The 50,796-nt window shown below is 34.9% G+C and overlaps 5 protein-coding genes across 5 annotated transcripts; 2 read left to right on the forward strand and 3 right to left on the reverse strand.

Moving 5' to 3' along the window:
* Positions 1-2,679: 2,679 nt before the first annotated feature.
* CH63R_14478 (Ulp1 protease family protein) lies at positions 2,680-4,688 on the reverse strand (the record flags this gene model as incomplete). Its single annotated transcript, XM_018309452.1, has 5 exons — positions 2,680-2,728; positions 2,792-2,919; positions 2,970-4,063; positions 4,141-4,470; positions 4,526-4,688. 5 exons carry the CDS (start codon positions 4,686-4,688, stop codon positions 2,680-2,682), a joined length of 1,764 nt encoding a protein of 587 aa, XP_018150695.1.
* A 5,430-nt stretch (positions 4,689-10,118) lies between these two features.
* Positions 10,119-11,398, forward strand: CH63R_14479 (TPR domain-containing protein; the record flags this gene model as incomplete). The annotated part of the gene is made up of 4 exons (XM_018309453.1): positions 10,119-10,130; positions 10,181-10,450; positions 10,521-10,561; positions 10,939-11,398. 4 exons carry the CDS (start codon positions 10,119-10,121, stop codon positions 11,396-11,398), a joined length of 783 nt encoding a protein of 260 aa, XP_018150696.1.
* A 1,188-nt stretch (positions 11,399-12,586) lies between these two features.
* Positions 12,587-12,873, reverse strand: CH63R_14480 (uncharacterized protein; the record flags this gene model as incomplete). The annotated part of the gene is made up of 2 exons (XM_018309454.1): positions 12,587-12,810; positions 12,858-12,873. 2 exons carry the CDS (start codon positions 12,871-12,873, stop codon positions 12,587-12,589), a joined length of 240 nt encoding a protein of 79 aa, XP_018150697.1.
* A 3,100-nt stretch (positions 12,874-15,973) lies between these two features.
* Positions 15,974-16,701, reverse strand: CH63R_14481 (uncharacterized protein; the record flags this gene model as incomplete). The annotated part of the gene is made up of 2 exons (XM_018309455.1): positions 15,974-16,542; positions 16,674-16,701. 2 exons carry the CDS (start codon positions 16,699-16,701, stop codon positions 15,974-15,976), a joined length of 597 nt encoding a protein of 198 aa, XP_018150698.1.
* Positions 16,702-17,775: 1,074 nt separating this feature from the next.
* Positions 17,776-18,595, forward strand: CH63R_14482 (uncharacterized protein; the record flags this gene model as incomplete). The annotated part of the gene is made up of 2 exons (XM_018309456.1): positions 17,776-18,448; positions 18,507-18,595. The coding sequence occupies 2 exons, from the start codon at positions 17,776-17,778 to the stop codon at positions 18,593-18,595; spliced, it is 762 nt and encodes a 253-aa protein (XP_018150699.1).
* Positions 18,596-50,796: the final 32,201 nt, after the last annotated feature.

Below are 50,796 nucleotides of genomic sequence, written 5' to 3' on the forward strand. Positions count from 1 at the left end.
ACCTCTGCGGCCGCGGCTGGCGACGCGGAGGGCCCATATCCAGCGCCGTCGGCCAACAGCACCCGGGCACGCAAGGCTGCCCGTACTGCAGTTGTTATTGCAACTCCATCGAGAAATCCATCCGCCAGCGATCCACCAAGCAGTCGAACAAGGATCGTTATTAAGCGGCCGTTGCCGCAGGTGAAGCCGAAGTCAATTATACTGACGACGAAGGGGCCCATTGTGGCGAGCAAGGTGACGAAGAGAGTTGTAGAAAGGGGCGCAGAGCAGCGAAAGTCTCGAGGCCGCAAAGTTGACGCAGATGACGAAGGCAGCGAAAACGACGCGATTGACGAAGGCTGCGCCCGCAGCCGCCTCAAGCCGCGATTTGAAGTTGTCGAAGATCCTGACGATCGCGAAATAACCGTACGATTCGATACCCTCAACGACCCATTCGAAACTCCATTCGAGACTCCATCGCGGGCTCCGCGGTCGTGTACTTCATTGCCCTCGCAGCGACGACAAAATACAGCCGCGCCCTTGCCCCTCGAGCCTCACGAGGCAAACATAAACTTCTCGATTGAGCCCCGGTTTCTTGGCGTAGCGTCAGTGCCGATCGTCCGCCCTTTTCAAGTCGTATGGCGGCTGAAGACGTTGGCTGGCAATATCATAGCCATGCGGTAGGATAAGCAATTAAGTCAACATACCCACATCTGGCCCCCCCCACATCTGGCCCCCCCAAAAATGCCTCATCACCATCACCAGCCTCCTATTTTCACCAACTTCACCACATCACAACATTTACAGTTTTTAACCAAATGACTTCATTTTTTCTACATAACCTTTTATAGTCCTTATGGGCAAATACACCGAGTATGAGGTCAAACAGGCCTTAGATGCCGTCGCCAATGGCCAGTCTATTCACAAGGCATCATCTGAATGGGGGATCCCAAGGTCAACACTTCGTCATCGACTCCAAGGTGTCCAAGCAAGGACAGCTGCCTTCTGTGACCTCCAGAGGTTATCCCCAGATCAGGAGGCTAAGCTGGCTGAATGGGTGCGAATCCAGCATGCCCTTGGCCTTGCCCCAACTCATCAACAAGTGAGGGTATTCGCAGGAAGGATCCTTCATGCTATAGGGGACACAGAGCCTATAGGAAAGGGATGGATCCAAGCCTTCTTGAAGAGAAATCCATCAGTCAAGGTGCAGAGAAGTCGCCCTATAGATTCAAGACGTATTAATGGGGCATCTACTGAGGTCATCAGGGACTGGTTCAAACTCCTCGCCATACCAGAGATCAAGGGCATTAAACCAGCCAATAGATACAACATGGATGAGACTGGTATCCTTGAGGGCCAAGGATCTAATGGGCTAGTGCTAGGCATGTCTGAGACGAAGTCTGTCCGCAAGAAACAGCCTGGATCAAGGGCATGGGTATCCATCATCGAATGCATCTCTGCCCTGGGCCATGCCCTTGATCCCCTCATCATATATAAGGGCAAGACAGTCCAGCAGCAGTGGTTTCCTCTAGACCTTGGCCCTTATAAAGGATGGCAGTTCACTGCAACAGAGAATGGATGGACTACAGACGACACTGCAGTTGAATGGCTGCAGAAGGTCTTCATCCCTCAGACTGTCTCCCAGGGCAAGGAGGGCAAGGAGGAGGCCAGACTGCTTGTTGTTGATGGCCATGGGAGTCACACAACGACGGAATTTATGTGGCTCTGCTATATTAATAACATCCACCTATTGTTCTTGCCACCACACACCTCCCATGTCCTCCAGCCACTTGACCAGTCAGTCTTCAGCCCTGTAAAGGCAGCCTATAGGAAGGAGCTTGGATACCTCAGTCAGTGGAATGACTCTACTATTGTAGGCAAGAGGAACTTTATAGGCTGTTATCAGAAGGCTCGTCTGGCAGGCCTGACAATGCAGAACATCAAGAGTGGATGGAAATGGACTGGACTATGGCCTGTCTCTATGGCGAAGCCTCTTATGAGCTCATTACTGCTCCCATCAACACCAGGGCCATTAGATCAGGCCTGCAAAGGGCAGTCTGGAGGCAAGGAAGCTGAGGGATGGGCATCTGCGTCATCTGCAGTGGTGTGGTCGACGCCAAGGAAGATGAAGGATCTGGCTGGCCAACTGAAGCTATTCACAGAGCTGGATAATGACGCCAGTACTCAACGCCTCCTTTTCATGAAGGTGAAAAAAGGGTTCAGTGAAAAGGCATATGAGCTGGCAACTGCCCAGCACAAGCTGGAGCTTCTGCAGGCCCAAGTGGCCAATACTGCAGTGAGGAAAAGGAAGGCAGTCCAGCTGGATCCTAACACTAAGTTTGCCACTATCTCAGACGTGCAGAAGGCGCAGGTTGAGGCTGGTGAAAAAGAGGATACTGCAGGTGAATCCAGCGAGTCTGATTTACCTAGTGAAGCTGAAGACTGTATTGTAGTGGCATCTAGAAGAGGGCAGTAATTAAGTGAAAATGGTGGTGATGTTGGAGATGGCTTCATTTTTGGGGGGGCCAGATGTGGGGGGGGGCCAGATGTGGGTATGTTGACTTAACCAATCCTCGTGGAGGACGTCGGCAGAAATCGACGCCGCCGCGGACGTGTACAACTCATGGCGAAGGCCGAGTCGGTTGACCCCGACCGCGGCGTTGACCGATGAGCGGTTGGCGATCTTCTTGGCGAACCAAACTACATAGATGCCGCAATCCCACGTGTTTCCTTGTTCTTGTTGAGGACACTGCGATGTTGTCAGCATGTGTGCGCCACCCTTCAATGCCCTTCTCCGGGTGAGCGTATGTACTTCCATCTTCGTCGAGGGCTGCCTCGAGTGGCTTGTCCGCTGGCCAGTTCAGAGTGGCTCGCACGAGCCTGGACACTTTGTGGGAACTCGAACTGTGTGTCGTGGCGGAATTTGACAAGGAACGCAAGCTGTCATATCGTGTAAGATTTTCGTTCTTCAGGTCGAACGTGTATAAGACCCAGTGCTTGGCATTTTCATTGACAGGAATCAGGACGACGTCTTTGCCTTTCAGTCGCTCACGCAACATCGAGCTTCGGCGCGCCGTCAGCTGTGACTCGACGGTAAGAGAGTCGAGCACTGCAGTCGCAGGTCCAGAAAGACGGCCCAGAAGAGTATTGACGGCAACGTCGTTCAGCCATTGCTCCTGTTTTAAAGATTCGCCAGCTGTGTTCAACATCTCGAGGTATGGCCTCGTAGCACGCTTTGTTGCCTGGTTAAACGGTTTGGTCGGTTCTTTTGGGCTAGGGCTGGTCATCTTTTTCGGCAAGCCAAAAGTCTTCAAATGCCGACCATAGTTCTCTGGCTCATCTTGATCAAGTCGCATTTGCTTGGACGTGATTTCAAGATCCTCCTGGGGCGCTGCCGGACGTTTACGACATAGTGACCGGTCTAGTGGATTCTTTGTATCGCTTTCGTTGACACGGTACTGAAAGGAATCATCCCAACGAGTTGGTGTTAACGGCGCTGATCCACACACCGGACTTTTATACAACGGGGTTGGAAACGGTCCGAAGAACGTAGTTCCCCCAGGACACGGGGTCGCGTGCTCTTGCAAGCCATGCTCAAAACATGGGGAAAGAGGTTGGTGGAAGGAGGCTTGGGTATCTCCTGTTATCATTGATAACCTCGTGTGTGGGTTGTTACGTTGTTGCTCAGGCTCTTCCTCGCTTTCGGAGTTCGCACCAGGCGAGAACGGATGATCGTTGTCGTCGCGCTGTATGGTCCCATCTTGTTTACCATCAGTGGGGAAATAAGCGGTATCGAGGGAGTTGCTAGAGCTGTCGATGCCATCCACGGAGTGATCCTGAGCGACACCACGAAGTGGACGGGATTGCTCCGCAACTAAAGCGGTGTCGTTTTGCGGTTGCGTCAATGTAGTAGCTACCAGAGCTTCTTCGGTCTCGTTCTCCTCCGACACGTCATCTTCCAACTCTTGGTCGCTAGACAAATAGTGTTCAGAAGCCGGCAGTGTCAGGATGGCCGGCATGGAACGCGCGTATTCTTTTGAAGAAGCATTCTTAGTAGTGGGTGCTTGCCATGCTTTCGGTTCCACTGCAGCGGGCCAAGTCAGAAGGAGACTTGAAGGGGGTTGAGACACCTAGACGAGATGCTGCTAGGGGTCAACTCACAAGAACTTATCGCATTCTTGAACCTGTTTCGGAGATTTGTCGCGGTGGTGGTGCCTGCACTAGTCTCGTCGGCGGAGATGCTCTCGTAGGCGGCGAAAAGAGTCTTTATGTTGTAATCGGGATGAAACTCTTTCAAGTACTTCAGGGCTCTCAGCGCGGAACGACAACCAGGGAAGACTTCCTCGCCGAACAAAAAGCAGAAGAGACTGGGAGTGACTCCGAAGTTGCGTGCTATAGCATTGAGTCGAGTACCTCGACCGCCACTGCCCTTCGAGCCCTTTCCCTTGCCTGTTTCAACTCGGAGATGGTCGACAAATTGATTGTCTGTAGCTAGGCAAATGATTCTTAGGTCGACTTCCTCTAAAGCCCAGGCCGCGAATGATACGGGTTTTTTTGATTTCGGTATAGATGGAAGTGAAGAGGGGCCAGGTGAGGTTTTTGGAGCCTTGTCCGAGTTCGTCGATGATGACAGCGATAATGAGGATGATATAGTCGCTTCGTTGATATCTGATGTGGCCCTTTGGAACTCTGTCTGCAGATTGCACCATAGCTGGCTGATAATCGAGCCCTCTCTGTCCAGTGCAAGAGAGTTAAGGCTATTGAGTGCGCGCTCAAGCGGAGTAATATTGGGATTGAGGGAGCCATTGTGCGACAACAGCGTCTCGACTGCCGCTTGAGGCTTATAGGAGTGTACAGTGGCCATTCGTTACAGGGTATACCATGGTCAGTGCCATGACGCGACGAGTTGACGAAGCGATAAGGAAGGCTCGAAAATTGGTTGGTCGGGGTTCTGATCGTACACAGATTTGTAGTGATAGCGGATTGTGGGAGTTCAGACAAAGAATAGGCAAAAGGAACGAGACAGAGAAAGACATAAATTATGTAGGTTAAGGAGGAGGAAATTGTGAGCTCGCGGGCGAGATACAAGAATGATGCACGGCACAGAGTATTAGGCCGGGTACAAAGGTACAAGCTGAAACTGTCCAATCTCCTGGACACTTTGATTCAGCAGGGTGGGTATACGGCAGGCTATTTCCATCAAGTGTCCATCAAGTGTCCATCAAGTGTCCATCAAACTGGACCAAGGCTGTTCATCGGTTGGTACGTAACTTATCCAGTGGTCCGGCCGACTCAAAGCAGTGCAGTCGACGTGGTAACATGACACCAGAATCGCGCTGTGTTATCAACTATCTTCTTCCTTACATGGAGCAAATGTTCAATCTCACGCACGCATGGCCAAGTTTGAAAACACCGCTAGTCTTTTCTAAACTAAACGCTTGCTATGCTAGAACATTCCACAACCTCCCTCACCTGTTCGGTCCGAACTCGACGTTTTGGACCCCGCTTATAACAAAGATCTATGGGAGAAATCCATCAAGGCAGACTAGGTCAAAGTAGGGCAAATTCGCAGTAGTCTCTCTGTCCGCACTCATAATGACAAACAGATCGAACATCTTCTAGCAACGATTGCTGCAACCGATGCCACTTGTGTCGGGTTAGGCCTGACCAGGAGCAAAGTTGATCATTCCTACGGTTCAAGTGGTCCGGACCTTGAGTCGTTCTCTTTTCCAGTAACCTACCTACCCCGCTTACGAACCACCCCCACATCCGAACCATCCGAAAGCTCTGCATTTCTCCTCCTTCATCAACATCACCACCTTTTTCAGACTAAGTCAACATACCCACTTTTGGAACACCCCCTCATTTGGAACACCTAAAAATGCCTCAACCCCACCACCAGCCTCCTACTTCCTCCAACTTCGAACTATCACAACAATTTCATACCTTATGCAAATAACCTCATTTTTTCAGAGGACCTTTATTCCTGCCTTATGGCCCAGTATACCGAGTATGAAGTCAATCAGGCAATCCAGGCTGTTTCAGACGGCCAAAGCCTAAGGAAGGCAGCCCGCGAATATGGCATCCCAATTACCACCCTCCACAACCGTCTCACAGGCACCCAGGCAAGGGCAGCAGCATTTTCAGACCTTCAGAGGCTTTCCCCTGACCAGGAGGCTAAGTTGGCTGAATGGGTGCGAATCCAGCATGCCCTTGGTGTTGCCCCAACCCATCAACAAGTGAGGGCATTCGCAGAACGAATCCTCTGTGCTATGGGGGACAAGGAGCCTATAGGAAAGGGCTGGATCCATGCCTTTCTAAAGAGAAACCCATCTATCAAGGTCCAGAGAAGTCGCCTTATTGACTCTAGACGTGTTAATGGAGCATCTACTGAGGTTATCAGGGACTGGTTCAAACTCCTCGCCATACCAGAGGTCAAGGGCATTAAACCATCCAATAGATACAACATGGATGAGACTGGTATCCTTGAGGGCCAGGGATCTAATGGGCTGGTGCTGGGCATGTCTGAGACGAAGTCTGTACGCAAGAAACAGCCTGGATCAAGGGCATGGGTATCCATCATCGAATGCATCTCTGCCCTGGGCCATGCCCTTGATCCCCTCATTATATATAAGGGCAAGACAGTCCAGCAGCAGTGGTTTCCTCTAGACCTTGGCCCTTATGAAGGATGGCAGTTCACTGCAACAGAGAATGGATGGACTACAGACGACACTGCAGTTGAATGGCTGCAGAAGGTCTTCATCCCTCAGACTATCCCTCAGACTGCCTCCCAGGGCAAGGAGGGCCAGGAGGGCAAGGAGGAGGCCAGACTGCTGGTTGTTGATGGCCATGGGAGTCACACAACGACGGACTTTATGTGGCTCTGCTATATTAATAACATCCATCTATTGTTCCTACCACCACATACCTCCCATGTGCTCCAGCCACTTGACCAGTCAGTCTTCAGCCCTGTAAAGGCAGCCTATAGGAAGGAGCTTGGATACCTTAGTCAGTGGAATGACTCTACTATTGTAGGCAAGAGGAACTTTATAGGCTGTTATCAGAAGGCTCGTACTGCAGGTATGACGATGCAGAACATCAGAAGTGGTTGGAAATGGACAGGGTTATGGCCTGTCTCTATGGCGAAGCCTCTGATGAGCTCCCTCCTACTCCCAACAACACCAAAGCCATCAGCATCTTCAGATCAGGTCAGCAAAGGGCAGTCTGGAGGCAAGGAAGGCAAGGAAGCTGAAGGATGGGCATCTGCGTCGTCTGCAGTAGTGTGGTCGACGCCAAGGAAGATGAAGGATCTGGCTGGGCAGTTGAAGCTATTCACAGAGCTAGAGAATGATGCCTTCACTCAACGCCTTCTATTCCGGAAGGTGAAAAAAGGCTTCAGCGAGCAGGCCTATGAGCTGGCTACTGCCCAGCATAAGCTGGAGCTCCTGCAGGCCCAAGTCACCAATACTGCAGCAAGGAAAAGAAGGACAGTCCAGATCGACCCAAACACCAAGTTCGCCAATATTGAGGACATCCAGAAGGCTCAGATTGAGGCTGGCGAAAAAGAGGATATCACAGATGAATCCAGCGACTCTGATACCCCTAGTGAAGCTGAAAGCTGTATTGTGGTGGCATCTAGGCCTAGTCAATAATTAATTGAAGATGGTGGTGATGTTGGGGATAGCTTCATTCTGGGTGTTCCAAATGAGGGGGTGTTCCAAAAGTGGGTATGTTGACTTATCACAACAATTGCAGTTTTTAACCAAACAACGCCCTTTTTTCAGGATACCTTCCTTCTTATACAATGAAGCAATATACCGAAGATCAGCTCCAACAAGCCCTTGCAGATGTAACAGATGGGCGCCCTATTCGCCAGGCTGCTCGCGCATGGGGCATACCATACCCTTCACTTCGACATCGTCTATGCAGTGGCAGGCAAAGCAGAAATACAGCCTGGGTTAATTATCAGCGATTATCCCAGGCCCAGGAGAGCAGCCTGGCTGCCTATATTACTACTCAAGAATCCCTTGGCTGCTCCCTTACCCATCAACAAGTGAAGGGTCTAGCAGAGCGTCTGCTGGGCAGCACTAGGGATGCCCAACAGCCACTAGGAAAGAGATGGATACATCGATTTAAGCAGAGAAACCCATCTATCATCACTAAGAGACCTAAGGCCATGGACTCCAGGCGATATAAAGCACACTCTGCTGACGTTATCCAGGCCTGGTTCCTACGCCTAGATAACATCCCTGCCATCCAGGGCATCCATCCATCTAATAGATGGAATATGGATGAGACTGGTATTATGGAGGGCAGGGGAGTTAATGGCTTAGTGCTGGGATCTTCAGCATCACGAGCCATCCAGAAAAAACAGCCTGGATCCAGGGCATGGGTGTCACTAATCGAATGCATCTCGGCTGCTGGAAGCTCCTTGCCTCCTATAGTCATCTATAAGGGCAAGTCAGTCCAGGCCCAGTGGTTTCCATCAGATCTATCCCCCTATGATGGCTGGCACTTCACCTATTCAGACAATGGCTGGACGAACGACCAGACTGCCCTTGACTGGCTGGAGAAGGTCTTTATCCCAAGGACTAGACCTGCCCAGCCAGATGAGGCCAGACTGTTACTTATGGATGGGCATCACAGCCATACAACAACAGATTTCATGTGGCAGTGCTTCCAGCATAACATCTATCTGTTATATCTGCCCCCCCATACCTCTGCTGTCCTCCAGCCTCTAGATGTGTCAGTCTTCGGACCATTAAAGCAGGCCTATAGGAAGGAGGTTGGAGATGTCTTTAACTGGTGCAGTGACTCAACAGTTATTGGCAAGAGGATCTTTCTAGGCTGTTATTATAAGGCCAGAAGGGCAGCTCTAACCAGCCAGAACATAAAAACAGGCTGGAAGTGGGCTGGGTTATGGCCTGTCTCCTCAAGGCATCCCCTATCTAACACTATGGTCATCAACGCAACCTCTAGCCAGCAGTCCAGCCAAAAGTCCAGCCAACAGTCCAGCCAGCAGTGGGACGAAGCTGTATCTGTTGCCCCATGGTCAACTCCTCGTCGCCCAGCTGATCTGCGACATCAATTACACCTATTAACCCAGTTAGGTAAGGATGACCTAGATACCCATACTATTCGTCACCTATCTAGAAAGGTGCAGAAGGGCTATGATGAACAGGCAACTAGACTAGTAATACTAGAGCAACAGGTACAGCAACTGCAGGGCCAGGTGCAGGAACAACGCCGACGTCGGAGGAGAAAGGTCCCTATGTCGCCCAACAGCAGGTTCGCAAGGATAGAGCAGATCCAACAGGCTCTATTGTCCTCCAGCGAAGCAGAGGATAGTCTAGACGAATCCAGCGCATCAGAAATGCCTAGTGAAGCCGAAAGCTGCATCTGGGTAGGTGGTAGGGTGGAGGAATAGAGGATGGGAATAGTGGCATATGGGTGGTGATGGTGGTTCGGATGTGGGGGTGGTTCGTAAGTAGGGTGGGTGGGTTAGTTTCGAGCTCAGAACTCAGCCCCTAAAGCGGGCATCTGGCAGCAACGCAATACGCGCTGTGGAGGCTACTTCCAGGGTTCGCGAGTGAGAGGATCGCGGTGGCGACAATCAAGCGACAGGGTTTCAGCGGCACCTTGCACAGTTTTTCGCTCAAGTCGATGAGGAACCGGCCATTAGTGACATAGCTGAACCTTCGGAGCGGCTAGTAGAGTATCTTGACTGCCCCAGACAGACAAACAACTTTGACTGTGATGTTACCGTTGTCGTCAATGCCATGCCTATTGTTTCCGGCATCACTTCCTTCAGCGAGCGAACGGAGTTTGGTATTTTGAGCTTGGTCTGAGATGTGGTGCCATCACATGATAATGTACGTCAAGCGTTTTTCTGACAGCAGGCAAAGCGAATGGGAGACCAGCTGCAGGAAGACGAGTAGGAATAGCGCCTCGTCAAAGAGCAGCAGTTATCCGAGCTGTTCCAACGCTAGACCTGGCCGATGCCTCAAAACCTGGCCCATTCCGTTGAGAAGCTTGCAATCTCAGCGCCACTGAGCAGGTCTTGGACAAGAATTGGCCACGGTTGTGACGTGTTCGCCTGACGTACAGTCCGTTGCGTTGGCAGCGTTCGTAATTAAATAATGCGTCTGTGCGTAAGGGTAAAATGCGTGCTGTTACGAATTAGCCACTTTTTCGCTGGCAGAATTACGAATTACGGAACCGTCAACATCGAAATACCCTCACGTCGCCGTCGACGTCGCCGTCGCCCGCTGCTCAAAGTGAAGCTATTCAGACCCTATATAAACCACCCTTCAGTGCCGATTGCCAATTCGATCGCCGCAGGGGTTTCTCCCCCATCGTCACTGTGTACGACTCGACGCCCTCTCACAGAGGAGAGGGACGATCGGCCTGCGAAGCCTGCGAAGCCTACGAAGCCTGCGATACTCGCGATACCCTCGTCCTCGTCGTCTCCGTCGTCTCTGTCGCTGCTGCTAGCTGATCAGACCAAATATCGGATCGATTGAATACAATACAGATAATAGCGCCGACGCTGGATAAGGATGGGCAGAGGAAGATGGCCTAGGTATTGACGTCAATGGAGAAGACGAATGAGGAGGTGGCCGCTTGGATAGGATGCTCTATTCAGACTGTAAGACGGTGGCGACGTCGATACGAAGTGACTGGGCAGGCGAAGAGATACCCTATTATAAGGTATAGCCGGACGAAGCTGGAGATCTGGCAACTCCACGAGCTATTGGAGCTTCTGGCGTATCGCAACGACCTCACTTTCGACGAGATGAATGATTTCCTATTCGAACAGTTCAGTATAACCCTTCACAAGTCAAATCTCAGCAGGCAACTTAAAGCTGTTAGTTGGACGTCAAAAAAGACTCATCCGATTGCTGCCTAACGAGACGAAGATCTTCGGCGCGCCTGGTTATATCGTATACGAAGGTATAGCCCGCAGCAGCTTATATTCGTCGATGAGTCTGGCGTTGATAAGCGTACCGGCGCGCGAAGGACGGGATGGGCGCCGAAAGGTCTCAAGGCCCATCGATCGACCGTACTTGAGCGAGGGCAACGGTATCAGATCTTGCCGGCCCTTGCCCTTGACGGTATCGTCGACGTCGTAATATACCCAGGGACGACGAATGGTGATGGCTTCTTCGCGTGGATCTCGCAGGGCCTATTGCCAAAGTGTGCCGCCTTTCCTGCGCCAAAGTCAGTTATCGTTATGGACAACGCAAGCTTCCATCGCCGACGAGATATCAAAGAAGCGTGTGATGCTGCTGGAGTCATCCTTGAGTTTCTTCCTCCGTACTCACCAGACTTTAACCCGATCGAGGCTTTTTTCGGCGATCTAAAGAGGCTATTCCGACAGCAATATCCTATATGGAATCGAGACGAGGCCGATGAGTGAGATTTCAAAGACCTATTGGCAGACTGCGTGGCAGAGGTTGGACGAGGGACGAGGCAAATAGAAGGCCACTTTCGGCACTCCTTCATCAACTTTGAGGGCACAGAAAGGATATTTGATGACCTTATTGTTGCGCAGGACATAGAGGTGTATTTTGGCCAGGGCAGTGTTGAGAGTGCCTCTGAGAGGCAATGCAATTGCCATTGTTGAAATAGGCCATAGTTGAGATAAATGACGAAAATAACGCATCGAAAATGGCCTCATAGGCCCTTTGTGTTGAAGTAAGTCAAACTACCCCCATTTCGGCACCCCCCCCATCTCGGCACCCCCAGCCCCACCAAGCTACACCAAAACCTACTACTTTCTAGCACCCTTATAACTATAAACCTACTTATTATATTTAATATAAAATTATATATTTAAGTAAATAGTATGTAATATAGTATCTTTAAAAAGTAAATATGCTATTATTTCTATCTACTATATACTAATTATACTATAAATACTAATGTTAGTATCTACTAGTATTTTACTAGTAAACCTTAACATTTTTTAAAACATCTTTTATAATTTAAAGAAATTATATTAAAATATAAAAACTACTTATTATAGTATATTTCTATATAATTAGTATTATAATATAGAGCAATATAGTATACTACTATTAATAAGCTTAAAATAAAGAAGTTAGTTTTCTACTTATATTAATTTAGTAAGGAAAATTTATAAATAGCTATAAAAAAGCTATTAAGTAAGTAATATTAAATTAAACCTTATATAACTATAGTAGTACTCTATAAATACTTATAGTAGTTATTATATACTATTTAGCTTTAAATTTAAGTTATAAAGCTTATAAAAAGAAATATAGTATATTACTAGTAAAATACTACTTTTACTTTCTAACTACTAGTATATAGTAAGTATTAGCTAAACATATATAAAAATAGTAAATTTTAGTATATATAGTACTTAATTACTATAAATAATTTTAGTATAATTCTTAGTCTTAAAAGTAGGGTTATATAGTATGTATAGAAAGTAGTAGGTTTTAGTGTAGCTTGGTGGGGCTGGGGGTGCCGAGATGGGGGGGGTGCCGAAATGGGGGTAGTTTGACTTAAAATCTCCATTGCAGCACATCTGCCACTTGCCAACCTCTCCATTGCTCCCGTTATTTGCCCACCTCTTCACCTATTCGCCGCCCGAATACGACTCCGTCGACGAAGTGCCGTCTTCAACTTGGATCGGATCGGCGGCCTTTGCGCCCGGCAGGTCAACGGTATTGTTTTCGCGGTCGTTATCGTCATCAACGTCGAAGTATTGACCTTGAAGGGTATCAGGGAGTAATTGACTCGGTCGGAGGCTCGGCGACGAGATCGGGCTTGGCCCTGGAGGTGAGGATACGAATAGTGCGTCTGTGAAGGTGGTCAATTAGTAGGTTGTCAATTGAGGGTATACGTACTTACCAAATCTCCCATTTTCAACCAGGTGACTCTGAATAGGCCCTTCGTCAACTTCGACTCCTTCAGCAACTTCGTCTTCTTCAACAATTGGGCTGCCGACGCGCGACAATTTACTCGGTCGCCCAGGCGCGTCGGCTGCAATTGACGATCGTCGCGACCGCTTGCGAAAGCCCTGTATGGTGAGAAAATCCTTGATTGACCGCTTCAGCAGTCTAACTAGGCCAATAGGTATACCCAACTCCGAAAAGTACACGATCGGCAATTGCCAGACGATCGCAAGGCTGGATGTGACCGATCCGAATTGCTTGAGGGCCTCATTCGTGCCGCCTTTGCTCGCCCATCGATCACCTTCTCGATCGACAAACCACTCGATAAATTCGCTCACTTCGATCTGCCTACTCGACGGCGACTTCTCTTCGTATCGCGGCGGTGACGACGACGGTATCGGATCGGCCCCTCTCGACGGCGTCTGCGGCGGCGGCCCAAGCAGCGTTGGGTCAATTGGTTGATAAGTCAGACTACCCACTTTTCGGCACCCCCCCCATTTCGGCACCCCAAAAATGAAGCTATTCCCATCATACTCGTCGACTTCAATTAATCATTGACTTCTTCTAGATGCAACAACAATACAGCTTTCAGCTTCACTAGGGTATTCAGAGTCGCTGGATTCGGCTGCATCATCCTCTTTTTCCCCAGCCTTAAGTTGCGCCTGCTGGATGTCTTTGATGTTGGCGAACTTAGTGTTAGGATCCAGCTGGACTGCCCTTCTTTTCCTTACTGCAGTATTGGTGACTTGGGCCTGCAGAAGCTCCAGTTTCTGCTGGGTATTTGCCAGCTCATATGCCTGCTCGCTGAAGCCTTTTTTCACCTTCCTGAATAGAAGGCGTTGAGTAAAGGCATCATTCTCCAGCTCTGTGAATAGCTTCAACTGCCCAGCTAGATCCTTCATCTTCCTTGGCGTCGACCATGCCACTGCAGATGACGCAGATACCCATCCTTCAGCTTCCTTGCCTCCAGACTGCCCTTTGCTGACCTGATCAGATGATCCTGATGCTGCTGGTGTTGATGGGAGCAGTAGGGAGCTCATCAGAGGCTTCGCCATAGAGACAGGCCATAACCCTGTCCATTTCCAACCACTTCTAATGTTCTGCATCGTCATACCTGCAGTACGAGCCTTCTGATAACAGCCTATAAAGTTCCTCTTGCCTACAACAGTTGAATCATTCCACTGACCAAGGTATCCAAGCTCCTTCCTATAGGCTGCCTTGACAGGGCTGAAGACTGACTGATCAAGTGGCTGGAGGACATGGGAGGTATGTGGCGGTAAGAACAATAGATGGATGTTGTTTATATAGCATAACCACATAAAGTCAGTCGTTGTATGACTCCCATGTCCATCCATGATCAGCAGCCTGACCTCCTTGCCCTGAGGAAGAGTCTGAGGGATGAAGACCTTCTGCAGCCATTCAACTGCAGTGGCATCTGAAGTCCATCCATTCTCCGTTGCAGTGAACTGCCATCCTTCATAAGGGCCAAGGTCTAGAGGAAACCACTGCTGCTGGACTGCCTTGCCCTTATAGATAACGAGGGGATTCAGAACATGGCCCAGGGCAGAGATGCATTCGATGATGGATACCCATGCCCTTGATCCAGGCTGTTTCTTACGTACAGACTTCGTCTCAGACATGCCCAGCACCAGCCCATTAGATCCCTGGCCCTCAAGGATACCAGTCTCATCCATGTTGTATCTATTAGCTGGTTTGATGCTGGTGATCTCTGGTATGGCGAGTAGTTTGAACCAGTCCCTGATGACCTCAGTAGATGCCCCATTAACACGCCTAGAATCGATAGGGCGACTTCTCTGGACCTTGACTGATGGATTCCTCTTCAAGAAGGCTTGGATCCAGCCTTTTCCTATAGGCTCTGTATCCCCCATGGCATGGAGGATCCTTTCTGCGAATAGCCTCACTTGCAGATGGGTTGGGGCAACACCAAGGGCATGCTGAATGCGAACCCATTCAGCCAGTTTAGCCTCCTGACTAACAGAAAGTCTCTGCAGGTCAGAAAAGGCAATTGACCTTGGTTGAGTGCCCTTAATCCGATACTGAAGTGTTGATCTTGGGATGCCATACACCTGACCAGCCCTCTTAATGGGCATGCCGTTGGTTATTGCGTCAAGGGCCTGATTGACTTCATCTTCGGTATACTGGCCCATAAGGTCGAAAAGAAGCTCTGAGGAAAAAATGAGGTTATTCGCATAAGTATAGAAAATGTTGTTGATGTTGAAAGTTGAGGGGTATGTTCTGGTGATGAGGCATTTGAGGCATTTTTGGGGTGCCGAAATGGGGGGGGTGCCGAAAAGTGGGTAGTCTGACTTACTGCCAAGGAGGAGGGGACTGGAGGTATTGAGGCCATCTCGGTTGACCCAGCTCTCCGCCGCTGCCGAAGGATAGGTTAACTACTGCGTTTCCTGCGGTATTGTTACCTGTTGGATACGTTGCAGTTGACCCAATTGGCCAGCCTGCAGCAGTCTCATCATCTACACTCTGCTTCGCCATACTCTTCACTCTGCCTTTCGCCATACCCTTTGCGGCGTGCCGTTGAGTGAAGGCCACCACTACACTCGGCGGAGGGTTGTCAATAGAGGTATTCGGCTGCCGCTTCAGTATTGCCTCGTGCCACAACTCGAAGTCGCGTGGCATAAGCTGAAAGTGCTCCCTTTCGATAACAAAGCACCAATTGGTATCGGGGCTTTGCCCGCTGCTGTTGCGACAGCTTGTCTGATCAGCACATTGATGATGCTTCGTCAGCTGCTGAAATAACCTCTCTTTCAACTTCGCCTGTTCAACAACCTCATCGATCATCTCATTCGACGCGGCCTTCTTCGGCTCGAAGCGCAGAGGGCGACCGACCGGTCGGCCTCAAGGCTTTTGCAACAGTATTTCGGCTGCTCCAGTTGGCTCATTCACAGCTGCTACTGTTTTTGACTGTACTCGAGTACTTAAGGCTGACGCAATTATCCCAGCCGTATATACGATTTCGACAGTGAAAAATACGTCTGAAAGGCGTCGATCAATCGACTCAAGTTGCTTAGCAATAGCAGCCGCAAGACTGGCTATTTGCCATCCACAGCGCTAAAGTCGTTGCGAAAGTACGTAACTGACGTCTTTGCAGTTGCCTTCTTTTCGCCAAACTCAATCGATATCCATCTCTTCGTCAAGTGGTATTGCCCTTGAAGATGGCTTCGAATACGATCCCTTGTCTCCTTCAACAATTGCTTATCCCACCGCATGGCTATGATATTGCCAGCCAACGACGTCTTCAGCCGCCATACGACTTGAAAAGGGCGGACGATCGGCACTGACGCTACGCCAAGAAACCGAGGCTCAATCGAGAAGTGTATATTTGCCTCGTGAGGCTCGAGGGGCAAGGGCGCAGTTGTGTTTTGTCGTCGCTGCGAGGGTAATGAGGTACGCGACCGCGGAGCCCGCGATGGAGTCTCGAATGGAGTTTCGAATGGGTCGTAGAGGGTATCGAATCGTACGGTTATTTCGCGATCGGCAGGGTCTTCGATAACTTCAAATTGCGGCTCGAGGCGGCTGCGGGCGCGGCCTTCGTCAATTGCGTCGTTTTCGCGGCCTTGAGACTTTCGCTGCTTTCGCTGCTTTGCGCCCTTTTCGCGGCCTTCGTCAATTGCGTCAAGCAAATACAGACATTAAACCCAACAGCTTTGTGTAAAGGCTATAGTTTACCAAACTTCAATTACTACATGAATCAGAATCAAGGCAAATTACCTGACAGCTAAATAACCTAACCTTCCTGTCGCTTTTCTGAGGTAATCATCGACTGATCGTCTAATTGTCCGTCAGCTCGACGGCTACGGTATACGGCTTATGAACGCTCACTCAGTATTTAAAGGACGAATTATCCTGGTGTTCGACATGAAACCGTATGGAAATCGAAGCAGTGTATTCTTTAGTGATACTGTTTGATATCCTTATATGGATGTTTGCGACCCATACATACACCTTCATGCATTTTTTGGAAGAAGCGATAGTTATTGATAGACGACTATTACAACGCCTCAGCACCTCAAGACTAAAATCTGTCAGCAAGCGCATCGAAGATCTTCTCTCGAGGGAGGACAAAAACATCAATGGGTTCAACCCGCCAAGAGCCCTACGACTAGCTGTTGCATTCTGTATCACCGTCGAGAATGTGGTTGTAACCGTGATTCCTTGGAACGAAGAAACTGTATCTGCGCGTTCAATTTCGGTACAAGCTGGTCGACTGTGCTATATGAACATGCTGCCGCTCTGTCTACTTGTCATTCCGGGTAGCGGTACTCTCCAAACTATTATTAAGCAGTGTCGAGAGCAGTGGTTGTGGGCTCATTCATTCTTTGGTTGGTTGATCACTTGCCAAGTCTCAATTCATGTCATAGCATCTCTGTGCTTGGTTTCAAGTACACCAGGTACGCACAGCAACCACTCAATGATTTCAGCTGTGACTCGTGTCACTAACGCGTACATAGGTCCGGCGACAAGTTCATGGACGACGGGATCTACGGTATGGGCTATAACTGAAGTTATAGAACCAGGCTAACAGATAACAACATACTAGACTGGAGTGCTTCTGATAAGCGTGGCCCTTTCCTCGAAGTTACGAAGACCGAGCGCCTACCCTTTCTCCAACCCATTTTTCCGTTGCTTTCAATCAAAAAAAACCCCTGCGGCTCCTTCTTGGATCGTGACCCATTGGATATTGAGTTCTATTCTCTGCCTTCTAACAGTAGTCCATGTTATATTACGTTTGTCATGGGCATTGGTGTTTGCGGTAACAGCTGGTGTCATCTTCCTGGCAGGCACAAGTTTGACTCAGCACACCACTTCGATATCCACCTTTCCCAAGGAGACCATGGAACAGGCGACTCCGCCAAATGCCCACATACGCGTTCTAGAGGTTGAGATCTCAGCCCCCATGACTTCTGGCCAGTCATACTATTTCAAAGTGGGTGGAATACCCATTCGTGCAGCTTGGATAAAGAGGAGATGCATTGGCGAAGCTAAGACACGAAAATACACCGCAGTACTCTTTGTTCTTGTGGAAGCAGAAGTTTCCAGTGAGCTGGACGTATGCGGACCTTACATCATACCACTTACTCCTCTGATTTCCATGGACAGAACTCTTGACATTGTTACCCTTGATAGCGGTGTAGTGGAAGCTTATCAAAACCTAGCATGGCGGTATGAGCTAACCAAACAAAAGAATGATACGTCACTAATCTGGTTTAATGAGAGCCCAGATATGCTAAAGGCCTGGTTCAAACACGCCGGATTTGGCAAGCATCTCGGCGTAAAGATAATATGCTGTGGGGCAAGTTCCAAACATCTGGACGGCAACGAAGAAATCAGGAAAACCATTAAGTCTGCGACCGTCAATGGACCTGTACCAATAAGGAAGGATGGCCAAGGACAAGGACTCGTCGATGGTTTGGCTGAAGCCCTCCGTTCAAAGACCATTTTGTTGTATAATGGCAGCATTGATGATGCACTCCAGGATTTTATCCTAGGTAGCAAAAACCTCTATGGTAAGTTATCCACCCTGAATTAGATCTTCTGTATTGATGACTTACCCACGGTATACAGTGGTTGGTGAGAATCTGAGATCCTACGGTGTACGTCCCAAGCGGCTTGACTTTGATGATGGAAAGGTTTATAAAAGTCTTGATGTGTAAGATTAGCGCAAGACAGGCAACATGTCTTCTTTGGATAAGGATGATCAACATTAGCACAGGAAGGGCATTTTTTACCGCTTTTTAGAGAAACATGACTGTGATGAGTCTGTAATCCACGAAATGCCCAACATGGAGATGTCGCGAGATCATATGCGTCACATACATGGATCCGAAAAGTGCGTTTTTTCCCTTCGTCTATCTAGTGGGCCAGATCTGTGTTAGGCGCATAGATATCCCTGTGCCGGGTGCTGGGTCCATAGAAACCGCATGGTCGATAGCTCCGAGGCCGAGATCCGGATGCCCGGATGACGGACGTCCTTTCCTGTGACAGGAGAGTTATGTCTATGGTCAACCGATTGCTTTCCAACGCTGCCCTACAGGGACAAGAGGTCTTTTCTACGCCCACCAGTAGTATTAAGGCTCAAACATGCGAAACCCGATGGCTACAATATCCACCAACACAACTCACTTTTGACGCAATCTTTCACACATGCCCTTTGAAGCGAACTCAAGGCCAAAATAAGACCAATTGGAGCCCTTTGACAAGCTCGATCGAGACAACTTTTGAGCCGATCGAGGAGGCATCTTGTGTTGCCTTAGTAGGTTGTGGTGTTTCCTTGGATCACCACACTGCTTTGGTTCTTCTACGCTGCAAGCTTTCAATATTAGAAATATTTAATTACTTAGGATTTATTAACTTCTATTTATAATTCCTTAATAGTTATATAGCAGCTATTTAGTATAACGTATTCGCATAGCGAGTCGCCACTCTTCTTATCGTATATAAAACCCTCTATTTTTAACTATTTTTTTAAAATTAGATTCTAAGCTAAAAAAACGTCTAATTTTTAAATAATAACTACGATAAGGGTTATATTTCAAGACATAATAGTTAGAAAAATACTACTATACCCTAGCCTTTATCTATTAGGCTTATTCCTTATCGCAAGGCCTAGATAAGGGATATAGAGACTAGAGTAAAATAAGACTTTACGTAATATTATTTCTTAAAACTCTACTCTTATTGTAACTAACATTTAATAATTAGACCTTTTTTTTAGCTCAGAATCTGATTTTTTAAAAATAGTTAAAAATAGGGGGTTTTCTATACGATAAGAAGAGTGGCGACTCGCTCTGACTGGCGACTCGCTATGCCAGTACGTTAGTAGAAGAATAAACTATAAAGTTTCTATTTAAATGAAATATAGATTATCTTTAAAATAAATAGTTAAAAAGACTTTATTTTAATATAGAAACTTCTTATAATTATTAAAAAGATAACAACTAGTATATCTAATAAGATGTAGGATAATAAAAGAGATTAATAATACTTTAATAAGTTTCATAATTACGAAGAAGTTACTAAAACTTAGAAATAAATTTCATAATACTTTAATTAACAAGTAACTAAATAAGATATTGTTATTGCAATTTAGAATTACAATTTCTACAGGAAAACTAATAATAGTCTATTTGAGCTTTATACATATATTTAGCTACTACTACTAGTATAGTATTTAATCTTTTTAGACTTTGTTATTAAACTACTAAGGCTAAAAGAACTACTTATAAAGATCTATTATAATAACATTTTAGTTATAATAGACTAACTTACTAAGTATACTTACTTCATTCTAAACTTAGAAGTTTTAAAATTAAAGAAGTATCTCCTAAAATCTGGAATTTATCAGAGAATAAATAAAGAAGTATACTGAATAAACCAAAGCTACTTGATATAATAAGAATTTACTTAGTCTTTTATATTGTATTCTTTAAACTAGTGCTTTCTAAACTACAAGAAAAAGACTATCTTCTTATTAAACTTAATAAAGTAAAGTATAAAGTTAAATGAATTATAAATTATAAAAATAGAAATAGTTATAATAAGTATTTCATTAAATAAGAAGCCTATAAATATGAAGATAACTTATAGAAACTAATTAGGAGCTCCTAGTACTTTTGAATACTTTTAAAGGACTAATACTGCGTAAGAAGTTTAAAGTCTAGAATTCTAGATGTCTAAAAAGAATAGGTTAACTATACCTATTATACTAGTAGAATAAGCCTTTAGTAACTACTGCAGACTTAGTATATGCAACCCCTAATTTGGTCCCTATACTATTACTAAAACTAATAGGCTTAGTCTCTAGAAATTTCTAATATTTTATAAATACTATTAACTTCTATATATATATATATATATATATATATATATATATACACTCTAGTTTGATTAGTACTTTATTTACTTCATTTTGCAACTTTTATAGTACACCTATATATTAGGTTATGCATTATAGTAAGCCCCTAATATCCTCTTAATTGTAGCCTCTTTATCCTTAGTATACTCTTTCCCTATATACTATAATAAAATCTTTTTCTTGTAAAAGCTAAATCTTTCTTACCCTCCAAGCTATTAAAAAGACTTAAAAGTATCTCTTTATAAGACCACTAGCTTAATTCTCTACGACTAATATACTAAATCTATTACCTAAAGTAAAAGATAACAAAATTTAGTAAAAGTAACTATAATAGAAGAGAAGGTAATCCGTTATTTACTTACTAACTTAATCAAATCTTTTCTTAATTAGACGAAAATATAGAAGAGATAACTATTTAACTCATAAATATATACAATAGAATGTATACTAGACCCTAATAAGTAGAGAATTCTGTGTGAAAAATTGTCTAGTTAAAAATGCAATGTTAATGATAAATTAACCATTAGAGAGCTTTATGTAAAGCAGCTCAATGACAATAAATAGGTTTCTATTATTTAGAATACATATGTAGACAAATTAAGTAATACTTCTATTTCTATGTATTGTTATAAAGTGTAAATATTACTTTCTCTCCTAGTATACTACTAGCTAATTCGTACTTACATAGTATATTTGTTTAAGTAAGATAAATAAATAATAAATGAAACTAGCCTAAATAAGTTAAGTCTTATACAATAGGTACTTATTACCTCTTAATTCTTATAAGCCCTAAAATACTCTGGGGTACTTATTTTTAGTATTCTAGAGTACTTAGTACTATAATCTAAATAACTTAGGAAAACTAAAAAATACCTTATTACTAAAAGTAGTAATGAAACTATTATCAATAAAAAGGTTAATAAGGTTAGTTAACTACTGCAAAGCTTAGATATAATTATCTAAGCGTTATCTAACTAAGCTAAAAAGGGCTTAATAAAGTAGAAATACCTTAATACGTACTATTAGCTATCTAAAAGTGTCCGAATGTCATTTTGCACTCTGTTCGTACGCATGAGTCAGCAGCCGGAAAGCCTCTTTAAGGCATGCATTCCAGCCACCTAGACTTAGAAAAATTGAGCCTTTTACAATACACGTACGTACGTATAAGTCTTCATATACAGCCTTCCAACAAAAAGTATATATAACTATAAGTACTAAAAAAGAATAAAACTACTCTAGGGTACTTATAAATAGCATTATAGGGTACTTGTTTCTATAATAGTACTCTAGGGTACTTAATACTAAAATCTAATTGACTGATTAGAAATTCGCTACTATTACCTAGTAAGGTAATAATAACAATAGGTTAATAAGGTTAAAGTACTATTAACTAAGGTTAATAGGCTAAAATCAGCCTTTAGTCTAAGCATTAACGTTAAAATAACCTCCTTAGTCTATTAAGGTTAAGATAAAACCGAATCTAAGAACTCCCTTAACTTTAATATAAGATACAACCGGATCTAAGGAATCCTTTAACGTTAATATAAGATAAAACCGGATCTAAGGAATCCCTTAGCATTAATATAGGATAAAACCGGATCTAAGGGATCCTTTTAATGTTAATCTTAATTTTAACCCCAATTTTAACCCTTAAAAAGCCGGATAACTAGGAACCCGTAAAGTATAATGTTAAATATACTACGAATCTAATAAATGCCGGTTTAAGGGCAGTTTCTAGTTAAAGTATAATATTCCTAAATAGGGCATTATTGCGACTTGGAAGGACTTTAATATATATGGGGGCTTTTTCTGCCTACAAGGGACTCAGAATAATCATCCTTATCACTATTACTATATAACAATAATAAAGCCACCTTTTAACTTATTTACCTCTTTTTATCTCCTTTCTATTAGTCTTACACTGGGGCTCTGCAAGAACTATTATAATCAAAGGTATAGGGAATTGCTATATTAAATTCTTAGATAGTAATATTACTTTACTACTTAAAAACTGTCTCTATACGCCAGAATTAGGTATTAACCTAATTAGTCAAGGCCGTCTTAATAATAATATATCCTCTATATTTAACAATAAGTATACTTATATTATTCAAAATAACAAAATAATAACCAAAGAACTTAAAATAGGTAACCTATATTACTTACCTATAGAGGCCATTATTAATATACTTAATATTCCTAATCCTAGGAATTATAATACTAGTAATAATAATATAGAAAAAGATATATTACTACATAAAAGACTAGGCCATATTAATAAATATTATCTTAGTAAACTAAAAGAAAATACTACTGGTATAAGTAATAATACAGTATTAGCAGATTTTAATAACTGCGAAGTCTGTATTAAATCTAAACTAACTATTAATAGTAATAAAACCTCCAATAGTAATAAAACTACTAGTTATTTAGAAAAGGTTAACAGTGATCTATGTGAGCCTATTACACCTGTAACCTATAATAACTATAGGTATTGTATTACTTTTCTAGATAATTATAATAAATACCTAGAAATTAGGCTACTAAAAACAAAAGAAGAAGCCTATATTGCTTTTAAAAGCTTTAAAAATATAGCTGAGAATAATAGCCCTAATAATAATAAAATGAAGCTAATTAGTACTGATAATGGTACTGAATACGTAAATAAGCGATTTAAGGGTATATTAGAAGAATCTGGAGTTATACATCAAAAGTCTACTCCTTATACCCCTTCGCAAAATGGTACAGTAGAAAGGATAAATAGGACTTTATTAAATAAAGTAAGGGCCTCATTATATACTGCTAACTTACCTAAATAACTATGGGGTGAAGCTTTAATTATAGTGGTGTATTTATATAATAGAACACCTAATAAGGCAATTAAATATAAAACCCCTTATGAATTAAATAATAATAATAAACCTGACTTGAGTAATATAAGGGTTTTTGGTTCTATTAGTTATTACAAAAATAAAGAACCTAATATAGCTAAGTTAGACCCTAGAGGTTTAAAAGCTATATTAATGGGCTTTGGTACTAACAAATCTCACTATTAAGTTAGGGATATTATTAAAAGAAGGCCTATATGGACTAGAGATATTATAATTCTAGAGAATAACTTCTTACCTTTAAATTATCTCTCTATAATAAATAATACTATAGGAGATAGTAAAGAAGGTTATATAGACCTAGAATTAACTAGTAATAAAGTAATACTAGTAATAATACTAGTAATAATACTAATAATAATAATATTACTACTAATAGTAATATTAATAACCCTAATTCTAGGGTAACTAAACCTTTAACTTATTATAATAATGAAGTAGATGAATTAACTACTGATGTATTAATAGTTAATAGTAGTTATAAATACCCTACTACTTATAAACAGGCAATTAATAGCAATAATGCTATAGATTGGAAAAAAGCTATGGATTTGGAAATAGCTGAACTAGAAAACCAGAATACCTGGAATCTAGTTAATTTATCTGATAATAGGACCACTTTAGGCACCCGTTGGGTATATAAAATAAAAAGGGATAAAAATAATACTATAACTAGGTATAAAGCTAGGTTAGTTGTACAGGGATTTAATCAAATAATTAGAACAGATTATTTAGATACCCTTAGTACTACTTGCAGACTAGAAACCTATAGGTTATTATTTATTATAGCTTCAAATCTAGGCTACAGTATTAAGCAATTTGACGTTAAAAACGTCTTTATACATGCTAATATAGATAAAGAAATCTATATTAGACAACTACAAGGTTATATTAATAATAATTACCCTTCTAGGGTACTTAAATCAAGGCCCTATACAGGCTTAAGCAATGTCCTAGATTATAGTATGAATATTTAGCTAAAAAAAAACCAGCTATATTAAACTTTATAATATTCGAATACAATAATAGAGTATTTATTAATAAAACAACTAAAATTATTTTATTATGCTACGTCAATAACATATTAATTCTAGGCCCTATACTAGAAATTAATAAAATAAAGGATACTTTAAGTAAAGAAATTCAACTGCAAGAAATAGGGGATATAAGTACCTTTTTAGGGCAAGAAATTACTATGAATGAAGATAATAGTACTATTTATATAAGCCTATATAATTATACTAGAAATATTATCTCTAAATTTAATAAGAATAATATATATAAATATACTACACCTGTAGATCCTACTTTAAAACTAGTAAAAAAGTAGATATACTGCATTAAAAGAAGAAATTAAGCTATATCAAGAGCAAATAGGCTATTTAATACACTTAGCAATAAAAGTAAGAATATATATTGCTTTTGCAGTTAATCAATGTGCTAGATTTATGTCTAACCCTAGTAAATTACATTTTAAAGCTTTAGATAGAAGAATATGTGGTTGTTTAAATTATAATACTAATTATAGTATTATTTATAACTATAATATACCTATATATAGAATACTAGGTTATTCTGATTCTGACTGGGGTAATTATATACCTGAAAGAAAGTCTACTTCAGGCTATATATTATTTTTAGGCCCTAATAATACTATTAGTCGGAATAGTAGTCTGCAAAAAAAACCTGCAACTAGCACCTGTGAAGCTGAATATATAGCCTTAAAAGAGGCTACTAAAGAAGCCCTATATCTTAATAATGCGCCTAATTCTATTAATAATAACCTAAAATTAGGTTATAATATAGAAATACCTACCTTAATAACAGATTCTCAGTCTGCACAATATTTAGCAGAAAGTCCAGAGTTTTATAAGCGTACTAAGCATATAGATATAACCTATCACTTTGTTAGGTGGAATTTAGTTAGTAAGAACCTATTATTAACTTATACATCCTCTAATAAAAATAAGTAGATAGATTAACTAGAGGGCAGAATACTACTTTATTTAGAGCCTTTATAAATAATATTAACTTAGTTAACTTAAATAACTACTAGTGTTTACTTACTTAAAATAATTAAGTAACCTTCTGGGGGAGTACAAGGCCTAAAAAGACTAAAACTACTCTAGGGTACTTATTTTATTATAAGTACTGTAGGGTACTTAAGAATAGTATTATAGGGTACTTATTTCTATAATAGTACTCTAGAGTACTTAATTTTAAAATCCAATTAACTTAGTAGAAATTTACTACTATTATCTTATTAGGTAATAATAGTAGTAAGTTAATAAAGTTAAAATACTAGTAACTAAGGTTAATAGGCTAAAATAAGCATTTAGTTTTAGCATTAATATTAAATAGCCTCTTTAGTCTATTAGAGTTAAAATAAAACTAAATCTAAGAGATCCCTTAATATTATAATAGAATAAAACTGGATTTAAGGGATCCCTTTAATATTAACTTTGATTTTAACTATTAGAAGGCTAAATAACTAGAAATCTGTAAAGTATAATATTAAATATACTATAGATCTAATAAAGACTAGTTTAAGGGTAGTTTCTAGTTAAAGTATAATAATAATCCTAAACAGGGTATTATTGCAACTTAGAAGGACTTTAATTATATATAGGGACCTTTTCTCACTACCTAAGGGACTTAGAATTATTATCCTTCTTACTTATTTACAATATAATAATAATAAAGCTACTTCTTAACTTATTTACCCTATTTACCTCTTTTTACCTCCTTTCTGTTAGTCTTATAGTACTACTACTTTAAAAGAAGTCCTTGAATAGTCCTTAAATACCTTCTTAGAGAGGAACTAATATATAAAGACTAAATTACCTAACTTAGGCTACTACTTTAAGTTGTATTTAATTATCTCCTTCTACTATTAAAAAGTATTAAAGTATAGCTAGAAAATAAACTAATTATACTACACTCTCTTAGTTTAAGGGATTATACTAAGGATTATACTTTACTTATTTACCTTACTACTATAGTATAATATACTATTTCTTTTTAGAGTACTATACTTAAACTTATTCTATATACTAGCCCTACTACATAAATACTCTAATATAGTCTTATAGTAGTAATAATTACTCTATATACTATTACTCCTAATTCTCTTACAAAGAAATATATACTTAAAGTATAATTTATAAATTTAAGCTTCTATATTATTATTAAAAACTAAGTAAACTTAAGTCTTATAATAATTATAAGGGACTAAGTTCTAACTACTAAAAAGATTTAAAATCTTAAGGGGGTAATTAATATATACTACTTAAGCTTAACTTCTATTGTAGTAGGAGTATTTCCTTCTCTAGCTACTAGTAGGAAATTAACTTTAAAAAAAGCATTATTCTAAGGCTTCAAATTTAGGTAAAACTGAATTGAGTAAACTATAGTCTACAAGTAAGTTAAATACTAGCTATAGTTTATAAAGTTTAAGAGAAAATGCAAAATGAACTTAAAATTACTATTAGAAAAGTAGTAATATAATAACTAATTTCTATTTTTATTAGGAGGTAGTAGTAGAGTTAAACCTATTTATAGAATTAATTTAAAGTAATGTTATAGGGGTAAGGCTACTTAGTATTTTTTACTATTATTATTAAGTAGTTTTTAAGACTTAATTAAGAATTATAAAGCTTAAAAATTGATTATAGTAATATAAAGAGGAAGAAATTAAGAATAATCACTCTATAGAAATAAGTACTCTTTTTATATTTATATTTAGTAGAGTAATTACTTACCTACTAATAAAGTAGCTACTTTACTTAGCTTTTAGATATAATAATCTTACAATTTACTATTAGTAATATAAAAAAAAGGGAAGAATTATAAGACTAGTAATTAGTTTTCTATTTAATTATATAAGAACTACTAGTTCTACTCTAGTAAATTTAATTAAATACTTCTACTTATTAATAATAACTTAATACTTAATATACCTTTACTTTTACTACTAGCTTTCTCCTTATAGATAATGTTATTCTTCTAATTCTCCTCTCCTCTATATTCTTTAAAAGAAAGGCCCTCCTTATATATAATATAGTATTTACTATAAATAAATATTTTAAATTATACAATTCTTATAATAATATACCTAATAATTGTACTACTTTTTTATTACTTGTTCTCTTTTTTTATACTCAATTACATTGAAAAGGCCTCTTCTTTATAGTATTACTTTATTCTTTCTACTTTAATAATAAATACTAATAACTTAAATTATTAGAATAACCCCTACTACTAGACCATTACTTTTAATAGAGTTTAGAATAAAGAATTCTCTATTCTAAATTCTAATTTTATTAATAGTACCTAGTAGCAATAGGCGCTATAAGCTCGCCCTACCTTGACTCTTATTAAGAGAGCTAAGTACTATACTAATCTAAAGTAATAGTCCTTTTATTACAAATACTATCTTTAATAGATTACCTATAATTCTAACCATTGTAATCCTAATTAGAGAGCTCTTTATAAAATAATTTTATTATACAATATACTTAAGAGATTTAACTAGCCTGCATATAAGTAGCTTATACTTAATAAGCTTAAAACTACTAACCTTCTTAAATTCCTAAGTTAGAAGGCTAATAGCTTAGTCTAGTAGCCTAACCTTACTACTAAGGAGTATAAGTATACTACCTTAATTAGAATTCTAAATCTTTAAGCTTTATTTATAGCTAAATACTCTCTAATACCCCTTAACTACTTCTTAGCCCTATAGCTACTTACTTAAGACTATATACTCTTCCCTTATATCTACTATACTTTAATAGGGACTTTACCCCCTTATAGGAAAGCTTATTAAATGTATAGGAGTCTAAATAGGTCCTATATATTAGAGGCTTTTAATAGAAGTAGTAGACTATTTGCACAAGTTTAATAATTAATTAGATAACTATTACTCTTACTATCTAAACCCTTACTAGATTAATAAGTTTACTAAGAATTGTATTAATACTATAATTAACTAAGCTTATAAGGTACATGGTTTAGAAAGTACTAAATAGTATTTAAGAAGCTGTATTTATACTATTAGTAGTTATTAAATCCCTAGGTTAGAAAAATAAGATACTCTCCTCTTACTCTCTTTAAATAAATTAAGAATATCTTATCTATAAATTATATTAATAAGTTTTAACTATAGAACCCTAATTAAATTAAATAGTAGTAAGTTACAAGTATTACCTATAAGTTTGCAAATATACTCCTTCGTAAGAGAGAATATCTCTTACCTCTTTAAAGGACTATACTTACTAACTCCTATAAGTACTTTAAGGAGAACTAGCATAGGGAGAAAATAACAACTCCTATTTCTAACCTCCTTAGGCTTTACAATTCTTACTACTACTATTTGCACTTACTTCTTAAGTCCAAAATATTGCAAATTCTCTAAATTTATAGAATAAAAAATATAAGAATACTATTATTATATAGCTTTAAACTAAGAGTATATAAAAGGCTTAGGACCTAATAATAAGTAGTATACCTTCTACTATATTAGCTCTCTTACCTTTTCTGATTAAAATATTACCTAGAACCCCTATAGTCCCTTATTTTAGTATTTCTCCTTACTCTAACTTTTACTACTCTCTAAATAATCTAAAGCCTTAGGAGGCTAGTAATACTAAGCCCCTCTAGTAAATACTCTTTAACTACATGCATTTGCATTATAGGGGAGGCTTTACTTTTAATAATTTTACTAATAACTTCTACTAGAATCCAGTACCTCTTAGTACTTTAGGAGTAATACTTACTAACCTATATAATACTTAGAGCCTTATAGTCTAAAAGGAGTAGTTTAGCTTAGAGGAATTTTAAAGTATAGGAGTCCTATTATTACAAGACTCTCTACAAATAATATACTTCCCTATTATTATTAGTTAAATTAATAAGGACTTTATTAATTTTAAAACAATTTAGACTTATAAAGTCTTTATTCTCCTAATTAATCTAAATAGTAAATACTAAATAAGTCTAATAATTGACTAGCTATATAGTACTATTTATTACTTTAATTTTAGCTTTAGGGATAAAGTTAATATATACTTTACTACTTATATAATTAACTTTATTAACCTCTATAAGAACTATAGTACCCTAAATAATCTCCTTAATATTTTTAAATTTAATTTATAAATTATAAATACTCTGCAATAAGAAGATACTTAGTCTTACAGCCTCTATATAGCCAAGTTTATTAGGACCTATATTTAAGAGGGACTTACTACTCTAATATTTTTATTGTAGACTATAGCTAATAGCTTCTATACTTAGAAGGAGAAAGTCTCTTACTATAAGGTATTGCAGAGTTACTAGATAAGTTAAATTACTAGGGAACTCTATAACTTTTAATCTGCATACAAGAACCCCCTCCTATACGATATTAATATACTTTTTAATAACTTTATTAGTCTAGTTTATATAGGTAAAATTTATACTATTAGACTCTTACTTGAGCCTATAAACCCTAAGGGGATTGATTATATTACCTATATACCTAATTCTAAAGATTACTACTAGTACCTACTTACTTAAAGCTTCTAACTTAGATAGCCCTCTTAGTAACCTTTTGCATATACTAACTTAGCCTTTAGATAATAGTAGTACTAAGAGTAATAAAAACCCTACGAATTCTCTAATTCTTTCTACTAGTACCCTTTATAATTAATAAATCTTTAGCTATTCTAACTATTTAGACTGCGCACTTATCTTAAATATATAGACTTATATAAAGGAGGAATATATTAACTAATAAGTTAACCCATAGGCTTAAATAAAACATAATACATAGAGAAATAGTACCTTTTACCTATTCTTAAAGCCTACTAACTAAGAAGGCTAGAGTTACTTTAACTGTAGTCTTAAATAGGAAGCTTATTATAAATAAATACTAGTTTCCTGCACTCAAAATAAATAATACAGTCTCTACTAAGCTCCATAATAGTTATAAATTATACTTTATAAGTCTAAAGTACACCTGCGTGACGCAATGGCAAGCGTCTGGCAGCGTCTGTGTGCACTATGCGCGCAGACGGTCGGTTCGATTCCGACCGCAGGAACCCCTATTGCAGTGGTCTGATTGGTCACCAGGTTACCCACTGCAAATGGAGCCCTGGGCCCCACATGCACAATGGGGCTCTGACAACAGTGCACGCATTGAGTAAAAAAGGCAAAGTGTCAGTAGGAAAAGAGCAGACAAAAACAAGATCCCTTAATAAGTATAAGAATATAAGGGGGTTTTTCCTTTAACCCTTTAAAGGGGGGTTTACCTCTTATATGTATAGGTTAAATATTAGTATAGGGTATTTAGTACTGTGTGAGAAGTCTTTATTATATAGTCTCCTATTAATAAAACTTCCCTTATAAATATAAGTCTAAAGTACTTATCTTTTCCTTACTTTCTTTTAAGTATATACTTCTATTAAGGGCAACTTTAGAAAGTATATAGGGGACAATTAGAATAGAGTAGTATATCTTATGAGAGCTATAAAGAGAAAAGAATTGTAGAATCTACTTGACTTTTAGATTTTCAAATCTAATTATATATAATAGATAGAATTAGCCTAACTAGACAGTAGGACTTATTATTATTATTGCAGTATAGAATTTAATTTTTATACTCTACTTATATTTTTAAGAGGGTTTTACTTCATTAACTGTAAGCTATTTTAACTACTCTAAGTAAATCAAATTTAAGAATTAAAGCCTCTATCTATCAATATACAATTTTTAATAATTTAAGTGTATAGGAGTAGGGCTTACTTTTACTTCTAGCCCTACTAATAGCCTAGTAGTACTATATATTACTAGACTATTTTAGTAGGGTAGGTTATTTTAGTAAGTACTACTTTTGCGCACGTAGCTTATTCTAACAGTCTTTCCTTCCTTCCCATTTTGTTAAATAGGCTAATTATATAGGGGTAGTATTTACCTTATAACTTTACCTTACCTACCTACTCTACCTAATTAGGCAGCCTATTGCCTTTTCTTCCTCCTTTTTCTTCCCTTTATTTTCCTCTTCTTTTTTCTTCCTTGCAATTTGCACTAAAATCTTTTTATCATATAAAAAATGAATATACAAAATAAACTAAATTAAATTAATATATAAATTTCTTAATCTCTTTATTAATAGAAATACTACTAAATTCAAGCTTCCTAATAAGGAGAAAAAGTAGGAAACTAACTCTTTTGTATATTAGAGGCTTTCCAATATAATTGCAATTATATCACTTATCTCTACTATAGGTTAAATAACTCCTATAAGTACTATTACTATTTATATAAATACTAGAAGTACTTATTAAGTTACTTTACTTACTTTAATTACTTATAATTATACTTTCTTGATTATACTCTCTATTAATATATAATTCCCTTTTACTTACTTACTTATATAAAGCTAATTTTAATATAGGACGAGGAGTATATAGTAGCTCATGTATAGTCCTATGATATTAAGATTTACCTCCTAATTAGTAAGAATATCTCTTTCCTCCTTACTAAAATTATCTATTATAATGGATACTTTTGTATAGTCTTAGTTTAAAGTTGTAAATAGGTTATTAATACTTACCTCTAAAAGTATAATTATAGTACTAGTACTCTTTAATTCTATACTCACACTTATATTACTGTATATCAGAATAGTACTTATACTAAGTATGTATAGTAATTATGTAGAGTTTATTACTAGTATTATAGTAGGGGCTTATATAATAATAATAATAATAATAATAATTTAAATAGGAATTCTTATTATACTTACTCTTATACCTATTATAAGTAAAAGAATAAGGCTTAAGCTATTATAAGTAGCTGTAAGTTTAGAGGAGCCTCTACTCCTATAGTTATTAAGTAAGAAGTCTTAGTCTTCTAAGTTTTCTAGGTTTTCTAGATTTTATTATACAATAAAGGGAATAGTAAAAAACTAGTAAAAGTTATACAAATAATATAATTAAATTAAGTGATTAAAAGGGATTTATAGTAATAGCTATAGTTAGTTTAGAAGGGAAATAGTCCTAATTGTATAATAGGAGTAAAAATATACTAAATAACCTTATTACTCTTAATTTTACTTCTTCTAACTATTATACAAATCCCTTTTCTCTAGTCTATTTATATATACTTTAATTTGAATTTGCAGGGTATTACTTATAATTAATTACTGTGGTACTGAATTTAGTATTTTTCTACTAAGGGTATTTATAGAGTTATCTTTACTATTAATTTATCTTATCTCTAAAATCTCTTTCTTTTTATACAATTTATATAAGCTTATAATATTAATTATAAGCCTCTTCTTATTTATAGTACTTAATTATATAAAGTACTCATAAAGGAATTATAAGTCTAAATAAACTACAATTAGGATCTTTAGAGCCTAGAGTATATAAAGAATTTAATTTAGTATTATACCAAGGGAAATACTACTATTAAAGCTAGTAGTTATTCTATACAACTTACTTATAATAATACTTCCAGTAGCTCTTTTGCACTTAGTTAAGCTCCAGTATATAATATTCCCTTAGATTTTAAAGTTAGTAGTTATATAAGTAGTTTCTTCTATAAGTACAATTATAAATCTAAATTACAAGGAAAAGTTATCATGATTTATATAAAAAAATAATTATAAAAACAGATATTTTTATATATAGAAGATTTAGTAGAATAAAAGTAAAACGTTAGTTTAAGTTATTAATTTACTACTTAAATTGTACATTTAAAGTTCTAATATCTTTTACTTTAGGTTATTCTACTTAAGTAGTAATAGATGAACTATATAAAGCTTCTAGTTAGTAAATAGAAGTAAAGTATACTCTTCTTACTCTCTATAAAACATATTACTATTAAATATTAGTTATATATATCTGCATTTATAAATTAAAATTAATTAATTTAACTCTTCTAAGTGGAAGTAATAAAGGTATTATATAATTGTATTTAGCCTCTATTAAAGTTAATTCCTTAACTTTATTATAGGATAGTCTTTAGTTTTATATAAAGCCCCTTTTCTAATAGTTTAGCCTCCTCCTTCTCTAAGAATAGTATAATTATAAAGCTTAAAGTATTATCTATTTGCATTACTCTAATTCTAATGGTATTTAGTCCCTTAGTAGTATAGAGAAAGTAAGAGTTATATATAGACTCCTTTATACTTAAATCTACTTTATAGTATTCTAAGTAAGTTTTATACTAGTAAAGCCTAGACTCTATAAGTCTATATAATAGCTTTATAACTTAGAGAAGTATTCCTTTAGAATATCTACTTTTAAGTTCCTTTAGTAGCTTTATAATAATTATATAAGTAATATTTTATATCTCCCTATAATATATATAGTATAATATAAGGGTAAGTCTAAGAGTAAGAAGTAGTTACTAGCTTATTCTTTAGATTATTAGTACTTAAGTAAGGAGCTCCTTCTTTTCCTAGTCCCTATAGCCTTAAATTATAAGTCTTAACTTCTTACACAGCTTAGTAGATATATTCTTTGTCTCTTATACTATATATATACTGTAGATATAGATATTACTATACATATCTACTTTATATAGAATAAAAATAAATACTCTCGAGTTAATTAGAGAATTAATCTTAATTCTATTAGACTCTTTATATAGTACTCCTAGAGCTATAATAATACTATTAAATTAGAGTTTAATAGTAAGATTATAGTAATTCTTCTCCTTCTGCAATAGGTATATAATATATATATATAGTAGGTTTCTAGTTTTTCTTTAGTCTTCCTCTCTTCCTTACCTATTACTAAAGAGTTAGTTCTATAATATTAGAGTTAACCTCTACTTATAAAAGTTCTTTATAAAAGTAAAGCTTAATATACATTATATAAAACTAAATTAGAATATTAATTATCTTAACTATTACTATATATCTATTTATACTTTAGATTTTATATAGTCTAGTCTAGCTCTTATTTCCTCTCTAAACTAGGACGTTCCTCTAAATAGAGAGTAAAGGGACTTTCTAGAGGTTAGGGCTATTTCTTATATTAATTGTATAATTAATCTTAACTTCTACTTAAATACCTTAAAGTATCTTTATTACCTTTTAAATAGCTTCTACTCTTTATACAATATTAAGTAAGAGTAGTACGTCGTTATTAATTCCTAAGTATGTACTAAATATAAAGAGTATTAGTACTATATTATATAGACTAGTAGTATTATTGAGAGCCTTAATAGGTATTTAGAGGATTGTTTCCTTATTTATATTGTATTTAATCTTATAGTATAGAATATTGTATATTCACCTAAGGAGTATATATACCCTCTTAATCTTACTAATAGCCTAATAGGCCTTGACTAGTATTTTATTATACAAAATCCCTATAATTTCTTTATAATTTTAGAACTCTATAGAGGCAAGATTAATTCCTAAATTACATATAATATAGTTAAGTAGACTAGTATACATACTAATATAATACTTATAAAGAGTATTCTAAGTATTTTATACAGATAATAATTTTAAGAATATAGCCCCTTAGAATTTAGTCTCTATGTTAATTATATAGAGTGTATTTTTCACCCTTAGTTATATAATACTTATAACTATTTTATAGTTAAAGTAGCTTTTACTTTTTAGGGAGAATTCAAATTATCTAAGTACTAAGTTGTACAACTAGTAATAATAATTAAACCTCTAAATGTTTTCTAAAATAGTAGAGTTAATATTATTGTACTTGGTATTCTTTAGGAGATAGTAAAGGTAATTTATACAAGAGTATCTAAATTATCTATAGAGTTATTAAAGTTATTCTTTCGTAAAGAATATACTTACCTCTATATAGCTAAAGTTAAAGAATAAGTAACTCTATTTCTATATACTTATAATAAGCAGTCTATTCTTTTATATAATAATATTATCTATATTATTAAAGTATACTCTAAGTTTATTAGTATTATATAAGGAAAATAGGAAAGATATTAGTATATTTAGAATATAATATATTGTACTCCTATGGGGTTCTCTATATTTATAGTCCCTATAAATGCAATTAATATATTAGTATTAAATTATATGTAAGTTGATTTTAGAATTTAGAATATCTTTATATAAGAGTATTCTCTTAAGTATACTAGTACTTAGAGTTTCCTAATAGTTGAAAACTTAGTAGTACTTATATTCTATAATTCTCCTTAGTATTCTATACAATAAAAGTTATATAGTAGGAATTAGCTTACTTTTAATATTTCTAGAGTTAAGAATATATTTTTACTTATTCCATAATAAAAGAAGGCCAATAACATAAGGAAAATTAATACCTCCTTATTCCCTAAGTTAGTATTCTAATTCTTATTATATCAGTCCTTAATAAAGTTATCTCTCTTAACTTCTAGAAAGTATAAAGTAAAGTTATCATATAGTTTCTATTAGAGAATGGTATATACTTAAAAGTATTAGTCTTTTACATAATTATATTTATTATTTATATAATTTGTAGACTAACAGTTTTCCTTTTTATAGATAAAATATCTCTTATTACTTATATAAATAGGCCCTTTACAAAAGAGTAGCTTTTCACTCTATTAAATAGTTATTTAAGATAACCTCTATTATATAGCTATTCAAAATACCCCTTATAGTTAGAATTATACCTCCTATTTATAAAGTAAATATTATATAAGGTTATTTTCTAATTTAAGGTAATTTAAAGGAATACTCTTGAGTTAGAAAAGGACTCTTTATATATATAATTAGCTTTAAGATTACTAAAAATAGTCTTAAGTTTTAGTACTCCTTAGTATACTTAAGTAACTTATATATAAAGTATAGCTTTACTCTAGAATTCTAATTTAAGTGCTTATTATGTAAGGGGTATTTTATTAAGGAGAGTTTTAAGTACCTCTATAAGTATTTTATTAGAATTCTCCTATTTAACCTATATAAAGAATATTGTAGTTTAATTAGCCTAATAGAGACTAAAGTTAATATTAGTATTAAAATACTTATTTAACATATTACATATTTTATTCAAGCTCCTAATTAAGTTAATATATTATAAATAGAATCCTTCTAACTATATAATTTTGTAAAATATTTCAAAATATAGTATAGTATTAGTCCTCTATAATATAGAGTTTTTAATAGAAGCTAATAAAAAGCTTAGCCTTATTGTATAGAATATTATATAGCTTACTAGTATAGGTTCTATTTTTCTACTATTCCTTTTAGAAAATAAATACCATACTTAATTTACATTGTCTATTCCAAACTATACATTTTAGTAGAAAGTTATAAATGCTATTTTCTTTAATAGAGAAGTATTATACAATTTTAGTATTATAGAAAACTATTAACCTCTTGAGTAAAATATATTCCTAGTAGTATATTCTATACTACTAGTTGATAATTTTAAACAACTAATTCTTAACTTATTTATATATTTAATTAGTACCTAATAGAGTCTATTACTAATTTAGCTATAGTTTAAAGAATAGTTAACTTAAGATCTTAAATAAGTATATTTATGGTTATTAAAATTTATCGTGGAGTAGTTATTATATAAGAAGTAGATTACTTATTCTAAATATTAAACTTCTATTTAATCTCCTTTATAAGCGTAATTAACTACTCTAAGATGTTTTATACTAGTGGTAGTATAAAGCCTTTTTACTTAAGTAAATAAATTAATTTATTCCTATATATATAATTAACCATATTCTATTAGTATATTATCAATTAGTAAAAGTCTTCATATAAGGAGGTTTTAATTAGTCTTTTACTAAATTAATATAAATAATCTCTATTATTATGTATTTAGTATATGTAGTTAATTCTATATTTAAGGGGGCTAACTTAATATTATTTGATAAACTTAAAACCTTAAGTTTATTAATTTCTTCTATATATTAAGTAGGATTCTACTGTTTTTACTTATCTCTTTATATATAAGTTAGTAAAGTTCTTTTTAAATTTAACTCTATAAGCTTATTTTCAATTCTTCTAATACGGCTATAGTAGTAACTATATTATATTATCTAATATTAATTTATTATTATTATCTTTTATACTTTAGTATATACTATAGTTATACTTTAAATATAGTATAACAGGAGTCTCTATTTAATTCTTATTGTAAAGTAATAATAGAGATTCTTCCTATTTAATACTATAGTAGTAATTATTTTATTTCTGTTTATATTTATCTACTTAATTCTTACTAGAAGGTAATAGTAGATAGAATCAAAGTGTATTAATATATAATATTTAGTATATTGATTCTTATCTCTTTAACTCTTACTAATTTATAAATATATAACGTAATCTTATATAATTACTAAGTAATTACTAATTTATATTAAATAGACTTTACATATATATATAAGTGCTACGATATAAGGTAAACTAAAGAATAATATCTATAATTATCCTTTCTAACTATAAGATAAGTATTATATAAAATAAATATACTATTCTACTTAGACTTAAGTTATTTAAGCTAACCTAAGAGGTAATTTCCTTATATATATATAAATACTATACTATCTAATCTATATACTTGTAAGGACTAGGGTGGTGTGCCACGCCCTGCAATAGACCATTCTTGCATACTGCCTAAAGATCCACCAGTTCAGGCACTTCGTGCCTGGACTGCACCACACATGTCCTTATGTAGGGCGCACGCGTCGTCGACGTCTCGCCGACCGGCCTAACCCCTTACAATACTCTTCCCCTAAATTGTAAGTATTAGACAATTATATAATTATATTATTCTAATATTAATACTATATTAATTCTAAGTATTCGTCTCTATTCTAAATACAATTAAGTTAAGATACTATTAGGCTAAAATTCTTAATATAAGTATTAATTTTAGAGAATAAGAGTTTCTTTAAATTATACTAGTAATTTATAGTCTAATTATAGAGTTTCTCCTATAGAGTATTCTATATATTAAGCTCCTATAGTATTAATTTAAACATCTATTTAGCCACAAGTTTTACTTATATTTATTAATTAGTACTCATTTTTATTACTTTATTCTTATATAATTATACTATCGGTTTTATTTCTCTCTTATTAAGTAGTAAGACTATCATATTAAATTAGAGTATTTCTATGTAGAGCTAGCTACTTATTTTTAAAATACATTTTAAAGTCTTAGAGACTCTTAAGGAATGAAAGTTTCTTAAAAGCTTAAATTCTGTCTTCTATTATATAGACTCCCTAATTATTAACTATATAGCTAAGGAATTTTACCTCTAGAAAGCTGGTAAAAGATTTTACTACTCTAATATAAATATAATTCTTATTAAGAATTTTTAGTACTACTTCTACATACTAGAAGTTTTCTTTATTAGAATTACTAAAAATTATAATATTATTAGTATATACTCTAATAAAGTATTAAACGTGAAAGAAAAATTAATTTATAAAATCTTATATATATACTAGAGAGGTTTTAAAGTTTATAAAAATAATATTTAAGTACTTTAAGTGTTAAGAGTTTATTATAATTATATAGTCTCTATTTTAATGATAGTAAATTTATAAGTTAATTTACTATTTGTACATAGAGAAAAGTTACTAAGAAGTTGAAAGAAATAGAAAGAAAGAAAAGCAGTTTATTTACTATATATGTATGTATATATATATATATATATATATACATATATATTATTTAATTTTCTTTAATACATTAACTCCTCTAAGTATTTAGTAAACTATTTATTAAAACTAAAAAGTAGTAAATTAGTTAAATACTAGACCTAAGTATAAAATTAAGATAAATAGAGTTCTAATTCAAAATAATAAGTTTATTAATATATTAAATGTTATGTTTCGTTCATAAGTTCTAAATAAATATTCATATTAAATAGCTAAAATAATTATTAAGTTAAAGTAATTTATATTAAAGTCGTAAATTAAGAGAGGAAAATTATTAGAATAGTAATAAGAGGTAGTAGTAAACTAGTAGGATTTATAGTAGTATTCAATTAAGTGATTAGTAGTTAATAAAATAATCAAATTTAGTAAGTGGAAAAAATAAGTACAAGTATTAAATAGGAGATAGATTATTTTAATAAGAATTACTTTTTACTTTGAAATAGTAATTTATTGATTTAAGAGTTAATTAGAATTTAAATTTACTTCAAATTAAGTAAAATTGCATTATAGAGAGAGAATAGGTATATACTGGTTTCATAAGATTCTAAATTCTACTAGCTACTTTAATTTAAGAATACTGATTCAACTAGAATAAAACTAATTAGATCTAGTAGTTAAGATTAATTATATAATGCAAAACAAAATTTAATAGTTGAAAGCCTAATATAAGTATTATACTCTATTCTTATACTATTAACTTAATAAAGTAGTTTGTTTAAGAATATATAGTACTATAGAGTTAGTATAGTCTATTAGAGATAGCTTTACTACTATTAAAGTCTATAGTAAGAACTCTAAACTATAGAAGTATTAAATCTAAAAATATGGACTTTTTAAATACATATAATCATTAAGAATAGCATTTAGAATTCTCCTATTCACTATATCCATTATTTATAAAACTTACAATTTAAATATATTACTATATTATTATGTAGAATTCATCTTAAAGTAACTAAATCAAATTCTTCTTTCTAATTTAAATGAACTATATTCTACTTTTCTTAAATGATATAGAGGGAGAGTATTTTATAGTATTATTACTATCAATACTAGAATAAATAATTATACTATAATTAATATTATAAGTATTAAGTTAGTACTCCTTCTTCCTATAGTCTAGTAGCTAATTTAGGCATAATTATTAAAATAAAGTAGGTTCTATAGTAGAGGCTCCACTTCTTTATTAGTAGGATAGCCTAGTAGGAGGAGAATATACTAAGAATTGTAATAATTAAGTAATACTTAGGCTAGCTATAGGCTGTAAGTTGCACTATTTAGTGGGGGTATAGTATAGTTCATCCTCTTTATATTACTATAATCAATTTTTAAGCTTTATAATTCTTAATTAAGTCTTAAAAACTACTTAATAATAATAGTAAAAAATACTAAGTAGCCTTACCCCTATAACATTACTTTAAATTAATTCTATAAATAGGTTTAACTTTACTACTACCTCCTAATAAAAATAGAAATTAGTTATTATATTACTACTTTTCTAATAGTAATTTATAAGTTCATTTTGCATTTTCTCTTAAACTTTATAAACTATAGCTAGTATTTAACTTACTTGTAGACTATAGTTTACTCAATTCAGTTTTACCTAAATTTGAAGCCTTAGAATAATGCTTTTTTTAAAGTTAATTTCCTACTAGTAGCTAGAGAAGGAAATACTCCTACTACAATAGAAGTTAAGCTTAAGTAGTATATATTAATTACCCCCTTAAGATTTTAAATCTTTTTAGTAGTTAGAACTTAGTCCCTTATAATTATTATAAGACTTAAGTTTACTTAGTTTTTAATAATAATATAGAAGCTTAAATTTATAAATTATACTTTAAGTATATATTTCTTTGTAAGAGAATTAGGAGTAATAGTATATAGAGTAATTATTACTACTATAAGACTATATTAGAGTATTTATGTAGTAGGGCTAGTATATAGAATAAGTTTAAGTATAGTACTCTAAAAAGAAATAGTATATTATACTATAGTAGTAAGGTAAATAAGTAAAGTATAATCCTTAGTATAATCCCTTAAACTAAGAGAGTGTAGTATAATTAGTTTATTTTCTAGCTATACTTTAATACTTTTTAATAGTAGAAGGAGATAATTAAATACAACTTAAAGTAGTAGCCTAAGTTAGGTAATTTAGTCTTTATATATTAGTTCCTCTCTAAGAAGGTATTTAAGGACTATTCAAGGACTTCTTTTAAAGTAGTAGTACTATAAGACTAACAGAAAGGAGGTAAAAAGAGGTAAATAGGGTAAATAAGTTAAGAAGTAGCTTTATTATTATTATATTGTAAATAAGTAAGAAGGATAATAATTCTAAGTCCCTTAGGTAGTGAGAAAAGGTCCCTATATATAATTAAAGTCCTTCTAAGTTGCAATAATACCCTGTTTAGGATTATTATTATACTTTAACTAGAAACTACCCTTAAACTAGTCTTTATTAGATCTATAGTATATTTAATATTATACTTTACAGATTTCTAGTTATTTAGCCTTCTAATAGTTAAAATCAAAGTTAATATTAAAGGGATCCCTTAAATCCAGTTTTATTCTATTATAATATTAAGGGATCTCTTAGATTTAGTTTTATTTTAACTCTAATAGACTAAAGAGGCTATTTAATATTAATGCTAAAACTAAATGCTTATTTTAGCCTATTAACCTTAGTTACTAGTATTTTAACTTTATTAACTTACTACTATTATTACCTAATAAGATAATAGTAGTAAATTTCTACTAAGTTAATTGGATTTTAAAATTAAGTACTCTAGAGTACTATTATAGAAATAAGTACCCTATAATACTATTCTTAAGTACCCTACAGTACTTATAATAAAATAAGTACCCTAGAGTAGTTTTAGTCTTTTTAGGCCTTGTACTCCCCCAGAAGGTTACTTAATTATTTTAAGTAAGTAAACACTAGTAGTTATTTAAGTTAACTAAGTTAATATTATTTATAAAGGCTCTAAATAAAGTAGTATTCTGCCCTCTAGTTAATCTATCTACTTATTTTTATTAGAGGATGTATAAGTTAATAATAGGTTCTTACTAACTAAATTCCACCTAACAAAGTGATAGGTTATATCTATATGCTTAGTACGCTTATAAAACTCTGGACTTTCTGCTAAATATTGTGCAGACTGAGAATCTGTTATTAAGGTAGGTATTTCTATATTATAACCTAATTTTAGGTTATTATTAATAGAATTAGGCGCATTATTAAGATATAGGGCTTCTTTAGTAGCCTCTTTTAAGGCTATATATTCAGCTTCACAGGTGCTAGTTGCAGGTTTTTTTTGCAGACTACTATTCCGACTAATAGTATTATTAGGGCCTAAAAATAATATATAGCCTGAAGTAGACTTTCTTTCAGGTATATAATTACCCCAGTCAGAATCAGAATAACCTAGTATTCTATATATAGGTATATTATAGTTATAAATAATACTATAATTAGTATTATAATTTAAACAACCACATATTCTTCTATCTAAAGCTTTAAAATGTAATTTACTAGGGTTAGACATAAATCTAGCACATTGATTAACTGCAAAAGCAATATATATTCTTACTTTTATTGCTAAGTGTATTAAATAGCCTATTTGCTCTTGATATAGCTTAATTTCTTCTTTTAATGCAGTATATCTACTTTTTTACTAGTTTTAAAGTAGGATCTACAGGTGTAGTATATTTATATATATTATTCTTATTAAATTTAGAGATAATATTTCTAGTATAATTATATAGGCTTATATAAATAGTACTATTATCTTCATTCATAGTAATTTCTTGCCCTAAAAAGGTACTTATATCCCCTATTTCTTGCAGTTGAATTTCTTTACTTAAAGTATCCTTTATTTTATTAATTTCTAGTATAGGGCCTAGAATTAATATGTTATTGACGTAGCATAATAAAATAATTTTAGTTGTTTTATTAATAAATACTCTATTATTGTATTCGAATATTATAAAGTTTAATATAGCTGGTTTTTTTTTAGCTAAATATTCATACTATAATCTAGGACATTGCTTAAGCCTGTATAGGGCCTTGATTTAAGTACCCTAGAAGGGTAATTATTATTAATATAACCTTGTAGTTGTCTAATATAGATTTCTTTATCTATATTAGCATGTATAAAGACGTTTTTAACGTCAAATTGCTTAATACTGTAGCCTAGATTTGAAGCTATAATAAATAATAACCTATAGGTTTCTAGTCTGCAAGTAGTACTAAGGGTATCTAAATAATCTGTTCTAATTATTTGATTAAATCCCTGTACAACTAACCTAGCTTTATACCTAGTTATAGTATTATTTTTATCCCTTTTTATTTTATATACCCAACGGGTGCCTAAAGTGGTCCTATTATCAGATAAATTAACTAGATTCCAGGTATTCTGGTTTTCTAGTTCAGCTATTTCCAAATCCATAGCTTTTTTCCAATCTATAGCATTATTGCTATTAATTGCCTGTTTATAAGTAGTAGGGTATTTATAACTACTATTAACTATTAATACATCAGTAGTTAATTCATCTACTTCATTATTATAATAAGTTAAAGGTTTAGTTACCCTAGAATTAGGGTTATTAATATTACTATTAGTAGTAATATTATTATTATTAGTATTATTACTAGTATTATTACTAGTATTACTTTATTACTAGTTAATTCTAGGTCTATATAACCTTCTTTACTATCTCCTATAGTATTATTTATTATAGAGAGATAATTTAAAGGTAAGAAGTTATTCTCTAGAATTATAATATCTCTAGTCCATATAGGCCTTCTTTTAATAATATCCCTAACTTAATAGTGAGATTTGTTAGTACCAAAGCCCATTAATATAGCTTTTAAACCTCTAGGGTCTAACTTAGCTATATTAGGTTCTTTATTTTTGTAATAACTAATAGAACCAAAAACCCTTATATTACTCAAGTCAGGTTTATTATTATTATTTAATTCATAAGGGGTTTTATATTTAATTGCCTTATTAGGTGTTCTATTATATAAATACACCACTATAATTAAAGCTTCACCCCATAGTTATTTAGGTAAGTTAGCAGTATATAATGAGGCCCTTACTTTATTTAATAAAGTCCTATTTATCCTTTCTACTGTACCATTTTGCGAAGGGGTATAAGGAGTAGACTTTTGATGTATAACTCCAGATTCTTCTAATATACCCTTAAATCGCTTATTTACGTATTCAGTACCATTATCAGTACTAATTAGCTTCATTTTATTATTATTAGGGCTATTATTCTCAGCTATATTTTTAAAGCTTTTAAAAGCAATATAGGCTTCTTCTTTTGTTTTTAGTAGCCTAATTTCTAGGTATTTATTATAATTATCTAGAAAAGTAATACAATACCTATAGTTATTATAGGTTACAGGTGTAATAGGCTCACATAGATCACTGTTAACCTTTTCTAAATAACTAGTAGTTTTATTACTATTGGAGGTTTTATTACTATTAATAGTTAGTTTAGATTTAATACAGACTTCGCAGTTATTAAAATCTGCTAATACTGTATTATTACTTATACCAGTAGTATTTTCTTTTAGTTTACTAAGATAATATTTATTAATATGGCCTAGTCTTTTATGTAGTAATATATCTTTTTCTATATTATTATTACTAGTATTATAATTCCTAGGATTAGGAATATTAAGTATATTAATAATGGCCTCTATAGGTAAGTAATATAGGTTACCTATTTTAAGTTCTTTGGTTATTATTTTGTTATTTTGAATAATATAAGTATACTTATTGTTAAATATAGAGGATATATTATTATTAAGACGGCCTTGACTAATTAGGTTAATACCTAATTCTGGCGTATAGAGACAGTTTTTAAGTAGTAAAGTAATATTACTATCTAAGAATTTAATATAGCAATTCCCTATACCTTTGATTATAATAGTTCTTGCAGAGCCCCACCTAACCTTTTTATTACAGTAATTAAAGTCCTTAAAATAGGCTTTATTTGTAATATTATGTGATTCTGCTGCAGTATCCATTATAAAATTGGCTTGATAATAATTATTATCCGTAGTATTATTTACCTTAGTATGACTAATAGACTCCTCATTATTAAGTAACCTTTCTAGGGTACTCAAATCTATTTTAGTTAGCTTAGGTATCTCTTTACTATTAATAAGGTTTTTCACCTCTTTAGGAGGAGTGTTTCCTATATTAACGTCTTCAAATTCGATATCCTCATAACCTAGGTCAAAATCAGGTAATTCTATATCTATATAATTATTATTATTAATACTATTATTATTACTATTATTAATAGTAGTATTAATAGTATTAATTAAAGGGGATTTTCCTTTAATAGAGGCTTTAGTATTATAATCTCTTATAACCATACCCTTAATAGGGGCCCTTTTTACAGCTTTTAGATACCTATTAGGGTCCCAATTACAAGGTGCTAAGGCTGGACTTTGGTAAAAGCACTTATTAGTATTATGGTTACTGATTTCACAGTTATTACACCATAATCCCTTAGTCTTTTTCCAGCTATTTTTAGATTTATTAACCTTATAAGGCTTATTATTATTATTAATAGTCTTTTTACTATTAATATTTTTATAAGCCTTATATTTAGCTAATAATATCTTTCCTCATCATCTTTGGAGATTAATCTCTTAGATTCATCTAATACACTATTTAATAGACTATTAAGAGTGTAGGAATTAGGCTTATTTCTAAGGCTTTGAGTAATATCAGATGTAAACCCTTCAGAAATACTATTATCCAGCCCATTTAATATCCAGGCTATTAATAGGTCTAAAAAATATCTAAATTACGGGCTTGGAACTCATTAGATACCTCTTTTACCTTATTAAAGTATTGCTCTATACTATTAAAGTTAGATAATCTATTCTTAAGAAAATCTTTAAATAGTAAATTATTAGAGATAAATCCTCAAGGATTATAGGTCTCTTTGAGAGTGTTCCAGGCCGTTTTAGCAGTCTTATAGTGCTGTAATCGTAACAGGGGCCCATCTTCTGTACAATAATAAAAATAAATTGAAAACCCTTTTTCTTTTGTTTGTAGTAGGGCTTCTATTATGATTATTATTATTATTAGGGTCAAATAATATAGCGTGTTTAGGATTTTCGGTTATAAGGTAGGCATCAACCCTAAAAACCTTTAATATAGGATACGTTGCCTTGATAAGACAGTAAAGAAATTAGTATAGTTAAGCTAAAACAGCTTTGTAAGATTATTAGTATAAGCTTAAGGCATAATATTAATTATATATAAGTCTTATTATATTAGTTACAGTAGGTTATTTCTCTAAAAGGCTAGATTTTAAGTATAAAGAGAAAATAATGTTATTAATCGTATAAAGTATAGCTAATAAACTGGTTAATGTATATAATAAAATATATATTAGACTTCAAAACGTAGAGAACTTTATATAATAAAACCTTAATTAATCCTATATTCTTAATATTATATTAACTATTAAAGAGCTTCATTTAACAGTCCTATAACTATATAAAGTTAATTTATACTTAAATAGAAGATAATTATAAAGTATAACGTAGTTCACAAGTGAGTGAGCCACACAAGTGAGTGAGCCACTTTTCTAGAATTTCGTACAACCTACTTTTCCCTTTATTTTTCTCCACCTACAACTATGGTACAACATTCAAATGAAAGCGATTTAGTCCTAGCGCTAAATGCGCTCAGATCCGACCCAAAATTAAGCGTGCGAAAGGCTGCATCTCACTACAAAGTATCTCGTGCAACCCTCCAACGACGATACCATGGCCAACCTGCCAGACGCGATATCCGACCACCCTGCCAGAATTTAACCTCGTACGAAGAGGAGACCATTGTACGATACATCGTTGACCTGGATTCGCGAGCATTTTCGCCACGCCTTAGTGCTGTTCGAGAAATGGCCGATCGACTGCTTCGCGACCGCGGCGCGCGACGCGTCGGAACAAACTGGGCCTCAAACTTCGTACGACGACGACCTGAGCTCCGAACGCGTTTTAATCGAAGAATCGACTATCAGAGAGTCCTCTGCGAAGATCCGGACGCGTATCGCGCGTGGTTTTCCCTCGTACGAAACACAATTGCGAAGTACGGGATAGACGATACCGATATCTATAACTTTGATGAGACTGGGTTTGCGATGGGCAAGATGTCCTCTGAAATGGTTGTTACAGCCTCTGAACGACGTGGCAAGCCAAGAGGAGCACAACAAGGGAATCAGGAATGGGTTACAGTAATCCAGGGCATTGGGTCGTGCGGCTATTCTATCCCGCCGTACATCATCTTTGCAGGCAAGGTCCATCTTGACTCCTGGACGTGCAACAGCCCCCTCCCACCCGACTGGGTAATTACACTTACAGAAAATGGTTGGACGACAAATGAGAAAGGCCTAGAATGGGTACAGCACTTTGATTTCCATACAAGGAGTCGTACGAAGGGTGCTTACCGCCTCCTCATCCTTGATGGCCACGAAAGCCACCATTCTGTCGATTTTGAGCTATACTGCAAGGAGCAGAACATTATTACGCTCTGTATGCCCCCTCATTCATCGCACAAGCTCCAGCCGCTTGATGTTGGGTGCTTTAGTCCCTTAAAACGGGCGTACGGCCAAGAAATTGAGGTCCTTATGCGGGTGCACATTACGCATATTGCAAAGGAAGACTTCCTCCCAGCCTTTTATAAGGCGTACGACAAGGCAATGACAACATCAAACATTCAAGCAGGCTTTAGAGCAACTGGCCTTGTCCCGTACGATCCGGAACATGTGATTTCACAGCTAGATGTGAAGCTTCGTACGCCATCACCTCCAGGTTCTTCTGCTGGCTTACCAGCAGCTTGGGTCCCAAAGACGCCAAACAACCCAATTGAGTTTGATTCACATTCTGATTTTATTACGAATCGCATCGTACGACATCAGAATAGCTCCCCAACGTCAATTATTGGGTATATGCAGCAGCTGAAGAAAGGAATTATGGTGGTAGCCCATAACCAGGTTTTGATGCAGGCACAAATGACTGAGTATCAAGAGGCAAATGAGCGTATGAGCCGCCGTCGCCGTACGAAAAAAAAACAGCTTCAGAAAGGTGGAACACTTACAATCAATCAGGCAAAAGATATAAAGTCTCAAATTGATGTAACAGAGCAGTTACAGGTAGAAACAGGTCAAAGTAGTGGTCGTGCGAGGAGGACAGAAACGCGCGCGCGACGATGTGGCATCTGCGGAGAGACTGGACATAATGCTCGCACATGTCAGAAAGTTGAATCTACCTCTGAAGAAGAGGATTCTAAATAGTTTGAATTAATTTAAGGTGTTATGGTTAATTTCTCTTACACTTTGTCGTACGGGTGCTAGAAAAGTGGCTCACTCACTTGTGTGGCTCACTCACTTGTGAACTACGTTAGTATATAGAATTATAATATTTATAATTTTAATAAGACTAATTTTCTAATAGAAATACTATTATAAATAAAGGTTATTATAATCTTTAACTATAAGAGAAGGTTTTATCTAAAGTAGCCTAATAATTAGGAATGAGCTTTTATTATTTAAGAATACTAATTCAACTAGCGTAAAACTAATTAGATTTAGTAGTCAATACTAGTTATATAATAACGTAAAGAAAAAGTAGTAAAAAGCCTAAGACAAGTACTATATCTTATTCTTATACTATAAACCTAATAAGTTAGCTTATTTAGGAATATATATACAAATTTAGTAATAGTAGAATTTACAACTTGTAAAACCTATAATCTCGATGAATTATCCTTTAGCTATATAAAACCTACCTTAAAGTAACTGAACTAAATTCTTCTTTTTATTTTAATTAAACTATATTATATATACCTTAGTTATAGCTATACTTAATATAGATAACCTTTTTAAACTACTCTCCTTGCTTAACTATAACCCCTTCAAGGTTGTATAGTAGTTAATAGCGGCTTAAATAAGTACTAATATTAAATAATATAGAGGTAGATTATTATATAGTATTATTACTATTAATGTTAGAATAAATAATTATACCATAATTATTATTATAAGCATTATATTAGTACTTGTTTTTCTTAGCAGCCTAGCAGCTAATTTAACCCTTCGGGGTACTATTGTGTGAAAATTACTGTGTATTCAACGACTTTCGCAAGATGACTTATTGATTACTGCAACCGGTACTGGTTTTGCCTATTTCGATCTTCTAACATCCATAATCAACTTGAATGTAAAATATCGCCAATTGCCTCCCTCACAGCTAAAACCCACCCTTTACACTTATCGCAATCCTTCATTAACATTACCAAGGCCCCTTTTCCCAGCGTTCTACACTTCCCCTTCAAGATCCCACTTTGCCTTCTTATTAACTCGTCAATTAAGTAATACTTAAGCTAGCAATAAGCTGTAATTTACGCTATTTAGTAGGTAAAGTATGATTAATATTATTTATAATAGAGGTAGAGATATTATTAGAAGCTTGTTATTTTAAAACTTAATGCAATTATTATACTTAGCATACTTAACTAAATCCTAAGAAAATTAAAAATACATTGATGTAATATATAGCCTAAAAGAGTACAAGTTTCTAAGATTGACTAATACCTTCTGTTTTAGTATACTACTAGCTAATCTATAGCTATATAGTATATTTATTTAAATAAAAATAGATACATAATAAAAACTATCAGCTTAAATTACTTAAAGTACTTTAATTAATGTACGAAAACTTATATAAAGGGTTTTATTACTTTTTATTTCTTAATAGCTATAATAGCTCTAAATTTACTACTTTTGATAACTACTATAGAAAATGAAGTATTGTTACTTTTTATGTACTTCCTTATTTATTATATAAGCTTTAGCTTCTTAATATAAAATGCTTTGACTTATAAAAATACTTATATAGTGTGTAAACTGAAAAGATAATATAAATATAATTCTATGTATTATAAAGAATAACTTTCCTTTTACTCTTCAAAGTATCATTTTTTACTTGAAAAAGTAAACATAATATATAAGCTAGTTTTAAATAAGTAGGCTTCATACTTCTTAATTCTAAAGTAATTCTTTTTTACTTAAACTTTAAGCTAAGAATACTAGTGCTATTAAACTGATAATTAAGTAGCTAGAAGCCTTAGAATATAAAAATACTAATCATGTTAGTAAAAGGTATATTAAATAACTACTACTTCTCCTGAAAAGAAAATCTAGGCATGTTAAAGTATTTAACTAATACTAATACCTAAAGTAATTAACTTTTAGGCTAGAGGTATTAGTAAGTTAGCTTATAGACTTACTATTATTAAGGCTAAGAATTATAAGCTTAATATAAAAATAAAAATACTAAATAAGTACTAAAGAGTAAAAAAGACTTAAATACATTTTAGAGGGTTACCTAATACTACTAAAGTAGAAGTACTATAAGTAGAAAATAGTAGT

Source organism: Colletotrichum higginsianum, chromosome 11 (genome assembly GCF_001672515.1).
Source record: "Colletotrichum higginsianum IMI 349063 chromosome 11, whole genome shotgun sequence".
Classification (NCBI taxonomy): Eukaryota; Fungi; Ascomycota; class Sordariomycetes; order Glomerellales; family Glomerellaceae; genus Colletotrichum; species Colletotrichum higginsianum.